General features: G+C 46.7%; 1 protein-coding gene across 1 annotated transcript; it reads left to right on the top strand.

Annotated features, from left to right (window-relative positions):
- The first annotated feature begins 3,674 nt into the window (after positions 1 to 3,674).
- ABCC11 (ATP binding cassette subfamily C member 11) lies at positions 3,675 to 57,747 on the top strand. Its single transcript, XM_036832322.1, is given in 27 exon segments — positions 3,675 to 3,773; positions 5,293 to 5,411; positions 8,090 to 8,248; positions 12,464 to 12,611; positions 14,673 to 14,906; positions 18,469 to 18,642; positions 19,668 to 19,815; positions 19,951 to 20,099; positions 22,890 to 22,997; positions 27,303 to 27,563; positions 30,516 to 30,587; positions 32,792 to 32,861; positions 32,864 to 32,915; positions 34,864 to 34,940; positions 36,587 to 36,789; positions 38,331 to 38,465; positions 38,550 to 38,646; positions 40,937 to 40,959; positions 42,769 to 42,995; positions 43,120 to 43,254; positions 44,517 to 44,703; positions 48,731 to 48,820; positions 50,051 to 50,240; positions 51,712 to 51,871; positions 55,198 to 55,275; positions 57,341 to 57,506; positions 57,634 to 57,747. Coding segments are annotated over 27 exon segments (3,675 nt in total).
- Positions 57,748 to 59,922: the final 2,175 nt, after the last annotated feature.

Raw genomic sequence — 59,922 nt, 5'->3', positions numbered from 1 at the left:
CCCCCAAAGAAATGACAATTTCAGAAAGTGATAAGTAAAGGAAATCTAATAGGAAAATCTGTAGAAGGTGCTAGAGACAGGAGGACAAGATGAGGGAGGGAGGTCTGGGAAGGTGACCCTGCAGAAGTGGTGTTTGAGCTGAAACCTACATGACAAGAAAGGCCAGGCTCTGCAGGGAGCTCGGAGGAAAGTGTTCTCAGCAGAGGTTAGGACTCAGACAAAGACCAAGACGGGAAGGAGCTTCCCAGTTTCTGGAACAGAGAAGACCAGGCTCTGGGCTGTAGGGATTCAGCAGTCAACAAGACGGCCACGGCCAGCGCGGGGCTCCAGGATCTCTGAGAACCAGCCCCTGGAAAGCTACCCAGCTACCCAGGGAAGGCAAGGGAGAGGTCTAATCATCTCAGCTTCCTCAGGCCTGGCTCTCCGGCCCTGTGGCCCTCACCATGGGCACCTCCCCTACCCTCTGGTGCCCCTTCTGGCCTTGGACACTAGATCCTGCTGGGAAAGTGGTAAGAACAATGAGGAAATAAATCAGCTCCTCCAAAAAAGTTACCTCTCTCCAAGGGCCCCCCTCCTGTACACAGGCTGTTTCCCCATATGCAAATGGCCCATGTCTAGTCATGACTTTGGCCCCCTGGGGATCTGGGAACACAGGGCTGGAAGCATCTGTTTCCTCTCTGGTTTATTCCCAGTCCTGTCCTGGCCCCCCGGCCTGACCACAGTGATGGGCTTGCCTCAAATTAGAATGAATAAACATCAGCTCTATCTTCTTGAGGGGAAGGTGGGAGGCCAGGGAACTTTTCTAGGATGCCAAAGAAAACTCTGGAGGGAATTCCCCTGGCCATTCAAGGAAGCAGAAGTGGGCCTCGTAGACATGGAAGGCAGCTCAAGCCAATACGTGGCTGAGCTCCAGTTAACGTTGAGATGAGCAATTGGTGTTCTGCAAGCATAGCCATTGCACACATTTGCATTCCCTTCATTTTCATTTGCTTTACTTTTCCCTGTTGCTAGTTTCCTGGATGACTTCTGTATTTCTATAAGGAGTCACGTCTTTAAAACCCTCATTGTATCTCTTTGCAGGTGTGTATAAATAAACCAGGTTGGCAAATCATACTATACCTGAAAGGTGAGAAAAAATCTAATTTCTGTATTTGTTCTCTAAGAATCTGGTCTTCCTCATGAGCCCCTACTCGCTGGTTAATTAGGAGAACATAAATGTTTAGGCTTACCATTTTAAGATGCTAGTTCACAAGAACAAACTGTCAAATTTTCAGGAATTTTGAGAACCCAGCTGTTAAACACAAACATTAAAATTAAATTATATAGATTTACAATTAATAATATCAAAGACAAAGGTAATACTCAAAAATCTGTCATTTCCTGATTATTTCACTACATTTTACTATTTATACTTTTGAGGTTATTTACATCTACTGTACTTGTATCCTGGAGATAACCATACAGTGATTTCTGAATGCGCCTCTCTTCCCAACATGTTGGTAACTTGAAATCATCCACGATGGGAATATTTACACCACAAAAATCGGCAAAGGCTACAAATCTGGGCTTGTTTTATTCTTTTATTGATTGTCTAAGCTTAAGAAATAAATGCAGGAAGTGTTAATAATGCAGATTAACAAGTGTGTGGTGCTTGTAGCCATTACATTGTGAAGAGCACAAAAAATGAGAAAATATTCTTTCAGTATTTGAAAACTCTTCAGCAAAGAGACTCATTAACATAAAGAAAAATGTCAAGTAACAATTATGTTGGAGCTACACCAAATGCAACCACAGGTTAGTTACAGATACACACGTTTACCAGCACACCACTGAGACCGCGGACACAGCCCCTTGCCAGGGTGCATGACTTGCAACCTAGAATTTGCTGACTCCCCCTCCCCCTCCCCATTCCCTCCACTGAGAACCTTTGTGTAGTGAATAAACTGTACACCAGTACACCATGGTCCTACCCCCAGGGCCTCCTTCCATTGAATCATGCCAATTTCACTTTAATGTGCCTGTGTCCTAGGCTGGTTCATAGCAGCCAGAAACTGGACTCTTCCCACAGTCTTAAACAAGAAATATGTGACAGCCTCTCTTACCTGACATCCCTCCTTTTCTTTTTAATTTTCCATCACCCCTGAAAGGTCCACGGCTACCATCACAGTTGTACAGTTGCCCCTCAGTTCAGAGGGGGCATTGGTTCCAGGCCCGCTGTGTATACGAAAATCCAAGGATGCTCAAGTCCCTTATATAAAATGGTGTAGTATCTGCATATAATCTAAGAACTTTCTCCCATATACTTTAAGTCATCTCTAGATTACTTATAATACCTAATAAAATGTAAATACTATGTAAATAGCTGTAAATACAATGTAATGCTATGTAAATAGTTTCCTGTGCCAGCTGAAGTTTTCCTTTTTGGAACATTCTGGTTTTTGGGGGGGGGGGTTTCCAAATATTATCTATCGTCAGTTGGTTGAATCCTGATAGCGGAACATGTGGGTACAGAGGGCCAACTGTATACCTTGTGGCCTGGTGCCATGGCTGGGGAGTCTATCTTGTAGGCTCTATAGGAGAATTCCAGAAACTGAGTTCACCAGATTTGGGTGCGATTTGCTAAAAGGAAGTGAGATGGGAAGGAATGGAATAAAGGAATTTAGAGAATCTTCTCCCAAGAGAATAGGCTAGTCTTCAGGTCTGTTTACTTGAAGCACAATCCAATACTTGAATGTCAAAAGCTGTATCTGAACACCAGGACTGACTACATAATCTGCAGGGCCCAGTACAAAATGAAAATGTGGGACTCCTTGTTCAAGTTATGAAGAATTTCATGATGGTGACGGGCAGAGCATTGAACCAAACCTGGGGCCCTTCTGAGTATGGGGCCCTGTGAGACACCCATCATACCCCACGATGCCAGCCCTGTTGTACATTTTCTTTCTCTTTCTATTCCTTCAGAAATATTACTAATTACCATCCCCCCTCCTGCCCCAGGCACATGGATGTTCTGGGAGTGAATCAGATATTCACATAGGCAAAATGAAAAGCAAATTAATATATTTTTTAATTATTTAAATTTCCTAAATTGTGCCCAGATCCACTCCCTTGAGTCTGTGAAAACCAAGTCAGAGAATAGCAAAATCACATTTCTTTCACTTATTTATTCATCCATTCACCATTTATTTATTGAGCACATGCTCTCCTCCTAGGAGATCCCTAGGCCCCAGAGATTTAATAGTGAGCAGAGCAGACATGTCTCTGCCCTCGTGAGGACCTCTGTTTAGTGCAGGAAATGAACTCTAAAAAATCAGTGATTCACCTAAATGGACAATTACAAACTGGGATAAAAGAAGAAGCATGGTTTTAGGAGCAGGCCTTGAATATGTTAAAGAAAATTGGCCTGGCCCAAGGATGTGGGTTGGGAATGGGTGGTTTGAGGTTTCCCTAGGTGATCTTGGGCTGAGACCCAAGTAGATGTTTAAAGAGAGGGACCCAAGCCCATTCTGAGCAGAGAGAAGAGCAGGTGCTGTGACAACGGCCCCCAGTACACTCGCTGCTGGGTGATGTGCCCCCTCTCCTGGCTGCTTAGGGCTCTATCTCATCTGCTCCTACCTGTTGCCTTTTCAGATTCTCTGATTCTGGGAAACAAAGAATTGGCAGGACACCTGAAAATGACCAGAAAGAAGATATACTGGGTCCCCAGGTCTTCCGGTGACCTTGTGAATCTCAGCTTGGATGTAGATGATGACACAGTTTCAGGACTTAGCTATGTAAGTAGATCTCCTTTGCATCAAAACACCAGGAAACTGAGTTGACAGGACATTCTCAATGGTCATAAACTAGGTCAAAGAATTTTGTTCCATATTTATTCAACTTTGATTTTTTTGTTTAATGGAACTCAGGCTTCCGCAATTAGATGAATCATAATCCTTGGTCATGATACACATTCATGGCTCATACATCTCTCTCCCACTATCCCTCTCTATCTCTCTGTCTCTGTCTGTCTCTCTATCACACACCTATTTATCTATGTATTTACCTATAATAATATAATAAGCACCAATAAACCCATCACCAACTCACCAGCTCCTACCCTAACAATCACATCCACCTACTGGTCTTCCACCCATCCCATTTCCCAACCCTCCCTACCTGAAGTAACCACTATTCTGAATCTCTTCCCATAGGTCCCTTGCTGTGCTTTCAAGAGAGTGTTATTTATTCTGTATGAAGTCCTAGAAATGATATATCTTTTTCATTTTAGTTGTTTCCCACTTAATCAAAAGGGTAACATGTAATGTCTTCAGATTTACTTTTTTACTTCTTGATTTCTTTTTAGTAGATTTACCCTCAGAGGGTGACTTGGTCTTGCATTCTGTGGATGTCTAAAATTAGCGCCCTTCGTCTGGAGCCTGTGCGCTGCAACAAGAGAGGCCGCGACAGTGAGAGGCCTGCGCACCGCGATGAAGAGTGGCCCCCGCTTGCCACAACTAGAGAAAAGCCCTCGCACAGAAACGAAGACCCAACACAGCCAAAAATAAATAAATAAATAAATATTAAAAAAAAATAGCGCCCTTTCTTCTTGTCTACAGTGTTGATCGACAGATAAAAGCCCAGGGAGGTGGAGTGACCCCCCCCCACCCACCCAGAGTCACCCAGCCGATGTGGAGCAGAGCCAGACCTGGGACCTGGTTGTTCTGACTCTCAGCCGTGCTCATCCCTGCCTGGCAACCTTTCTTTTATTTATTTATTTGTATTGAGATATAATTGGCATAAAACATCATATTCGTTTCAGAGGTACCACGTAATGATTTGCTGTTTGTATATATTATGAAAGGATCACCACAATATCCATCACCACACATAGTTCAAATATTTTTTTTCTTGGGAGGAATTTTAAGATCTACTCTCTTAGCAGCTTTCAAATGTGCAATGCAGTGTTATCAACTATAGTCACCACGCTGCACATCACATCCCCATGACTTATAACTGGATGTTTGTACTTTTGACCACCTTCACCCATTTTGCCTATCCCCCCTGCCCCACCCCCCAACTCTGGCACCCAGCAATCAGGCTTTTTGTTTGGTTGTTGGTTGGGTAGTTGTTTTTTTATTCTACATATAAGTGAGATCATACAGTATTTGTCTTTCTCTATCTGACTCTGGCAGCCGTTCTCTAGAAGGCTGGATGTGGAAAGATCCACCCTCCTTGGGTGGCTGGTCCCTCACTCCCTCAGGACAGTATTTGTGAAGTCTGAAACTGATGTGCTTTTGTTTTATCTTTCTCAAGAAAACTTTCACTCTTGAAGACAGCCCCTGGAGCCAGCAGGTGAGGGAGCCTGAGGCACCAGAGATGGGGAAGTACGACGCTGCCCGGAGAACCATGATTCCCTACCGTCCGAAGCCAAAGTGAGTCCTGAAGGGGAGCTGAGGGTTGGTACCCTCCAGGGCAGTGATCCTCAGACCCTCACACTTGGACCCCTCCCAAAGGCTACATAATCATGTCCCAACACAGCCAAACGCCTCCTGAGAAGCCTGAGGCACATCAGGGAAGCACAGCCAGCACCTTTATTCATTCATTCATTCATTCATTCAGTCAGTCAGTCAGTCAACAAGGATTCATTGAGCACCTACACGTGCCAGGCACTGTGCCAGACGGTGGGGGGGATAACAGTGAGCGAGACAGACAGGATCCTTGCCCGTCACCAACCTCACGTTGGGAAGAATGACAGTAAGCTCGTAGGCTCGAAGATAAACATGTGATTACAGCTGTTTGAGGAAGGCGCTGTGAAGAAATATGGGGCATGAGGGACAAGGGAACAGCGACAATGTGATGGGTTCCAAGTGATACTGAAGCTGAGACCTGGAGGATGAACAAGAATTTACTAGGCAAGAGTGAGGGAAGGATGACCTGGGCAGAGGGAACAGCACGTGCAAAGGCCCGGCCTTGCGGTGGAAAGAACACAGTGATGTATGTGTCCAGGAACTGAGAAGGAGGCCAGTGTCTCTGGAGAGTCCTGTGTGATAGTGGGTGTGGCACGAGATGAAGCTGCAGGCAGAGGGCAGACGCTGGGGGACCATGTGTGCCCCACAGGCCACACTAAGTACGTTCGTCTTCATTCTGAGAGAAATGGGCAGCCATTGAAAGGGCCGTTTAAGGGCAACATGCCCTATGATGTTACCCTTAAACTTGAGTTTAAGAAATTCATGGAACCTTCTCTAACAAACCATAGTTTAAAGTAACCATCACCAAATGACTTTCTGATTTATACACCCATGGTTTCAGGGCCCCCCACAGATTCACGCACACGTTCATTTATGCATCATATATTGACAGGACCATGACACTTCTAGTCTGATTCCTCAGCGTTTCATCACCAGGAGCCTGTTTCATATTTACAGATCCCTCTTCCCTGCCACATTTTAGCTGTCAAACAAACTGCATTGGTATTCCTATTTTTTAAATCTGAGCTTCTATCAATACTACCTAGGTTGTTACCCACCGAATGCATCTTATCTCCACCAGCACGAAGGACCTTGGTGCTTGAGTTTACCTGGGCAGCCTTATCTTAGAGTGACAGTGTTTCTGCTGGGCCTTTGGAATATCAGCCCCAGCTCATCAGTTCTGGCCCTATTCTTGTGATCACAGATGGCCCCGTACATCTGCTGCAATGTCTCATCTTCCCATCAGTCCTTCTCTCTCCAACATCTCTGGCAAAGGCATGGCCAGCACTGCCCAAGATGTACAACCATGGTTGCTGACGGGCTGGGAGGATGTAAAAGGCCAGAACATGGAGAAAAGAAGCCATAGCCAAAAACAAAGAACATCCCACGAGTTTCGCATTTTTGCCTTCATGTCTTTCTCCCCAAATGTTTTTTAAAAATTGAATTTTCTTCATATTGTATTATTTAGCATTAAAGGCAATTTTGAAAAAAGAAGTAGAAATTGGGACTTCGCTGGTGGTCCAGCGGTTAAGACTCTGCACTTCCAATGCAGGGGGTTTGGGTTGGATCCCTGGTCAGGGAACTAGATCCCACATGCCACGAGGTGCAGCCAAAAAAAAAAAAAAAAACAAGTAGAAATTGCGCACGATCTCAACACCCTAATCCAATCATTATTTCCGTATTTGTGAATCATTCCCAGAGATTATGACCTTATCATTCTTATTTACTTTTCTTCATTTTTATTGTTTTTGTGGAAGTTATATAAGTAAAACAGAAAAATTAAAACAATGAGAATCTCTTTTCCTGTTTCTTGGCCAATTCTAATCCCTACTTCAAACACTATTAATGATTTGATATAAATTGTCATATAATTTGACATATATTGTATGTAAAATAGATATATATATTGTTTTGTCTGCCTTCCCTTATTTCTTCCTTTTTTATATAAGTAAAAATATACTAAATAAATTTCTTCAGCTGCAAGTGGCTTTTTTTTCTTGCTTAATATTCTTAGAGCTCTTTCCATGTTCTACATGTAGATCATCTGTATTTTTAGGCCCTTCTGCATTGTTTTCTATGATACAGTACAAGATGTACCATACTGGTTTTCTGTCTTTTCAAATCATTCCCCTATCGATGGGTGTTTTGTTGTTTCTAGTTTTTTTTTTTTTAATTAATTTATTTATTTTTGGCTGTGTTGGGTCTTTGTTTCTGTGCGAGGGCTTTCTCTAGTTGTGGCAAGCGGGGGCCACTCTTCATCGCGGTGCGCGGGCCTCTCACTATCGTGGCCTCTCTTGTTGCGGAGCACAGGTTCCAGACACGCAGGCTCAGTAGTTGTGGCTCACGGGCCCAGCTGCTCCGTGGCATGTGGGATCTTCCCAGACCAGGGCTCGAACCCATGTCCCCTGCATTAGCAGGCAGATTCTCAACCACTGCGCCACCAGGGAAGGCCCCTGTTTCTAGTTTTTAACTATCACAAATAATAGTCATGAAAAAAAATGCTTTTTTGTATATCCAGATGACCACACTGTGGTTTTTACATAGTTATCACTCATCCCTTCCAAATCTTGCCCTTGACTTAATTGTCTACCTCTGGCGCCTACATCCTAGTGTGACCGCGTTGCCTGTGACTTCTCTGCTAGGTTTCCTGCGCCCCAGCCCCCGGATGATGCTGGCTTGTTCTCTTACCTAACGCTGTCATGGTTCAGCCCAGTCACGATCCAAGGTTTACGGAAACGCTTAGATGAGAACACCATCCCCCAGCTGTCAGTACATGATGCCTCAGCCAAAAATGCCAAAAGGTAAAGTCACGTTGGGCAAGCCAGTGGGGTTGGTTAAAGACCATGTCTTGGTGGATGGTGACCAGAGTCGCTTAAATGTGTGTGTTTAGGGGTGGTCCATCCTCAGCCAAAATATGTCAGTTCTTCCTTTGTAGCAGGAGACCGCACTCTAGTCTGGAGGTTCTTAATCTGGAGTTAAGAAATAATTTACATATTTTATATGTATGGGCTAGAGCTCTTTTTTTGGAACAAGAATTCACATCTTTTATCAGGTTTGCCTGGGGGCCCGGGACGCCGAGAGGTTAGAAATTACTGCTTCTTGTCCCTTTCGCCTTTTTTTTTGTGGATCAAGCATTTATCTGTGTCACTGATGATTAAATTTTGGTGAGTGGCCCAGGCTCTTAATCCTTGAGCCACCACTAACTAGTTGTGGGATTAAATTTCCTGTACCACCCACCTTACAAGGTGATAGGAAGATCATATGGGGGGAAAATGAGTGATTTGAAACGTCCTGTACTCATGTTACTACCTCTAGCTGCTTATGAGATACCCCAGGTGTAGATGGCATTTTCCAAACATGTTCCTGGAAATGGTGGTCCCCTCAGAGCCCCCCTGAAAAGAGCATTCAGTGGTCAAGGAGTTTGTGAACTGTTGCATGCTGTCTCCAGGTCTCAGAGATTTATAAAGAAAATCAGTGTAGTGAAGACACTGAGAATACAGAAACTGGTTAAACTTTGACCCATTGCTTCTCAGACTTACTCGGGAAAAAAAAAAAAAGAGTTTCCAGGGAGCACCTTTTGGATAATGCCAGATACTGGTTGGAATCTCACCTTTTACCAGCTATGATGTCAGATGAGTTACTTACCCTCTCAGGGTCCTGTGTTTTTATATATAAAATAGTAAATTATAAAAGATTTATCTCATGGTCCTTCATAGGATTGTTGTAAGAATCAAGAGGTAATAGATTCAGTGTAAAGCACGTAGGAAAATGCCAGATGCATAATAGGCAATCAGTTAAATGTTAGCTTGCTTGTTCTTCCCTAACCATTGCGAGGACAAGATCTCCTGATTTCCTTCCCTTCACTTCCTGTTCACTGACGCTGCCTTTTGAATTCTATAACTCACAAGGCCTGACTGCCAAAACTTTTGCAATCACTCCATTTTTTGGATGTTTCTTTGGAAAGGTGCATGCATGCATTCACACCTTTAGAGGGGTTTCTTTCTATATGTTCTCCGTTTAACAGGCAGTGTTCTGGGGCGTGTCTTCCCTAGTCCTTCAAAAGGGCTTTGGATTCTATAGGATGTGCTGACAAACTGTCACCATCATCATTGCCGCCACTCTCGGCAGCATTACCATTATCACCACCATCACCTTCATCCTTACGACCCTCATAATTCTTCACATTTTTATTGTTCTACAATTACAGAGCATTTCCCCATCCATTGTCTTCTTTGACCATCACAATAGGGTTATGAAATAAACAGGGCAGATATTATTTTCCCCAACTTACAAGTGAAGAACCAGGATGAAGAGAGATGAAATGATGTTCCCTGAATCATATAGCTAATGAATGGAGGAGGTGAAATTTGAAACCTAGTCTCTTGAATCTAAGTCTAATAATCATGGCCAGAAATTGATAGAGTTGCTAGGAGGGCTGTGGGCAGGCTACGGAAAACTTGGATTTGTCTAGTCAAAGTATCAATAGAAACAACTCTAGAGCTTGCTGTCTCTGTGGATTGTGTTATGTGTGGGGTTAGGGCTTGAATGAGGAGATGTGGTTTCATGGTTTGTCCTGAGTAATATCTCCCACAAGCAATAAAAGCCTCCAACACAGACAGGTGTCCAGGGGGACATTTTTGCTTTGTTGAGCTAGGGCCCAGGCTGTTCAAGTTATCTGGTCCACATAGGTGGACATGGGATGGTGTAGTTTTCATAACTCAGGAAGGAAGAAGAGGCCTGGAGTTTTGATTGCAGGTGAAGGAACGTAGGACAGAAAGATTCTCATGGTATTGGTTCCCTTCTGGTTTTAGGCTAGGCATGAGTATCCATGGCTGGAGGGTAAAGAGTAGAAAGGGCTAGAACTGCTTGCTGTGAGAGACTTGGTGAGATTCTGGGCAGAGAGGGAGACCCAGATGCTGACAGAGCTGTTTGAGAACATGCAGAAACAGTGCCGCTGTCGGGCCCTGGCAGCAAAGGGTGGCCAAACGAGGGAGGCTGTTCTGTCCACCTGCTCTCGCAGCCTGAGGAGTAGCACCTTCCGGGAGCATCTGGAGTCCCTTGGCATAGTCCTTGATGTTCTCATCATGGGCAGCGGTAACCGCTTTCCAGACAGTGGAACCGGACATAGGGGAGCAGGAGCCAGGAAGTCCAAGGGCAGACGCCAGCACGGTGCCTGCAGCTGACAGATTGGATTGCGGAGGCATGGGAGGCATCCAAGGGCCAGAGTACGATGCTGGAAGCCTTGAATATCACAATGACTGTTGTCTGGTCCCCTGTTCCTGCCTCAAAATAAAAAAGAAGTGTAAGAAAGTCAACATGATTTTAATTTTTTTCATGATAAGTTCTTTGATGCTTTTCTGAAAAAAAATGAATTTTTTTTTTTTTTTAAAGAGCTTCTGACTTATTTATTTATTTATTTATTTTGCACTGTTGCGTCTTCGTTTCTGTGCGAGGGCTTTCTCTAGTTGCGGCGAGCGGGGGCTACTCTTCATCGCGGTGCACGGGCTTCTCATTGTCGTGGCTTCTCTTGTTGAGGAGCACAGGCTCCAGACGTGCAGGCTCAGTAGTTGCGGCTCACGGGCCTAGTCGCTCCGCGGCATGTGGGATCTTCCCGGACCAGGGCTCGAACCCGTGTCCCCTGCATTGGCAGGCAGATTCGCAACCACTGCGCCACCAGGGGAGCCCAAATGTAATGTTTTGAAACCCAAATGAAATGTTTTTGGTGTTTCTGTTTTGCTGGTGTAGCACAAACCTCCCAGGCATCGTTAGCTTGGAATGTCAAAAGAAGGATACACTTTTGGTTGGATGATCCAACACTGGGGCACCCTTTTGGGAACTTTGAAATAAATGAGGGCACTTTTTGGAGGTCAGAGTTCTGGGTTTTATGAATCTTAATTTGTGTATAAAAAGGAAGAGTGGCATTATTCAAAGACTTAGGCTGTTTCCTCAACCTACTGTATTTCAGGGTAACAAAATAGTTGATGAGGGAAAGTTATTTTTTACAGAAAAAATTCGAGCTACTAAATAGAAAAGGAATGAAAGAATTAGACAAATCACCATTTTGCCAGTCCTGTTGGAAGTGCATGTAGGCAACGATCATCAGTGATGGGGAACTTGGCAATGAATGAATCAGGCTGACACACCTTAACTCACTGATCCAGCTTAACATAACTAAAAGTGGGGCAGCAGACATTGTACGTCTTCTGATGTGATGCAAAAGGACATACACTACATCACCTATTAAGTATTTTTGCCAGCTGACTTGAATTCTGAATTTTATTAAGCCTCTAGATCTAACCAGCAGTTTAATAGGAAATACAGGGAATAGAAATTTATGTTAGACAGACCCACAGGGATGCAATCAGTCAAATCCAGAATGTGGAAAACTCTACAGGATAAATAACTCAGTTTCTTTGGCAAGTAAATGGCAGAAAATGCAGAGGAAGGGCAACTGTTACAGATTAAAATGAGATGCAAGAGGCCTATCAGATTTGTCTTTTAACTGCAATGAGTGGACCCTATTTGGATCTTGATTTAGGCAAACTAACTGTAAGAACATATTTTTGAAATAATTAGAGAAAGTTGGATTAAATGCCATTAAGGAATTATTCTTACTATGTTATTAATATATAACTATTAATAAATAGTTACTAATAATGAATAGTTATTAATTTATAACTATTGTTATTATGGTTACTACGGGGTTTTTTAAGGCTTTATCTGGAAGAGATACACACTGAAGCATTTATAGATGAAATGATATCTCTGGGATTTGCTTGAAATATTCTAGTAAAAAAAGAAAAAAGTGGAGGGGAGGAGAGATGAAGCAAAAATGTCAAATGTTGATAATTCTTAAAGCTGGGGAATGCATATCTGGGGAGATGCCCTTTACTATTCTCTCTATTTGTGTTATGTTTGACGATTTCTGTGACCAAGCTCCTAGACTAGCAAGAACTAGGACAATTGGGTGACACATACAAAGAGATTTCATTTGCCTCAATTTTCCTCTTTTCAAGGCTTCGTCTCCTTTGGGAAGAAGAAGTCTCAAGGCATGGGATTGACAAAGCTTCAGTGCTTTGAGTGATGCTGAGATTCCAAAGAACACGGGTTATTTTCAATACGCTTTTGGGCAGCTGCTTCTCTGCCGCGAGTGTTCTGGGGCCAGTAAGTGGCAGGCTTGGGGAGGTTTCGGGACTCCAGGCCTTGGAGATTAGCATGTTGAAATCCATGCCAAGAATTGGGGATGTCTTTGTCTCTCAGCTGCTGCTCAGAAAATGAAGACTTTCTGGGGACAGTGGAGCTAGTAGTAGTTAGAAGTGTGAATTCTGCAGCCACTGCTTGGGTTCTAACCTTAGTTCTGCCACTTAATTTCTGGGTGACTTTGGGCAATTTGTTTACCTCCTCTGTGCCTTGGTTTCCTTGTGAACCCCATGACACTCTCAGCTGTAGTCCTCATAGAAACCCTCACATGTGAAATGGAGAGCCCGAAATTACCTGCCTCATAGGGTGACATTAAATGAGTTAAGCATATAAAACACTTAGAACTTGGCCCAGCTCAGTACACGCGAGCTACTTTGAGAAATGGCTGAGCAGCTGTGGGCGTGTAGGTCTCCTCCATGTACCATGGTTGGGATGAATGGGCTCACTATTTCCTATCAGTTCCTCAGCCCAAGATTCTCACTGCAGACAGTGAGTCTGGCTGTCCCAGCTGGGGTCACGTGCTCACCTGTTGGCCAGCAGTGGAGCATTTTGACTGACAGTCTAGCCTAGACTGCGTGCATTGGGGCAGGCGAGAGTCTCCCCAGAAGAAAACTGAAGCACTGTTACCAGCTCAGGGAAGGATGGAGGTAAGCCAGGAGGAAGCAACAGCTGATGATACCACGGAGATAAGTGACTTGGGTGACAGTTAGTGTGCTGCATATTCTCCATTTGTCCCTCCAGATCCACTCTCCACCTTTCTCTGCACTGCCCTGTGCCCCTAATGTGTGACCTTTATGGATCACGTCAATGGGGTCCCCCTGCTTCTGGCTTCTGGTTGGATTGGACCAGTGGGAGATTCCAACAGGAAGCTGGAGGGAAGGAGAAAGTGAGGGCAAGATATTTATTGCTCTGACTGCCTCCCTTCCTGTCACTGGAGGTTGGTGACCAGATCCGAAAATGAGGGGGCCTTTCTGTATGACTTTCTCCTTCTGGGTTTCAGTAACCTCACCCTGTCTCCTCCCCTTAGTTCCCTGCTGTTGCTAGCCCCAGGGTACTTCTCCACCCCTGTTGAATTTCCTCAGTTCTGCCCACACCTTTGTAAATAGTCTTGTTATTAACTCCTGAATTACCCCGTTTGTTTGTGTCCTCTGTTTCCTGTCGGGACTGAGGCTGAAACTGCCTCTGTGCACCAGTGCCGAATTGAATCTCGGAGACAGAATTTTGGGAGAAGTAGAAAAGAAGAGCTTTATTGCTTTGCCAGGCAAAGGGGGACACAGTGGGCTAATGCCGTCAAAACTGTGTGTCCCTTTTGCGGGGGATTTGGTGAGGAGTTTTATAGCAATGGTTCAAGGGCGAGGTTGCTGATAAGGATCAGGGTGTGTGCAGGGCCTGCACTCCTTTAATCTGGCCTCAGGTGGTCTCCTGATGAGCTCCTGTGGTTCTCAAGGTTATCAAGCTGTGACCTTCTCTCTGGAATGAAGAATGCTTCATCAAGTGGTTAACATCTTCCATTTATTGGGGCTTTTAGTTCTGCAGAAGAGCTCAAAGATATTGTTATGTGTATCCCTTGAGGTGGAACCAGAACCTGCCCCAAGGCTGCACTATTGTTTCTTGGCTGTTCCTCCCTTGTCTCCACATCCCCTCCCTTCCCTGATTAACAACTGTTTGAACTCGCCCTTTGGAGCTCAGGGAAGGTCATGGAGGCCGAAGCCTATTTCCTACAAACAAGAAACAGGGGACACAGAAAGGCTTCTGTGTCCAGGAGTCCCACAGGATCCTGCTTGGTTTTAGGACCAGCTACAAGGTGGTGGAGCTGGGATTCTGATCTGGGTCAGTTGAACTCCTAAGTCTCCTCCAACTAGCCTGTAACCTTCTGGAGTGCAGGATTATGCTTGACTCAGTTGTGATCGTTCAGTAAGCCCCCTCCCTTGACTTGAGGACCTCACACATGGTCCATATTGGGTTGGTGTTGCCTGAAAGCAGGATTGGGAAGTCTGAATGATCCAAACTCCTGTTTCCTTTTAGATGCTGGTTATACCAAAGATCCTGGAATATACTGAAGAACGGTTGGGGAACATTGCCTATGGAGTAGGGCTTTGCTTTGCCCTTTTTCTCACCGAGTGTCTGAAGTCTCTGAGCATGTGCTCATGCTGGGTCATCAACCAGCACACTGGCATCAGGTTTCATACAGCTGTCTTCTCCTTTGCCCTTGAGAAACTGATACAATTGAAGTCTTTAACACACATCACCATGGGAGAGGTAAGCGATGAGGCTGCAGGCGGGGGGGGGGGGGGGGGGGGGGGGGGGGGTGGGGGGTGGGGGGGGGGGGGGCTAGTTGGTAGTTTCCTCCTTCTCCTGGAGACATCACTTTCCTGGAGGCCAAGGGAGGGAGAAGAGGGAGTTAGGAGAGAAGGAAGAAAGACAAAGGAAATCATTCCCAGGGTGAATGTTGATAACCATCAACAATTGCCTCTGGGGTCGTAAGAGCAGTTCAACAACAACCCAGGGGGATGCCAGTTGTATTCAGAACCTTAGAGAGGATTTATCCATCCATTCAACAAATAGTTCCTGAGGCCTACTCTGGGCCAGGCCCTGTTCTAGGCCCTGGGGATACAGCAGTGAACCAAAAGGCACAAATCCTGAGTAGAAGCACAACAGAAAGCATATCCCCTCAAGACAACCTGGGGAAGAAGGTATGGGAGGACTTGGTAACTCAGGGAAATCTAGGGAAAAGCAAGCAGAGATAAACCCTCTGAGTATTAATTTTCTTATCTGCAGAGGATGAATACTTACAGGCCTGGTTATTGTTATTGTCTGGGGCTCCCTACAGCATAACACAGACAAACAATGGCAGAGATTGAAGAAAGATATGACCAACTATGGCCCAGACTCATGGGGCGGATATTGGAATTTTCTATATTGAATTTTACTTTCCCTATTTTTCTACTGCTTACCAATTTCCTTGAGAAGCATGGATTACTTTTATATTGAAACACACATTTTAATTTTTGGAAAACTCAATACCACTTTGGCTCTTTACCCTCAAGCCAAACTCCTTTGTGATCTGGCATCAGCAACTTTCCAGCCTCATCTCCGCCTGTGTCCCCTCCTCTAGTCCTAGGTTGGCTTCCACCCTCCCAGCCTGGTGGGGCTAAACCTGCAGTCCCCAGATAGACCAGACATGTCCACCCCCTGGCAGCTTTGCTCACATCACTGCCCCTGCCCTTTTAAAATTCCGTTCAGGGCTTCCCTGGTGGCGCAGTGGTTGAGAATCTGCCTGCTAATGCAGGGGACACGGGTTCGAGCCCTGGTCTGGGAAGATCCCACATGCCGCGGAGCAACTGAGCCCGTGAGCCACAGCTACTGAGCCTGCGCGTCTGGAGCCTGTGCCCCGCAACGGGAGGGGCCGCGATAGTGAAAGGCCCGCAGGCCCGCGCACCGCGATGAAGAGCGGTCCCCGCACCGCGATGAAGAGTGGCCCCCACTTGCCGCAACTAGAGAAAGCCCTCGCACGAACCGAAGACCCAACACAGCCAAAAAAATAAAATAAATAAATAAAATTCCGTTCATCCTTCAAGGCCCAGCTGAGACGTCCTCTCCTTCATGATAGTGTCTCTAGATCCCGCCCTCTGCCCCCACTCCCCACCAAGCACAAATCTGGCTGTTCCACTCAAATGAGCCCCCTTCAAAGACACGAACCATTTCAGATTCACTACTCTATCCCTCGAAAAGCCCAGCATCCGAATTACACAGGACAATGTCCAAAATAATGTCTGCTGTATTAACCATTGCCAACAAGTAGATGCTTTTTCTAATTCAAATGCTAACAAATGTAAGATATTTATTGTTATCATTATTATTGTTATTCTTCACCATTGTATTAGTTCTGTGACCTTAGGCAACTTGTTCAGCCTCTCTGGAGCTGTGGGATAATAATAGGGCCAGCCTTATAGAATCGTCTCATAGGATAAAATGAGTTAGTATTTACATGTAAAGTATGTGGAAGGGGGCCGGTGATTCATGTGTTAAATTGTATCATTAATTTCTGTTAGGCCTTAAGCAGGAGGCTGCCCTGTCCTCCTGCACGTGACTGGAGTTAAAGGACTCACGCAGCCCTTCTCCCTGTTCATCTCAGCAGTCATCACAGTAACTGCTAACTTCCTCTGAGCCATTGTCCCCGGGGCTTTACTTAGCTCAGTTGGTCCTCTGACGGCCCTCTTAGGTGGTAGTTTCTGTTATTGTTCCCATTGTCACAGAGGTGGAAACTGAGGCCAGGAAAGGGTATGAAACTTGTACAAGTCAAGTGATTGGTAAGCAGTGGGGCCTGGCTGCAAATTCCAGGCTCTGAACCAGTGCCCTCACTTGCCTCGCTGAGGAGACTTTCTGCACCGAGGCCAACCCTGGCTCCTTTTCTGTTTGCCTCTGTTCTAAGTCCCTACTGTATGTGAGGCCCGATTTCCCCAAACATCTTCACAGAAGCAGAGAACAACATGACCCATTTGGAACTGGAGATGGAAGTAGTTGCTCATGTGAGGATTTCTAGAGAGTTGCTCCCATAAATTCTATATTAAAATTAATTTTGAAAACACCTGAATACATTCTCCTTGGAAAAAAAAAATAGTATAGATGACCCCCTACACCTCGTCACCCCGCTTATGCCTGGAGGTGACTACCATCACCTTCCAAGCTTTTTAAAGTACATTTAGGTACACATGCAAGTTACCCATAGAAAACATATTGTATTTGTGTGCGTGTTTTTCCATAAATGATACTGCATTTTACATAGTGTTCTGCAACTTGGTTTTACCAATAGAAAATGTAGAATATAGATTTTTGGGTGAGATTTTTACATCAATATTATCCAATACTTCTTGGGTGGATGCTTTAACCTTTCCCCAACAATGGACATTTAGGGTATTTCTGGGTTTGCTGCGATAAGCAGTGCTGCAATGAACATCCCTGTATATGTGCTTCCTCCAGCACAGGAGAATGTTTCTCAACAGAGAAATGAAACTGGCAGGTCATGGGGTTTGTGCAATCATTAATTTTAAAAGATACTGTTAAATTGCCCTCCAGAGTGTCTGTACCAAGTTATGTCCCTCAACTAATAGTTTTTAAAGGCTCAGCCTGGGGTACATCCTGGGAACTGGGAGGACATCAGGTTAAGGTTAAAAGGAAATCACTTCTTAGGGATTCAGGTTGGTAATTCCAAAAGACATTAATGAATCGACTCCTCAAAACTTTTGTGACTTGGAATGTCAGCTTTTATGCACCGAACTAGGCAGTATATGTTGGGGAGGTAGGGAGTGGGCCAAAGAGTCTATAGCAAAAAAGAGAAAGGAGGAGGAGAAAAAGCCTCAGCTCCTGCCCAAAAATGCAGTTAGTAGTAGTAGTAGTAGTAGTAGAATGAATGGATAGAATAGACTAGACTAGAATAAAATAGAAGACTATAAGCTGCTCTCTGGAATATGGCTGTTAGTAGTAGTAGCAATAGTATAGAAAAATATAACTTTTATTGGGCACAGTCTATGTGTGCAGATATTTATTGACATTGTCACACCAACCATATAAAGTAGGTATAATCATTCCAGCCTTACGGGTGGAGGAGCTGAGGCTCAGAGTGGCAAAGTAACTTGTCCAGGGTCACACAGCTAGTAACAGGAGAGCTGTGAACCTGGTGTGTCTGTCTCCACTCTACCACCCTGCCTCAAGCCTTCCTGCCTGGAGAAGGCATGGCGAGCCCACCTGCCACATGCACGTGTAGCCTCTTCTGGTTGCCTGGAGAGGTGACACCTGTGTCCATGGGCTTATTGTCTTATAGGCCATCAGTTTCTTCACCAGCGACATAAACTGCCTGTTTGAAGTGGCGTGCTATGGGCCCCTGGCCTTGCTCACCTGCTTACTGCTGATAGCCTGCAGCATTACCTCCTGCCTCACTCTTGGACCCACAGCGCTCATTGCCGTGCTTTGCTATCTCCTGATTTTACCACTGGAGGTAATGTCTTCCTTTGCCACCCATTTGATGTTGGACATTCCGTAGAACTCCTAGGGCTCTGGAATCCGGGGTACTTCTCAGTGGGAATGTTGACTCTTGTTGACTGCTCATTCCACTGGGGGTGAGATTCAGCTTCAATTCCTACCTCAAATGGTTCTCTGGCCACAATGCTGGCCTCATAAATAGGAGGTGAATCTTATGGGTGAGGCCCACCTCGTAGGTTTCTGTGACGGATTATCTGCTTCACAGACTTTCCTCAGTAGCCATCCTCTGTGTAAGATTTTGGTTCCTCATTTTCTACCCAGAATGTGCTGATATAATAAAGCAGATAGCATTTCACATTGGCACAGTATAATGGGGGAAAGGAAGCAAATTTGCTGCCCAAGATTCAGCTGAAATAAAATTGGGCAAAACAGGAAGTGACTCTTGGATTTGTGTGCTCTGAATTATTGAGATGGAGTGTTTTCCTCCCTCAGCTCATGTATTCTGATCAAAAGGTGATTGTAGTCCTCCTGTACAGCACAGGGAACTATATATTCAATATCCTGTGACAAACCATAATGGAAAAGTATATGAAAAAGAATATACATATATAACTGAGTCACTTTGCTGTGCAGAGAAATTAACACAGCATTGTAAGTCAACTGTACTCCAAAAAAAATTTTTTTTAAAAAGGTGGTTGTAATTGGTAGAGAGTTTAGGGCTCCCAGAGGCAGAGGAGTCGTATTTCTGTTTAGTTAGTCATGGCCTAGCTTGGGACCCAGAAAAGAACGCCGCCCCCCCCCCCCCCCAGGATGTGTGAGGCAGGTGCCCAAGGTATGATGGCGTGGAGAGGCTTCCATTGGAACCCTTCAGTAGAGACCTGGAACTGAGAGTCACAATGGATTCAAACAGTGCAGGATTAGACCCAGGTATTCAGTCCACAACTGGAGTTTACCTTTGGAAATACTCTTAGTTGCCACACTAATGCCAGGCCACACTTTCCTGCCCTTATAAAAGATGCCCTTGCTGCATCCCGACTGCAGATATTCCTGGCCAGAAAGGTTGTGAAGATACAGAATCATGCATCTGAGGTCAGCGACCAGTACATCCGCATGACCAGTGAAGTTCTCACATGCATTAAATTGATTAAAATGTACACCTGGGAGAAACCATTTTCAAAAATCATTAAAGGTACAGAAACTCTGGCTTTCTGCTCAGAGCCTGGGAATGTCACGGCAGGCCAAGCGTCTCACCTTCTGGGGATTTCTTTCATGTTCCGGGGCTTGTTCTATGCTCCTGGGAGAATGTTCTTGCGATGAATTCCAGATCTCAGAAGAAAGGAAGTGGAGCTCTTGGAGAAGTGTGGGTTTATCCAGAGCCTGACCACTGCTACCTTGTTCACAGCCTCCTCCATGGCCTCAGTAGTGACGTTCCTCATCCACACAGGCTTACGGCTGAAACTCACAGCTTCAGTAGTGAGTGTTTGGGATACTTTGTTTCCTCCCCCATATTGATAGGGAGGTTTCTCATGTGTCCTTTTCTAGTCTAGGCCCCTGAAAGGTCTGAAGATTTTGCAAATGAATAATACAAATTGATCTTGATCTTCCAGACTTTTAGGGTCTCGAGGTTTCTTCCTTCTCAGTCCATCTGAGGAACTGATATCCCTTGCAAAGCAGCTGTGGGGCAGGGGAAACAGTCATCTGGGGGTGCAGGGGAGGTGAAATGTGCGGTTAACACCCGGACGACGCTGAGGTTGAAAATCCTAAAGTGGGGAGTTCCTCTGATCCCAAAATAGGGAAATGAAAATGCATTTCAAATACAAAAGCCTAGCTTCTTCTGTCTTTTCTTTTGTGGTCTGACCCTGGCCTTGGGAAGCAGCAGCTGCCTTTCAAGGTTAGGAATCCAATTCTTTGAGAATAGGACAGTTTGCTGCTCTTAGAGAGGTTGGAAGCCAGCCAGGGAGGCCAGGAGACGGCAACTGAAGTAAGAGGGGGAGCATTTGAGAGTCTGCAGCCAAGGGCTCCTCTGCGCTCCAGACAGCAGTCACCTCTGCTAGGGCTCGGCACACACCAGGGAAACACCCCGGCGAGCTGGTGGGTGGACGGCAGGCTGTGTAAGGGGAACGCTCAGTGGAACTTTAGGGTCACGCTGCACTCACACCTTGCCAGGCTAGACCAAGGCGTTCCTGCTCCGTTGGAATTGAGATTAAGCTGGACCCAGAAGGGGGTGGAGATGGGCCATGAACGTCATGAATTGGAAGGTCCCCAGGGTACCTACAGGAGGTCACATTCTGGGATCCTGAGAGCCGAAGGTGGTTTGCTGTAGTCAGGGGAGGTCTCCTGAGAGGGTGAGGCATGGATTAGGCTTGATGCTTAGGAAGATTTTTTTTCTTTTTCTTTTTAAATTTTTATTGGAATGTAGTTGATTTACAATGTTGTGTTAGTTTTGGGTGTACAGCAAAGTGACTCAGATATAGATATAGATGTCCATTTTTTTTCAGGTTCTTTTCCCATATAGGTCATTACAGAATATTGAGTAGAGTTCCCTGTGCTATACAGTTGGTCCTTGTTAGTTATCTGTTTTGTATATAACGGGGTGTATATGTTAATCCCAATCTCCTAATTTATCACTTCCCCCCTTGTTTCCCCTTTGGTGACCATAAGTTTGATTTCGAGATTGGTGAGTCTCTTTCTGATTTGTAAATAAGTTCATTTGTATAATTTTTTATTAAGATTCCACATATAAGTGATATCACATATTTGTCTTTCTGTCTGACTTACTTCACTTAGTATGATAATACCCATGCTCCTGCAAATGGCATTACTTCATTTTTTATGGCTGAGTAATATTCCATTGTATATATGTACCATATCTCTTTACCCATTCATCTGTCGATGGACATTTAGGTTGCTTTCATGAACATTGGGATGCATGTATCTTTTTGAATTATGATTTTCTTTGGATATATGCCCAGGAGTGGGATTGCTGGATCATATCATGTTCTATATTTAGTTTTCTAAGGAGCCTCCATACTGTTCTCCATAATGGTTGTACCAATTTACATTCCCACCAACAGTGTAGAAGGGTTACCTTTTCTCCACACCCTCTCCAGCATTTACTGTTTGTAGATTTTTTGATGACGGCCATTCTGACTGGTGATACCTCATTGTAGTTTTGATTTGCATTTCTCTAATAGTTAGTGATGTTGAGCATCTTTTCATGTGCTTTTTGACCATCTGTATGTCTTGTTTGGAGAAATGTCTATTTAGATCTTCTGCCCATTTTTTTGGGGGGTTATTTGGTTTTTTGATGTTGAGCTGCATAAGCTGTTTATATATTTTGGAGATTAATCCCTTGTCGGTTGCTTCGTTTGCAAATATTTTCTCCCATTCTGTGGGTTGTCTTTTCATTTTGTTTATGATTTCCTTTGATGTGCAAAAGCTGTTAAGTTTAATTAGGTCCCATTTGTTTATTACTGTTTTTATTTTCATTACTGTAGGAGGTGGATCAAAAAAGATATTGCTGCGATTTATGTCATAGAGTGTTCTGCCTATGTTTTCCTCTAAGAGTCTGGCCTTACATTTAGGTCTTTAATCCATTTTGAGATTATTTTTGTGTATGGTGTTAGAGAGTGTTCTAATTACATATAGCTGTCCAGTTTTCCCAGCACCACTTAATGAAGACTGTCTTTTCTCCATTGTATATTCTTGCCTCCTTTGTTATAGATTAGTTGACCGTAGGTGTGTGGGTTTATCTTTGGACTTTCTATCCTGTTCCATTGATCTACATTTCTGTTTTTTGCTTGGGGAAATTTTAAATATTAGAAAAGAAAAGGCAAATAAGAATAGATATGATTTTAACAACAATAATAGTACAAAGCTACGTCTCCAGTAGACAAAGCTCTCTCACATGTAATTTTTCAGTGCTTCCCAACTACTCCTGTATCACCTTTAGGATCTGGGGCATTATGCCAATGGGGACACTGAACTTGTGGTGAGGGTCACCTGTCCAAGTTACAGAATTACCCAGTAGCTAAGCTACAAGAGCGACCAGGCCTTCACTCAGCGACTTTAAGATGAGTGCTCTTTCCCTCACTTTTCCCAGTCTCCCCGAAATACCTGCTTGGCGTCCGTCATATGAAGGACCTGCTTGTTGGAAGCTGCAGGATCTGCCTCTGTGGCTTGAGGCTCAGGGATGGGGTCTCAGGGGGTGGGGGGAGCAGGACAGGGCTGCGACACTCACCGCTTCCTCTCCGCCTCTTCCAGGCCTTCACCACCGTGGCCACCCTGAATCCCATGCGGCTGTCAGTGGTCTTAGTCCCCTTCACAGTCAAAGGCCTCGCAATGTCCAGGTCTGCCTCGGACAGGTTCAAGGTGAGCTGTCAGAGGCCTGGACTCACAGCCCTTTGTTCCGCAGGCTCATCTGCCTTCATCGCTACGACAGTCCTCCTGAATGTGACCCCGGGTCAAGGCAGAATTCAGCCTGGCTGGAGAGGGACCCTCTAACTCAGTGACCTGCTGTGCCCAGGCTGGTGTGGGCCTGCGAAGACAGATGAGTCAGGCCGGCTCCCAGGCCCCAAGGACATCTTAGGACAGTGGATCCAAACCACATCTCAGACAGGTGACCTGCAGACCCTGTCTAGGTGTGTGTAGAGTTACGCTGATGGTTTTGCTTTTAAAAAATTGTATCTGTTGCTGGCATTTAAAAAACTAGAAATTGTCTGTTAAAAACTCAGATTTCTGGATTCTCTTGAATAATCAGGCAATCCGGCAACAGTGGACCCGTGTTCTCCTATGGCCACCACAGCAGCTGGAGATAGCTGACCTGCGTTCAGTCAGGGCACTCAATGATTTCTAAAAGCATTTTATAGTCATCTCACTTAAATGTGTGCAGTCCCTAATCTATATCATTCATTCACTCATTCATTTATTTAAAAAAAAAAAATTAGGGGAGAGTTCCCTGGTGGCCTAGTGGTTAGGATTCCAGGCTTTCACTGTAGTGGCCTGGGTTCAATCCCTGGTCGGGGAACTGAGATCCCGCAAGCTGCACAGAGTGGCCAAAAAAAAAAAAAAAAAAAATTTAGTGAACACCTACCACCTGCCAGGCACTGAGAACACCACAGTGAGAATAACCAGTAGGGTTCCTGCTCTCAGAGGGTTACAATCTGGTATTGGAAACAGGCAATGCACAAGTGAATTAACAGTCAAAGAAGATAACATCAGCTCACATGAAGGGCTGTGAAGCCAATAAAGCAGAGCGTGGGGGGAGGGCTGGGGCCACAGCGGATAGGCTGGTCAGGGAGGGCCTGTCTGCCAAGGCGACTTTTGAGCTGAGTGATGATGACAAGGCAGAGGGAACAGCAAGTGCAAAAGCCCTGAGGCTGGAATGAACTTGGCTTGTCTGAGTAACACCGGAGAGTCCTATACTCGCCAACAGCCTCAGGAGCTCCCCTAACCTCTCAGCTGCGGCCACTGGGGCCCCTGCTGCCTCCGCCTCCCTACTGGTGCCCTAGTTCCCCCACCCTCTCCTTCTGTGCCCGTGTCCACCTGCAGGGGTGGGCAGAGATGAGGAGGCTACAGCCTGGGCTCAGGAGGGTGGGTAGGGATGTTGGCTGCAGGAATGACAAGAGAGATAGCTGGAGAGTGGGAAAGGGTGAGATAGGTGTACTTACGGTGGAGAGGAAGGGGAGGGATCAGGGCAATGATCTCGGACCCTGAGCTGCACTTCCTTAAAGCCTCAGGGGGCCGGGGCTGTGTAGGACTGTCACTCTGGATGGGTACTGACCCTACAAGTCCCCTCACTTCAGGACATCTTTAACTCTTCCTGTTTTAGTCACCTAAGTTTTCTGTCTGACCCATAGGCATTTGTCTCTGAGACCCCCAGGCTGGAAGGGGGACGAGTGATCTCTAAGGCCAGATGCCTTTTTAAAAAATAATTAATTAATTAATTAATTAATTAATTAATTAATTTTTGGCTGCGTTGGGACTTTGTGCTGTGCACGGGCTTTCTCTAGTTGTGGCGAGCGGGAGCTACTCTTCATTGTGGTGCGCGGGCCTCTCATTGTGGTGGCTTCCCTTGTTGTGGAGCACGGGTTATAGGCACACAGACTTCGGTAGTTGTGGCACGTGGGCTCAGTAGTTGTGGCTCGTGGGCTCTAGAGCACAGGCTCAGTAGTTGTGGTGGACGGGCTTAGTTGCTCCGCGGCATGTGGGATCTTCCCGGACCAGGGCTCGAACCTGTGTCCCTCGCATTGGCAGGCGGATTCTTAACCACTGCTCCACCAGGGAAGCCCCAGATGCCTTTTTTCTCCTCTGTGCCCCCCTGGGCTATACCGAGGAGCCAGTTTGGAGGGCAGCGTGCAGGGAGAAGGAAGCTGTGAGCCCTCAGTGAGGCCGCCTCCTTGCAGGTGGCCGCAGGTACGAGGTGAGCTGGCTGCTGGGCGCTGCTGAGGCTGCACAGTGGGGCTCCAGACAAGGCCCCTGGGCTGGCACTCCAGATCACCTTTTCCTTTGCACTGGTTATTAAAAAAAAATAAGTGGGGCTTCCCTGGTGGCGCAGTGGTTGAGAATCTGCCTGCCAATGCAGGGGACACGGGTTCGAGCCCTGGTCTGGGAAGATCCCACATGCCGCGGAGCAACTAGGCCCGTGAGCCACAACTACTGAGCCTGCGCGTCTGGAGCCTGTGCCCCGCAACGGGAGGGGCCGCGATAGTGAAAGACCCGCGCACCGCGATGAAGAGCGGTCCCCGCACCGCGATGAAGAGTGGCCCCCGCTTGCCGCAACTGGAGAAAGCCCTCGCACGAACTGAAGACCCAACACAGCCAAAAATAAATAAATAAATAAATAAAGTAGCTATAAAAAAAAAAAAAAATTAAAAAAAAAAAAATAAGTGAAAAATCACTGAATGGCATCAATAAAGTTATAGATTGAGAATTTGCTTAGGCTATTTGGGGGTCAAGGACACCCTGTTTTTGTTCCCCATAACCCAGTTTATCAGTGTTGATTCATGTCCAGACGTTTGCTTGTCACACTGACACATTAAGTCAGCATGATTTTTGTGTTTTTTTAAAACAAGGGAATGAAAACCACAAATTCTGGGACAGTGGTTACACAAGGGGAGGGCTTGGGAAGCGAAGAGGGCTTTGTCCACGCCAAGTGGGCAGATAAGATGGGGAAGGACCCCATAGATCGGTAAGAGTCATGGCTCTTGGGTTCAGTGGTGGGCTCACAGATATTCATTATGTTAGTAAAAATAGCTAAAGAAGTAAGTGCCCAACTAGCTAAACGAAATAAAGTGGGACAGGCAATTCCCACTGATAACTATATGCCTTGACTCAAATGTTACTGTTAATTCAATTCAATATACCTGAGGTCCAATTAAAAAAATAAACAGACTACCTCTTTTTTTCTTTTTTTAAATTGTATTTTATGTTAGAGTGTAGTTGATTTACAATGTTGTGTTAGTTTCAGGTGTACAGCAAAGTGGTTCATATATATATATATATATATATATATATATATATATATATATATATATATATATATATATGCATTCTTTTTCAAATTATTTTCCTGTATAGGTTATTACAAAATATTGATTAGAATTCCCTGTGCTATACAGTAGGTCCTTAGTGATTATCTATTTTATATATAGTAGTATGTATTTGCCAATCTCAAACTCCTAATTTATCCTCCCCCGCCCACCTTTCCCCTTTGGTGACCATAAGTTTGTTTTTAAAGTCTGTGAGTCTGTTTCTGTTTTGTAGATAAGTTCATTTACCTCATTTTTAAAATTAGATTCCACATATGAGTGATATCATATAATATTTGTCTTTCTCTGTCTGACTTACTTCACTTAGTATCATAATCTCTAGGTCCATCCATGTTGCTGCAAATGGCATTATTTCATTCTTTTTTTATGGCTGAATATCTTTTTTCTTTTGAAAATACCTTTTTGTTGTGTTTTTGTAAGATGCTGTATATTTACTCATTGTAAAAATTCAGACAAGGCAAAAAGATACAGAGAATAAAAATTGCTCAGCATTTACTACCTAAAGATAAAACCAATTGTCCAAAATGTCTGTAAGTGTCTTTCTAGATCTCTTTCTGAGCATAATTTGATCAGTGAGATCATACTTCCCACCCACCTTTTTTGGTGCTAGAATTCATGCAGTTAAACTTTTGTGTTTTACAGACAGGGAGATGGAGATGCAGAGAGAAGTGATCTGCCAATGGCCACATTTTGAAATATAGGACCCCAAACAGCATCTCTCACAGAAAGGTGCATGGACAGACCTTTTTACTTTTAATACTTATAAAAGAAATTTAATGAGAAAAACTGCCCATCAATATTGCGATTCAACAGACGTTATCACTTAAGATGAGACTAATGTAATTTATGCCATTAGTTGATGTAAAATAAAATGGGAAATAACTCATAGTGCAGGAAGATTACAAACATGAAAGACTGGCCTGGTCGTCTGAGATCTGAAAAACCTTGATGTAGAATTTTCGCCAGCAAATCTAGCCTCTTCTAATTGATGGTGGTTCTTCAGACTTTTACGATTTATTAGAAGTTCATAAACCAGACCAATGGGCAGACCAGTAAAATGGGTACATATTCCTACTGGACTAAAGAACTGAATTCCTCCTCCCTTCCTTTCCTTTCTTCTGTACAGAAAATTTTCCTCCAGGAGAGCCCTGTCATATACGTCAAGGCATTGAAAGACCCCAGCAAAACAGTGGTTTGGGGGGAGGCCACCTTGTCGTGGAGAAAGACCTGCCCCGGGATCGTCAATGGAGCCTTGGAGCTGGAGAAGAATGGACACACTCCTGAGGGGATGACCAGGGCTCAGCCTCCTCTGGGTGCCCTCAGGCCAGAGGACAAAGGGGACACCCAGGCCCCAGAGTTGCACAAGATAAACCGGGTGGTGTCAAAGGTAGCCTCATCTGGGCCATGCAGGCGGGTTGGCTGCCAGACTTTTGGGGCCTGAGGCTGGGAGATTGACCTGGCGCCCTGCCATTTCCTTGGCTAAAGACTGCCCTCTCCAAGATCTCCCTTTAAAATAGAAAATTTCCATGGAGAGAAAAAAGGAAAATTTCCATGGAGGGCAAATAGGAAGTCTTTCAAACTTAAGGGTAAATCGGTTGATCATCTAAACTTGTTTTGTAATAGCATGACAAATGGTGATGTTCCCTTTTAAACTTTTACATTTTGGCATGATATTTAAGAATACTGTGGGACCATGAGACAAAATTAAGTTGGACCACATTCTTTATATCTTACTTTTAAAGAAATAATTTTAATTTACTTTTTCCTAGTTGAAGATAGTAATTAGGTTTCTAAGCCGAATACTGTGTTTATTGGTGGCAGTGACACCAAAGATAGAGGCAATGGATAGAAGTTTTTAAACTGGAAAGAAAACATGAATTACACTACGTTTTCAAAGTCTCTTGTAATTATTTAGGCTATAACAAAATTTGATTCATCTGTCTTATTCCACTGCTAGTCTTTTAAATATGTCTTTAACACAGTGTATCCTTTAATTCTTCATTAAAATGGATGTAAGTGGATGTTTCAAAGTCATCTAAAAAAACAAAACCAAAAACAAACAAACAAACAAAAAACAGAACAGCAAGCTGTGTGTGCGCTGGTCTTTGGAGGGACCAAGGATATGGGGAACGAGACTAAACTAACATTTATTAAGTTCCTAGTGTGTGCCAAGCACTGTGCTACGTGTTTCAATTTGGTTATTCTGTGAACTGACATCATTTGGCTTCTTCTCTGACTAATATTTGCAAGGGCTGGCTTCCTTGCTCTGTCCAAATCTCTTCTCTTCTCTAGTATCTATTAATATCTGGTAAAATATTATAGATATTAATGTGTAATAATAATATAGATATAGAATGTAGACATTGATCTATAGCTAAGATAGACATATCTAAAACAGGTATAAATATCTAATAGTAATCAATATAGACATCTAAGAGTAATAAATATTAATAGTAATATCAATTAATATGAATATCTAATGTCAATTAGATATCTATACTTTCCCCCTTGGTGATCACCTGCAGTCCCACGGCTCTAAGTTCCGTCTCTATGGTATTATCTCTAGCCTTGAAGTCTCCTCTGAGCTCCAGGCTCAACTGTCTATTTACTATCTCCCCTTCAATGCCTACCAAACATTTCAGACAAAACAAGACCGAAAAAGAACTCTTGGTTTTCACCCTCTCCGACCCATTCCCCATGTCTTCCCCATCTCAGGAGGTGGCATCACCATCTTTCCAGTGGTCGAGGTCCTGGAAGTCAAACTTGATTCCTGTCTTTTCCTCCCACCAATCCAGTCCGTCAGCAAGGCCTGGCAGCTCTGCTTCAGCATCTCTCCCGGACCAGCCTCCTCTCACCACAGCCCCCTCCACTGCCCTAGCCCCAGCCACCAGCATGCCATGCCCAGCTCCTCTAAGAGACCCCTTCCCAGCCTCTCTGCTTCCACTTTTGCCCTCTTACAGTCCATTACACACAGTGGACAGAGGGAGCTTTCTAAAACAAACCAATTCAAGTCACTCTCCTGCGGTGGTCCGAGCGCAGGTTGGAAAAGAATTTCCAGGCACAAGGCAGAATGTAGGGAAGATAGAGTTTATTAAAGAGAAGGGTCGCTGCAAGAACAGCGGGCTGACTTCCCGGTAGCCAGGGAAGGTCGACCATGAGCATGGGTTGCTTGTCTCTTTTTATAGCCAGGGAACCTGCAAGTCATCTGCTGACTGGGCAGAGTATGTATACTTTTCAGTGTGCTGAGCGGGAGCAAAACGGGGCAAATGTCTTTCCTTATATGGGATGGGAAAGGGACGGGGCATGCTGCTTGGGAGGGCTCTGGGACATTGCAATGGTCACGTTGTGACAGAGTGATAGGAGTCTGTTACTCTTTGTTCTGGCAATATTGGCCCTTTGAGTTTATCTTGTTCTTTGTCCTTGGAGCACATCACATCTCCTGCTTAAACCAATTCAAGTCACTCTCCTGCTTAAGCCCTTCAGTGACTTTCCACTGCACTTAGGATAGAGTCCAGGTCTCCCTGAGCACCTGCCCACATCTCCAAGCTCGTCTCCCATTCATTCCCTCCACACCAGCCCTCTCACTGCTCTTTGGCAGCCAACCTTGTTCCTGTCTCAGGACCTTTGCTCCTGCTGTTCCCACGGTGTGAAACCTCCAGATCTTCCTATATCTCTCTCCTTCTTGTCATTCAGGTCTCAGCTGCAATGACACGAGCTTTTAAGAAGCCTTCCCTGACCAGCTCATCTAACATTGCTCCAACTGTCTGTCATGGTAGCCAATTTCATTTTACTTATATCACTTACCACCATCTGAAATTATTTATTTGCTTTCTTATTTATTTCATGGGTTGTCTCTCCCCACTAGTTGTAAGCTTAATGAGAGTTCTTTTCTTCATTACTTGGTACACAGAAGAAATGCACATGACTATTTGATGGATGAATGAATGAATAAATGAATGAATGTATGCTCAAATTGGTGAGGTTGGTTTCGTTATCTCTATTTTACAGATGAAGAAACCGAGGCACAGAAAGTGTGAGTGACTTGCCCAGGAACATAGACTAGAACAGATGCAGATCTGGAATTTGGGTTTCTTGCCTGACAGGACCATCTAGCCATGATTCCTCTCCGCCACTCCCATGCTATTTCCTTCCTCTGAGGTTGCCCCATCCCACCTGTACAGACCAGCCTCTGAGCTCCTCTTGAGCTTTGTTTGTCTGAGGGGCCTTGGGGGTGCATGTGGGTATTTTGTTTTCTGTTTGTCATTTTGTGTTCAGACAATAGACCCGCCCTGGGTGAGTCACCTGTCCCAACGCCGGTCTGTCCTCCTTGGCTTTGCAGGGGACCATGTTAGGGGTCTGTGGCAACACAGGGAACGGCAAGAGCAGCCTGTTGTCAGACATCCTGGGGGAGGTAAGTGTCTTGTGGCCCATGCACGTCCACCCCCAGGAGGACCAGGGGCTCCCAGGCTCCAGTTCCCCCAGTAAGTCGCACCACCACTTTCTTCCATGAAGGAGTCTAAGCCAATAGAGTTTTTATAAATTGAAAACAGTTGAGCATGCACCGAGGGGGGAGGTGAGTTATGAACGTGCTTCCCTTTCACCCTCCAACTGGGGGTACTGTCTCTTAGGACACCTGGAGATCCATCCTCATCTGTTCTCCATGCTTTCCCCACCCTGTGTTGTAATCAACCAGCTACCAAGGTGACGATACAGGGCATCTCAACATTTAATATGATAACAAAAATCATCTCACGAAGCCAGACTCAGAGTGGGACACGTGTCCCTTGGGAGACAGCATCGGGAGTGAACTGTGGGGGGAGAGAGAAGGAGAAGGAGAAGGAGGGAGGGAGGGGCTGAGGAGAGGAGGCCTGCGGATGGGATGGGACGGTCTCAGTCCCCCTCCAGCAGCAGAATTCACATGCCTGCCGGGGGCCCTGCCATTGAGATCTGAACCACCTAACTGCATTGCCTCTGGACATTCTGGAGGTCGGCTTCGTCTGCAGCTGTGCAGGCATGTGGCTCAGCCCACCCCAGTTTCCAAAAAAACCAACCCATTTCCCCAAAACATTTGAGGTCATGTTGCACACCTCCTAGAGAACAACACCGTAAAGCGGCCACGACCCCTGGAATATGTGTATGGCTCCCTCCCCACTGGGGTCTCGCCAGCACTTCCATATTCAGCCTCAGTCTCACCCCATCCTGGGGCTTCTCTCCCTCCCCATCCCTATTTTTCCCATCGTCCCTCCTTCCCAGTGGTTGGAAAAACTAGCTGGTGTCCTTCCTTTACTGTGCTTCTCCCTCAGCTCCTCCTTCTGAATGTCCATAGCCAAACTCATCGCCTACTAGGAAAGTGGCCATGTTGTCAATAGCAGTTCTCTGCTAATACATCAGTCTGATGGTTCATTTGTTTGGCTCCACATGTGATGGCCTTTCCCCAACTTCTTTGCAGCTGGGGAGAAGAAAGATTCCACCTTTTTTTTTTGACTGTAAAAATAGTTTGAATAGTACTTGCATGCCAGGCCCTGTGGTCAGAGCTTCCCATTGTTTTCCTTCGACCTGAAAGCAACCCCATGAGGAAGGCACAGACATTAAGGTCAGTTTATATACGTGTAAATGAGGTTGAGAGAGGTGACTTGCCCAAGGTCACCAGCAGGTGAGAGGGGGAGCCGGGGCTGACACCGGGTCTAGCTGACGTCAGAGCTCTGCTTCTCATCATGGCTATGTTTCCTGGCGGCTTCCATTCAGGGCCGCCTTTCTACATGGCCAGGGGCATGTCAGTTTCCTCTTCAAATGAACCAGTCACTTTCCTTCCAATAAAGGAAAACAAAAAGATGTCATTTTAAAGTTTTGTTCTTATTAAATTAAAGCCTGTCTTCAAATCAGAAGTAGGGAGCACAGGATAAGAAAGAGAAAGAAGTACACGATGATGAGGTCCTCTGCTGGGGTCATGGGCATGAGGGTTATGGCCTTGATTTTTTTTAATGTGTGCTTTTAAATTTATTATACAGAAAAGCAGGAAGAACACTACAGTAAAGACCCGTATACCCACCACCGAGGTTCAAGAGTTGATATAAGGTTTGCATATTTGCCACATCTATGTAGAAACATACTTTGTAGAAGTATTTTAAATTACAGAGATTATGACACTTTTCCCACTAAATACTTCATCATGATGTCCAAAAAATAAGGGCATTTTCCCATCTAACCATGATGACATTATCACACCTAACAAACTAGTAATAATTCTGTGATATCCAGGGATAGACAGAGATGGCCTGGAACTTTCCATCTCACGGCGAACATCAGGGAGGCACTCCTTGCTAGGGATTGGGGCTGGGGAAATAAGAGAAAAAAGTATGGGGTGACTTCAATGCAAACCTTGGATTCAGTCACAGCAGGAATAGGTCTGGCTTCACTCCAAATACTGCCCCACGTCCTCAGACCTTCCCTCAGCCTCACCAGTGGGCCTGGCAGGACCGTGTTAAGATCCCGTTTACATGGGAGAGCCCCCAGGCTCCCGGAGCACAGTGGGGCCCTGGGCACTGTGTCTGCTGAGCCAGGCGGGGTCTGTGCCCTGGTTGCCCTGGTCCTGAGGCTAGACTCACTCCACCGCAGACGCACTTGCTGGAGGGCTCGGTGAGGGTGCACGGAGGCCTGGCCTATGTCCCCCCGCAGGCCTGGATCATGGGGGAAGCATTTGGGGAAACATTCTCACAGGAAGCCAGTACGACAAGGCCCGGTAAGCTTCCGGGAGGGGTAGGGCTGGACGTCGGGGTGTGTGGCTGGTTTGCGGAGGGACCCCTCGTTGCTAAGAGTGACTTGACAACTGCTAACTCTGGCTGTGTGCTCACTTATATGCACCCCTGTGTTTCCTTCTCACCGGGAAAGAAATATTCTTACCATACCCATTTTCTAGGCAAGTCAGGTGAGGCCCCAAGAGGTGAAATAATTTGTCCAAAATCATTCAGCTGCTAGGATATGACGGAGCCAGAATTTGAACCCAGTTGCTTTCAGAAACTTCAGGCTTAACTCTTATGCTATTTTGGCTCAAAATAACCCTCCCCTTCCAAAAATGTTACTTTAAAACTTTGCGTTAATTAATTCCTAACCCCTAAGTCAAAACGTAAAACACATGGGGTGATGAAGTTGTGCAACATAGAGGGAAGGAGATTGGATTCACAGCCCAGCGGGCCGCCCGCCTCCCACCCGCACCCCTCCTTGCGCTTTGCGGCCTCTCCCTCCCAGGATCCCGGGGTGGACCTGCTCGAGACACGCACTTGGAAATCGTGAGTGAAGTCTAGTCAGTGGAGGATCCAGGGAAAGTGCCCTGATTGCTGCAGCTGTGCTTCCGACTCTGCTGGACTCTGGCCTCCTTCGACTGTTGGCTTGATTTTGCAACATGCCCCTTGTAACAGTGCTGAGGGGCACAGATATGCGGGTGTATAAATCGGTCATCTCCAGCCAGTTGTCCTGCGGGCTCCTCAACATCAGGTCCAATGCCGACTCCTGAGGACCCTGCTAACCCCGCCCCCACCCCGCCTGCTCCTCTTCTCAAATTCCCAGTTAAGCTTAACGGCATCACTGAACTGTGCATCCCAAGGAGCCTGACGCCTCCGCCTCTGATACCTTCCACATCTAACTGGTCAGCAACCCTGGACGACTCCACCTCCTAAAAAGCTCTTGTATTTCCCTTCTCTTCTCCATCTCCACTGCCAGTTCTGGGCTGTGACCTCCTGCTTAAACTGTGCCCACCGCCCCTGCCCTTGGCTCCCTGTCTCTAGCCTTCGCCCTCTCTGTTCCTCTCTGTGCACCGCCGCCAGGGCAGTTGTCCTAAAAGACAGCTCTCATCTTGTCGCTGCTCAGCTTTCAGACTGATATGACTCATAGAGCAGTTTTGAAATATCTGTCAAAAATAAAAATGCACCAACTTTTGACTCAGAAAATCCACAGCTAGATGTTTAATGCATAGATTATGTCACCCATGAACACCAAGACCCATGTACAAGAATGTTCACATTGAATTATTCAGGGTAGCAAAAGATTAGAAACAACCCAAATGTCCAGCATTAGGGCACTGGTTAAACAATTTATGGCGCATCCATATAATGGAATACTGTAGTGTCATTAAAACAGTATAAACCTCTTGCATCTCCCTCCCTCCCACCCTCCCTATCCCAGATATGGGAACATATGTATATGTATAACTGATTCACTTTGTTATAAAGCAGAAACTAACACACCATTGTAAAGCAATTATACTCCAATAAAGATGTTAAAAAAAAAGTAAATTAATTAATTAAATAAATTTTAAAAAGAAAAAAAAACAGTATAAACCTATATCTGCTGCACGTATACATATATCACTAGATTATTTCTGAATATGTGCATAGGAAACTCTATTAGTGACTGATTCCGAGGAAAGCAACTAAGGGTCAAAGATGTGAGGGAGACTCGCTTTTCACCTTTTCTTCTTTTTGTTCTGTTCAAATATTTACCAAGCGCACGTGCTGGATTAAAAGAAATGAAGGGAGGAAGGAAATGAAAAAAGCCTCCTGTGGTTTACCATTAAATGGAGGATCAAGACCAAATTTCTCAGCATGGAATGCAAGCCTTTCCCTTCCAAACCTGGGAAGGCTGGAGGGCCTGCGGCCCGGCCACTTGTCTCTTTAGCTCCCTGTCCTTCTCAGGTACCTCCAGGGGCTCCACTGCTGCTCCCTGAACCACGACCTGGAAATTCTGCCCTTCAGAGGCACGACGGAGGTGAGCAGGAGGAGAGCGTCCCCCAGCCCTGTTGTGACAGAGCCTCTGTCATGGTGTTCTGGGGTCCCCAGCCTGCCTCCCTGGGTAGGTAGAGGAGGGACCCTGGCTCTTCCTTCCCAAAGCAGCCCAAGCTGGCTCTGCAGCCTCAGAGCCTCCCACACCGAGGGAGGGAAGTTGGGGCTCATCTGACCTTGGGAGCTGACAAAGAGGCTATCTTGCCCCACAAGGGTGGGAGCTGACCTCAGACTTTTCCTTCTGAAGCAAGAGTGGAGACCCTGTGAAGATAAGAAGCTTCCCATCGTCCCCCTTTGCCCCACCCACTGCCCTGCTCCTCTCTGGCAGCGCTTCCTTTGACAGTGGGAATGACAACCATGGCCCCACCACTGGCAGTGTCAGTTCTGACTGCTGCGTTGTCCTGATAACTCTCCATCTTGCACATCTGTAGCCACCTTTATTCCACATAAGACATCCGTAGGATAAAAGCGATATTGTTGTCTTGATTTTGTTATCTAATAATAGATAGATTATCTTACTGCATTCAAGGTACTATTCTAGCAACTCTAATGTATTGTCTTAGTTAAGCCTCAGATGACCCTAGGAGGTCAGTTCTTTTATTATCCTTCCTTTAAGGATGGGCGTGTTCACCCTGGAGGGCAGAGAGCTCAGCTGTCTTGTTCAGGGTCGTCTTTTCAGTAGGAAGAACCAGGTCTGGTCTGTAAAATGCATCAATAATAGTACTGAGCTCATCAGGATGATGTGAAGTTTAAGTGAGTTGATACATACATGCTTTGAACTGTGCCTCGCATAGTGTAGGTGTTACGCTCTCATTAGAGGAACACAGTAGGCATTTATTCAGTCTTTGCTGAGTGAGTAGGGAAACTGAGCCTTGCCCAGGTCAAGCAGCTTATCTATGGTCACATGGTGAACTGGAAGCGGAGCAGTGACAACTGGTCACCCTGCTGTTCTTTAAACTCTGCTTCTTCTCTACAGAGTCTCCAGAGTTCATGATAGAGCAGGGATAGGACTTAGACCTTGGCTGCCTCGTCCTCAGAGCCTGGCTGAGGGATGGGCCGGCCGGTAGCTGCCTGGGGTGCCACTCTGCTAGGGGACCCCAGACATTCTGCCCAGTGATTCTGGTTTGTGCCCTCGACTCCTGACATGACGGGTGTCATGGAAGGTGGCCCTTCCCAGGGCAGCTACAGCAGAGCCTGCCCACCACCACAGCTATGGTGCAAACAGTCTTGGGCAATACCCCAATCCCAGGCCAGTGGTCCTCCCAGTTGATGGTTGCAGTCAACGGAGATTTAAAACATGGATAAGATGTAAGAAGGTGCTGTTACTTGGGAATAAATGATTTACTTTACAAACTAAATTGTTAAAAGTTTAATACGCCTTCTGAGAAGCTGACTGATTTAGAAAAATTGTAACTAATTATGAATTACGAATTTTAGTTAACTGAAAATCAGTTTTTTCATCCCCTACTAAGCAGATTTTCAAAAATATTTTTTAAATACCAAGGGTGCCAAATCATTAGGTGTCCAGGAGTGTGCATCGATGGGGCTCAGTCTGTCCACCTGCCCACCTGGCTGGTGGGAGCACACCTGGCTGGGTCACGCTCTAGACACAGTGCCTTTGGCTGCCTGTCCGCAGATCGGGAGCAGGACCTCAACCTCTGGGGGGGGCAGAAGCAGAGGATCAGGCTGGCCCGAGCTGTCTACTCTGACCACGAGCTTTACCTGCTGGACGACCCCCTGTCGGCCGTGGACACCCACGTGGGGAAGCACACCTTTGAGGGGTGCATTAACAAGGTGCTCAGGGGGAAGACCAACATCCTGGTGACCCACCAGCTGCAGGTGACCACCCTCCCAGGGCTCTGGCCGTGATTGGCAGATAATGTAGCTCCTCAAGCCCCTGCCATCTCAGTGTGATCAATAACAGCCTCCCAGAAGCTACCCCTTAATCTCAGACAGACCCCGAAGTCAGGGAGGACTTGATTTCCTCTGCTTTCCACGTGGAGAAGATAGGCTGGTAGAAATTGAAACCAAATTTTAAGGTCTCCTTTATTTTCAAAATTGTATGGGTGGCCACTGCTTTTGAAGTTACAGAAAAAAAGAAAACAATCCCTGAGAGAAGAATTTCCCAAGTCTCACATTCTTCCATCAAGTGCAGTGGCTCTGCTGGGTGCTGCCTCTCACGGGTCCTTTTCCCTAGATATGTTCATACCTGGTTTTGGCCTTAAGACCCTATTATTATTTCTCCCTCTTCTTCTATTTTGGCTTTACTATTTTTTTTTAAATTAATTAATTTATTTTCGGCTGTGTTGGGTCTTCGTTTCTGTGCGAGGGCTTTCTCCAGTTGCGGCAAGTGGGGGCCACTCTTCATCGCAGTGCGCAGGCCTCTCACTGTCGTGGCCTCTCGTTGCGGAGCACAGGCTCCAGACGCGCAGGCTCAGTAGTTGTGGCTCACGGGCCTAGTTGCTCCGCGGCATGTGGGATCTTCCCAGACCAGGGCTCGAACCTGTGTCCCCTGCATCGGCAGGCAGACCCTCAACCACTGCGCCACCAGGGAAGCCCTGGCTTTACTATTTTTGGGTATAAAATATTTAAGACATAAGAACAGGTTAGAAAATAATCTAATGAAAGCCCATGTATCTACCACCCAGATGACACAGTCCAAAGTTGACAGCCCTCAATTACACTCCCTTCCCTCCTTCCTGCCCCACTCACTCAGCTGTTCATTGTTCCCGTGTATGTCTTCACACTTTTACAACATACATATGAATCTCCAGATGTGAGCAAGTGTCCTTTCGCATATTTAAAAACTTTATGTAATTGACATTTTCCTTTCTGTGTCCTTCGGTAATTTGCTTTTCTACTCAACTTTATATTTTTAAGAACTTCCATGTGAATACATGGAATTTTATTTCATTCTCACTTGCATTGTATTCCAAAATCTGAATATTCCAGAATTTATTTCTCCAGGATGGACATTTAGGTTGTTTCCCATTTTTCACGTTTACAAGAAATGCTTCAACATACATGCTTCTACACGTGTTTTTACGCACGTGTTTGAGAGGGCTTTTTTTAGGGTAGTGTTTTAGGAGTAGAATTATTGGTTCATAATTCTTCAAAAATCTTTAACTTTACTAGATATTGTCAAATTGTCTTTCAAAGTAGATGTACCAGTCTACAGCCCCTCCCCGCCCCGAACTTTATAAGAGTTCCGCTTACCCCAGCCATTACCAACACCTGGGGTTGTCCAGTGTTTAAGTTTTTGCCAAACTGGTGGCATAAAATATCTTGTCATGATTTAAATTTACATTTTCCTTTTGAATAGTGAAGTTGAATAGCTTTTTGTATGCTTACTGAAGACCTTATTTCTTCTGACTCTTCAGTATTTAGAGTTTTGCGACCAGATCATTTTGTTAGAAGACGGGAAAATCTGTGAAAAAGGAATTCACAGTGAGTTAATACAGAAGAAGGGGCGATATGCCCAGCTCATCCAGAAGATGCACGGGGAAGCCATACAGGTGATTTCCACCCCACCCCGCTCTCACTCCTGACCCAACGCGGAGGACCACCCCCTGCATCCACATCTTGTGTTTTCTCCCCAGGGCATGTTGCAGGGCATAGCAAAGGCAGCAGAAGAACTACAGGTGGAAGGTCAGGCCCAGACCACTTGTCCAGAAGAGCTTCTCAATGAAAATGCTGGTAAAAGTGCTGGGGAACAGAGTGAGAACCTCTGCCTGCCTGCATCTTCCAGAGGCCCTGGCATTTCCTCCTGGATGAGAGACCAGGCCATGTCACATTGAACGGGGTCCCAGACATTGCACATACAGGCTACAGATCCAAGTATTTGAGGGCTGTGGGGCATGAACTGTGCTGGTCAGGAGGCCTGAAGCGTCCAGGAAGTGAGTGTTGGTGGGGAAACAGCTGAGCGTGTGCAGAGGCAGAGGCAGGATGGGGGTAGCTTTGACCTCGAGTGGCTCAAATTTAAAACTTTGCAAGGCATCCGGACCATTAATTCATTACACATTTTTTTTGAGAGCAAAGGTATTGAAAGTTAGAAATGAATTGGGCCCAGTCCTAGGCATCCAGAAGCTGGATGTCATATAGTTGTAAGGGTACACTGGGTCACTAGCTGGGTGGGAGCAGGCCAGAGAATGAGATAGGTGCATTGAAACTCTCCTACCAGTGGAAGCATGATTGTAAAAGTTTAGTGTCCCTTGCTGGGGGGGGTCAAACCTCAGCTACCAATGCTGGCCTCCATTGGCTGAGCACTGTCACATAAAGGGTTGCTTATAATTTCCTTAAGTTCCCTTTGAAGTGAGTATTTTAGCCTCATCTTACATATGAGAAAACTGAAACCCCACAAGTGTTATGGTTAGAATGTGTGTTATGGTTAGAATACCAAATTGCCTATGGTATTTCACTACCTCTTGGAAATATCCCTTCTCTCTCTCACTTATCAAATATTACTATGTGCCAGGCTCTGGGGTGGGCATTGGGTTTACAATGGTAAATGAACAATGCAGGTACGGTTTGGGTCATCATGGCCTTATAGTCTAAGGGGGGAGAGGGACAAGAAAATAGGCTGTTGTAATATGGTGTGCAGAGTTACCCATGGGGTGGGTCACTCAGGGCCATAAGAACATGACGCACCTAACCTCAGCTTGGGGGTGGTGGAAGGAAGGTAGGAGTCCAAGAAGGCTTCTTGGAGGAAGTGACCTCTACGCTAAGACCTGAGGATGCATGGGATTTCGCCAGTTCAAGATTAAGAGGTGAGCAGAAGCAGAGCATTTCCAGGGAGCTGCATGGAGTTCAGGAAGGCTGGAGCTCAGAACTGTAGAGAGGGGGCTTCTCAGAGGGATCTCGGGAGGCAAGGAGGTCACCCATCATTCCTTGTAGATTGAATGCAAATTGTGTTTTAATTTTAGGAGGGTGAGGCCAGGGCATTTCCCCACATCTCAGATAAAGCAACTGGCTTGTTGGAGCCAGAAGGCAGGAGAGGGGAAATTCTACCCAAGGCCTGGCACCCTTCACCACCTGGCCTGTGGTGGTGGCACCAGCTAGCTGGTCTCTAAGTTTCTGACTCCGCATTCCCAGATTCTAGAAATATCTAGTGCCCAGGCCTCAAAGAGATATTCTGTATTTTAATTTTAAGAAATGTTCAAGTTTTTTTCATTAGAAAATACATTTCATATTTAAAACATTTTCCTTTTTCTCATCCTTTTATGGCTTTATTGATTTTAAATTTGCCTTTGTAGTTTTAAATAATCACAAGGACAAATCTCTGAAAAAATTGGCTCAACTGCAAAATCAACAAACTGCAAAAACAAAAACAGAACCAGATTATTTTGATACTTAAGGAGGCAACCAGAGCCCCTGTCCCTGTGTCCCCATCATTTTCTTCTAATCCCTCGTGAGAATGGGCTCTCACAAAGACTCCTTTCATGCCACAGCTGAGCTGAGTCCTGCTTCCGAGCCCTTCTCCCTGCACCCCGCTCCCCATGAGTGCTCAGCGTCCTAGAGAGGGTGATTGTTTTACTCTTTGATTTGTCACAGTGATTGTGACAATTCTTTTTGCTTTAGTTAGCTCATGTATTTAACAAAAAATTCTGCAGATAAAATTAAAGACAATTTAGAGGCAGGAAAAGAAAACAAGGAAGCTCACAGTCGGCCCCTCTGAAGTTTGCTGCTCCCCACCTTAGATGGCAAATGAGCTATACTTGGTCAGCAGGATCCAGGTGTTTGCCATGAGGGCTGCTGTAAGTAAGGGACACTTCATGACTCAAATAATTATAATTTATTAATAGTCAAAGTGTATTTTCTTCCTCTCTCCCTTCTCCTTTCATTGCTTCCTTTAGTTTTGGCTTTATTAGATACTATTAACTTCTATTCATTTCTTTGTTTTGTGTTATGGCTTGAGAAATACATGGGGAAATGAAAGTGGTCAGTAGTCAGAATGTCCGTGCCTTGACCCTTTAAGAAATGCCTCCAGTGAAGAACGTGGCTGTGCTGGGGGTGAGGGAAGCCTTGGGAGGCCTGGTCCTGTCATGGTTTTGTCGTTAACCTTACCTTGACCTTGAGCAAGTCACTAAGCTGCTCCCCCTTCTCTGGGCTTCAGTTTCCTCATCTGTAAAGTGAGGAGGATGAACTAGATGGTTTTGTTAGAACTTTTCTAATATGAAATGCTCTTTGATCTCCAAAGGACCTCACATCCACTGCTTTTAGAGGTCAAGTTGGGATGCCACCTTCAAGAAGGGGCAGTCATGGTTAAAATCTACCCAATATTCCATCTTATGCAATTGCAGTGGAATGACTGCTACTAATTTTTGGCGATACTGAGTGAAATGGTCCTGTGTTTTTTTTTTTTTTTTTTTTTAAATTAATTTATTTATTTGGTTGCACCGGGTCTTATTTATTTATTTATTTTTATATTCACCTCTGGCTGTGTTGGGTCCCTGCCTCCGCGCGAGGGCCCTCCCCAGCCGCGGCAAGTGGGGGCCACCCTTCATCGCGGTGCGCAGGCCTCCTCACCGTCGCGGCCTCTCTTGTTGCGGAGCACAGGCTCCAGACGCGCAGGCTCAGTAATTGTGGCTCACGGGCCTAGTTGCTCCGCGGCACGTGGGATCCTCCCAGACCAGGGCTCGAACCCGCGCACCCCGCACCAGCAGGCAGACTCTCAACCACTGCGCCACCAGGGAAGCCCGGTCCTGTCTTTTTTACTGAGAAAAGAGTAAGAGTTAGTATTAATACCAATACCAGGAGGCAGGTATTGTTCTGAGGACTTTTAATGTATTATCGTTTCCTTCCTTTTTATTTATTTTTTTGTTTTTATTTATTTATTTTTTTAAACATCTTTATTGGAGTATAATTGTTTTACAGTGATGTGTTAGTTTCTGCTTTATAACAAAGTGAATCAGCTATACATATACATATATCCCCATACCTCTTCCCTCTTGCGTCTCCCTCCCTCCCACCCTTTCCTTCCTTTTTAAAATAATAGTTTTATCAGGATATAATTCACATACCATGAAATTTACCCTTTTAACTTGTATATTTTTAATATACAATAATATAATATATAATATACAATAGTATACCCTTTTATTATTTTTAAAAATTTATTTTTAAAATTTATTTTATTCTTGGCTGAGCTGGGTCTTCATTGCTGCGCATGGGCTTTCTCTAGTCATGGCGAGTGGGGGCGACTCTTTGTTGCGGTGTGTGGGCTCTCGTTGCAGTGTCTTCTCTTGTTGCAGAGCATGGGCTCTAGGCACGTGGGCTTCAGTAGTTGTGGCACGCAGGCTCAGTAGTTGTGGCTCACGGGCTCTAGAGCACAGGCTCAGTAGTTGTGGTGCATGGGCTTAGTTGCTCCGTGACATGTGGGATCTTCCGGGACCAGGGCTCGAACCCACGTCCCCTGCATTGGCGGGCGGATTCTTAACCACTGCACCACCAGGGAAGCCCGATAATATACCCTTTAAAATTGTATATTTTAGTGTATTTGCAGAGTTGTGCAATCGTCATCACAACTCTGAAGCATTGTTGTCATCCCCATTTTACAAATGAGGACACTGAGACTCAGAGGGGTTAAGTAACTTGCCCACAGGCCCACAGTAGTAGGTGGAAGAGTGGGGCAGCCCTGGAGTCCAGGCAAATTGACTCTGGAGCCCCTGCTTTTAACCACTGCTCTATGTTGCCTTCCCTGAATACCCTTTAGGCTGCATCCTGTACCTCTTCACAGCCTGAGGGTACCTGGCGTCTTCATTAAGCCCCAAGCAAGGCCTGCAGCCAGCCTCATGACCTGGGCTGCTTTTGTCCTTGCAGGTGTCCCGCTGCCCCATGTGTTTCTTTGACACCACCCCAACTGGCCGACTCCTGAAATGCTTTGCAGGGGACTTGCATGAGCTGGACCAATTCTTGCGCACTGTGGCTGAACAGTCCCTGCTCCTGATTCTGGTGGTGACCACCATCCTGATGATTGTCAGTGCGGCGTCTCCCTCTGTCCTGCTGACGGGAGTCATAACACTCATTGTTTGCCTCGTTTATTTTAGGTGAGTGGGTTCTTTTCTCTTGTGAATGAGGTTTGTGACTTGGGGTATGAGTCTAGGACCAACCTAGAATTGGAGGGTCCCAGAGGCAGATGGCCCGGGTCACTCACTCCCATTCTCGATGCAGAATGTTCAAGAGGGCCATCAATGCATTCAAGAGCCTGGAGAACTACAGTTCCCCTTTACTTTCCCCCATCCTCACCACTCTGCACGGCCTGAGCTCCATCCATGTCTATGGAGAAACTGAAGATTCCATCAGCAAGTGAGTCCCTCTGCTGTCTGAGGGTGATGGGGACTCTGGGGGTGGTGGGGCACAGGAAGCCAGGAGACAGAGCATCTGGAAATAGGATCATCTTCAGAAGAATCAGAGACAACTCTGTTTTATCCCATTTGTTTCTCCGAGCCTCCGGAACCTCATCTGGAAGATGGTGCTCATAAGAATAAAAAATGTAAGTGATATGAAAAATGCTTGTCAGCCTTAAAGATCTGTGGCTATTATATACATATATCAATATAATTAATGGTAAGATGTGTTACTGTGTTAGCACTTACTGCATTGGTTTTCTTTTTTCTTTCGCTTCCAAACAGGTATCTAAATATAATAAAATAATAAAGAACAAGGGGTCTCTAAATAACACAATTTTCTTCACTATTCACACCCACAGATTTGCCTTCTAAATGTTTGTTGCAACAAACAAACAAATCCTACGATTGTTGCTGAAGTTTAATTGTGTAACATAAACTTATCTACTTGTAAAGATCAGTCAAACATCGTCTGCACTGAACTACAAGAAGCTTACTGTCTAATGGGAGACAGGAGACACAGACGTATGTTTTTGTAATAATACAGTGTTGAATATGATAAGACAGCATAGGAGAGGAGCAGGTAAAATGCCCTGGGGGTTCAGAGGAGAAAACGACGACCCACATCTGGGGATCAGGGAAGGCTTTGGGGAAGAGGCAGCATCTGAGGTGGCCTTGAATCTTGGGAAAATTGGGGCATGTGAGATGGTGTGTGCTCTGTTGGCTGAAATATTGGATAAGCCATGGTGCCAGCTCTCCCAGTGGCACTGGAGAGACCCAAGGACTGCGCAGACACTAGGACTAAGGGGATCCTGGAGTGACACATTCGTTCAGTCAACACTGAGAACCTACCAGGATACAGCAGTAAACAAGGTGGATACGTACAAGGAAGGGATCACTCCCCTTCACTCACTCACAAATCTGGGCGTGTATTCACTCTCATTGGCCCAGTTACGGTAACTTGCCCATCCTGGACCAATCATCAAGGCCAGGGGAAGAGAACTGCTGATAGGCCTAAATCGGTCAGAGACCACTCCTAGATCTGGGGTCAGGTGAACTCCATGGCTGAGAAAGGGGTAGGAAGGAATCCCCTCAATTTTCCTTGTTGGCTCTTTGATGAGAGTGGGGAGCTGGATGCTGGAGGAAGCAACCAGTGTCCACCTCGGGAAACCCTGGGTTAGACAAACACATGTGGCTTTCAGGTTGTCCTTTCCTTCTCAGGTTTAAAATGCTGACGGTTGCACAGAATAACTACCTGCTGAGGTTTCTGTCTTCCACGCGATGGGTGGCACTGAAGCTGGAGCTCATGACCAACATGGTGACCTTGATGGTGGCCTTGTTCACGTTTTTTGGAGTTTCCTCTGCCCCCTATTCCTACAAAGCCATGGCTATCAGCCTTGTCCTGCAGGTGAGGGAGGGACTCTCAGATGGCAGGTGGTGGCCTGTGGTCTGTGGGCAGACTCAGGGGTCCATGGGACTTTGATTACACCTTGGGTTTTGGCCGTTTGTGATCTTACGAACGATGTGCTTGGCTTTCTGAGTCTGCAGGATTGTTCTGGTTCCTTGTCACCTTTGAACTGGGAAGTCTGTATTTAAAGGTGTTTGACGGAATCATGGAATATTGGGATTGAAGGGGAGCCCACAGACAACAGAGTCCAACCCTCCTATTGTGTAGCTGGGGAAATTGAGGCTCAGAGAGGGGAAGGAGTTGTCTGAACGGACAGAGCGTTAGAAGCAGAGCCAGGGCAAGACCTCTGCCCTCTTGGTTTCCTGTCTGGTGTCTTTTCACTTTACTATTAATACCCTGATTCAGTTGTCAAACTTTTCTGAGGTTATCTGGGCGAGGGAGCTGTTGAAAATGTAGGTTTCCCAGTCCTCCCCTGGAGCAGGCCTCTCACACTTCAAAGTGTATAGGCTTGAAACCGAGCGCTCGGCCCAGCCTGCCAGGCTGATTCAGCCAGGCCTGTGGGGCTGACAGGAGGGCCAAGCTGCAGAGCATAGCTGGAGGGATTCGGAGTCAAGTGCTTGTCGGGCGGGGTCTTGGAATCTAATTTTAAGGATGGGTTCTCAGGGGGACCCTGGTGTAGCAGTTGGCAGGCCTCGTGGTCTGAGTTCCTCCATGCCAGGCAGTGGGGCCAAGGTTCATGTCCACAGAGTCCTGGGGAAGGGCTCTCCACTAAGGGCCATGAGGCCAGATGCTGGCTCAGGGAACCCTGGCCGTCCCCTCCCCCAGGGGTACTAGTTAACTATCCTCTCTGGATGCTTTCTCTCTAACTGGGCTTAGGTCTCATGTGCCCCACGCTGAGGCATCCTTTTGGGTGCAGAGGGGCTCCCTCGTGCTCCTTGTTGAGCCCTGTGGCAGACACATGTTTGCACACACATACGGTGCTGTGCCCACATGCCCATGCCTGTGTGCAGACCCACGCAGGAGGCTGCGCAGTGTTCATGCCCACAGACAGCCGCCCCGTGCCATAACCAGGGTATTGGGGAGCTTGCACTGACCCCGCGCCCTGCTGGGTACTTGCTGTGCTTTCTTCCATTGAACTCTCACCACCTTCCATGAGATGCGGCCAAGTGGTTAAGAATGTGTGGTTTAGAACGTTCAGGTTCACACCAGGCTCTGTCCATTATCAGCTGTGTGACTTTGGGGAAGTCTGTTACCCTCCTTATGCCTGGGATTCCTCCTCTATAAAAGGGAGATAATAAAAGTTCTGAAATCATGGACTTGTGAAGAATGTATGTAAACTTGAGGGTTCATGCTTGTTAACAACCTTGGCCCAGAATAAATGCTGGATAAATGTTTGCTGTTATTGTTCCCAGCTTGCAGATAGGAAACTAGAGTTTCTGGAGTTAATTTGCTCATATTCCCACAGCTGCTGAGAGACAGGTTTGTCCATGGTGGGGCACACTCTTCTCTCTCTCTTTCTCCCTCTCTCTGACACACACATACATAAGCACACACTCGGCCATGCACAAGCACATGCACATGTGCCCCAGTGCAGAGTTGGCCCTGAGCCTTCCAGAACTCTGGGGAGAGGCCCCACACTGGAGTCTTGGGGGACGCGGAGTCACTAAGGCCAGAGATGCCCCTGCCTGCTGCACCCTGTGCCCAGGTTGTCCAGTGCTGGTGCAGGAAGCGGGTGGAGGCTTAGCTCTCCCAGGAGCACCATGCATACAGGTGTCCACTCAAGGTCGACCAGTTGTCCCACCACAGGCCACCAAGGAGGAGCTCTGCCTGGGGGTGTGATGACTTCAGAATGACCCCGGGTTCATCCTTTCTTCTCAACATCTGCTGCCCTGTTTGAGTGTCTCATCTCTATCCTGGGTAACAACCTCCTAGCCTCCCTGCCTCGCCCACCCCCTAGCCCCTTCCCATCCACCTTCTACACTCTCTCCAGAGTGATCTTTAATTCTAGTTTTCCTCATGTTACTGCCTTGGTTAGAACCTCTAGAGACTTCCTGTCTCCTTATGCACCAAACCTAAACCTTGGACCTACGTTCCAGGCCCTCAAATCTGGCCTCAGACCCCGCATGCACTCTCTCTTCTGGTCAAACTGGTACTTTGACTTCTGCATGCACTCTTGAGGAAATTCAGGCTTTGGGAGGCAGGTATCACACACCATGTTGCTTTGTAGCCCTAAGAGTTTTCTTAGTAAATATTAGAGATGTTTCTGGTTGCAAGCCAAAGTAAGCCACAGAACCAGTTCAAAATGGCCTTGACAATCTGGCAACTTATTATCCTATGTGACTGGAAGGCTGGGGTAGGGCTGTTCTCTGTTGGCTAATTTACTGGCCTAGCATGAACCCATGATCATTTGATCTTTCTGCTCTGGCATCCACGCCTGATATTTGTCCTCAGGATTGTCTACTCAAGTTCACAAAATGGTTGCTGAAGCCCCAAGCAGCACATCCTCACCCAGAAACCGCCAAAGACTGGAGAACAGATAACTTTTTCCATGTGTCCCCTTGTAAGAACAAGGAGTAGCTTCCTGGAATACTCGCATCTGAGTCTTCCTTGTGCTTTGTTGGCCAGAGCTGTGTCATGGCTCACTCCTAAACCTCATTGGCAAGAGGAGAGGGATTAACATGGGTGGTTTGGAGTAACCAAGCCTTCCTGGAATTCCAAGCTGTAGACACCTGAACATAACAGAGGGTGTGTTAGCAAGGAAGGAAGAGGGGACCAGCTGTGGATAGGCAATCAACTGTGTCTGATATCCCTTCCCAGCTCAGTGTCATTTCAGGATGGTGACCCCTTCTCTGACTTATATAGGCTTTCCCTCTCTGGCCTCCCTGGCCCGTACGTACCCTTTGCTTTAGCCGCAGTCAAATGGCCTGCGGGGTCCTGAATGTATGCTGCCACTTTACTACTGTCAAGACTTTGTTCCTCTATTAAGAACACCTCTCTCCACCTGTGTTTAGCTGGCTAAATCCCACCTCTCCTTAAAAATGTAGCTCCAGTGCCAACTCCTCCAGGAAGCCTTCCCTGTGGTCCTTGTCTGGTGACTGTCCCCTGGCCACGACGGTGCTGTGGGCTGACTCTGTCATACTGCCTTCTCTGCTGACCTATCTCCCCATCCGACTGGGCACTCCTCGAGGGCAGGAACTGTGTCTGTTGCACTTTAAGCATGGAGCCTGGCCCAGCACCTCTATGAGAGTTTGTTGACTGACTGTATAATGGAGTTGTTGCCCAGCACCTTCTGCATGGCCTGGGGGGTGCAGAGCATAAAGATTGGGCCCCCATCCCATCTCTGCCTTCGGCTTCCAGGTGATTCTCTGTGTACCATTTCTTTTTGGACCTCCATTTCCTCATCTATGGTGCCTCCAATTCCCAAGAATCCCTGAGACACCTCTTAACCTGGGTTTCCCTGAAGGCAGAGCCTGAGACAAGGACTCAGATTCAGGTAGATTATTTGTGAGATGCTCCCTGGAAAGGGGACCAAGGGAACAGGAGCACGAGACAGGGAAGGAGGAACTGCACCATGAGACTGTGTCATTGAGGTCACTGCTCTAGGTCATCAGCACTCAACTCCCAGGATTGTCCCCCGAAGGCTGAGAGACAGGAGCCTTCATCTGCTGGGTCTTTTCCCCGTTAGTTGAGGGTTGCTCCCAAGGGCCGTAACTCCCGTGTTTCTGGGCTGCGCATGGGCTGAGTGGGCTCCTGTGGTGTGGATGAAGGTTTTGAATGGAAAGCAGAGGGTTCCTGAGGTGGAACGGGGTTGGTAGGGTTGCTCGCCTACAATTGCCCACCACAGCTTCAGTGAAACTTAGGAGTAGCCTCAGGGGGGCACCAGAGGTATCTGCTCCATCCCTATAAGGGAAGTTGTCTTGGTTTGAAGAGTTGCTCAGGATGAATGGCAACTCCCAGTCTTCAGGAGTGGAGAGAGCCTGAGCTCACCCCCACAGCCTGCTAGCCTGATGCTTCTCCTTCGTTCCAGCTGGCGTCCAACTTCCAGGCCTGTGTCCGGATTAGTTCAGAGACAGAGGCATACTTTACAGCTGTGGAGAGGATGTTGCAGTACATGAAGGTGGGACACAGGTCTGGGCTTTGTGAAGGGAGATCTAGAAGGCTCACATCCAGCCTGGGGCTCAGCTTCTGTGGCCTCTGCAAGCCCCAACACCTCAGGGGCCCTGAGATTTTCCCAGGAGGCAGCTGGACTCCTGGTCCTTCCTCCCCATCTCCCCTGGAACTGTGCATATCATCTCTCAGAAGCTCTTCCACACCCATTGGCTCATTTTGACCACATCCCTCATGGCATTCTTGGATGTAGAGGGAATGATCTGCCCTTTTTAGAAGTGAGAGGTTTGCCCAAATATAATAATAATAATGATGACAATCATAATTGTTATTAATATTGCTTCTATTTATGTCCTAGTATTTAAGAGCCCAGATTTTGGAGCCAGATCACCTGGGTTCAGGTCTAAGCTTTGCCGCGTGAGTCAGCTGTGTACCCTTGTGAATTATTCAGCCTTTCTGCTCTCCATCTCTGAAATGGGGCAGATCACAGTATCTACTTCATTGGGTTATTACAAAGATTAAATAACATCACATGTAAATCACTTAGCATAGTGCCTGGCCCATAGTAAAGGCTCACTATAATGATATGTAGATTATTTCATGGAATTACAAAACAACTTAATGGGGTTGACTGAATTATTACCCCCAACATCCAGAGGAGGAGACTTTCCTTCCAATACGCCCACCGTGCTCGATGCAGAGCTGTGGGCTTGGAGCCAGGCAGCCCTGGGTTTGAGTCCCCGGTGGTCCACTCACCAGCTGTGTGGTGTTAGCATGTTATCTGAGCTGTTTGAGCCTCTATTTCCTCATCTGTGAAATCATCCAAAATTGCCTACCCCCTAGGATAGGGATCGAGAGAGATTAAGTCTGCATGGGGGCTCTGAGCTATAAAACATGCCCCACAGGGGTGAGTTAGCTCTGCTGTCCTTATTATCATTATTCTGGATTCTGTTTCTTTAGAGCCTCATACAATAAATTAGAGAGAGTTTTCTGTGTTAATAACAAGGGGACTAGCTATATGGTTTCTCACTCTTTAGGAATAAAATCATGTGCATTTCAGGTGATTGGGGGTGGGATGTTCCTCTTGGGGTGTCCTCTGATCACATGGCGGTGGCTTGATCCTGGTTCAGGGCAGGCTGGGGTGCGTCACACACCCAACAGCTAGAGACCAGTGGGTTGGCAGGGGATGGGCAGAGATGGGGGATAACTACTAATCTCTTTTTCTTTCTTTATAAATGAGATGTGTGTCTCTGAAGCTGCTTTACACATAGAAGGCACGAACTGTCCCTACGGGTGGCCGCAGCATGGGGAAATCACATTCCAGGATTATCAGATGAAATACAGAGACAACACGCCTATTGTCCTCTACGGCCTCAACCTGACGATTCATGGCCAGGAAGTGGTGGGCATTGTGGGAAGGACAGGCTCTGGTGAGCTGAGTGTCCGGGGTACCCCCGTCTTCATTGTTGGCCTTTTGGGTGTCAGACCTGTTTTCGGACTTGTGCTTACTCAGTGACCCCAAAGATATTTATTGGGCCCTCACTTTGTGCAGGGAGAACAAAATCCAAGGTCTCTGCTGTCATGGGATTCCAGTGGAGGGGACAGACGTTAACGGTCATCAAATAAGGAAATGAGGGAGGTGACTGACTTGGTGGTGAAGGCCTTGGGGATGGAGAGGGGTGTGTTACAGAGTAACGGGGTTCGTGGGCCCTTGAGCTACAGTGGTCTGGGCTCTGAGGCCAACGCCTGCGGGGAGACAGGAAGGGTGAACAGGGTGCAGGAACGGGCGCTTCCAGCAGGGGGCGTGCAGGGCTCCGACTCCTCCATTCCTCCTCTCCTCCCCCTCTAGACCTCTCTAGTCAGCCTCCTCCTTCTCCACCTGTCTCTCCCCACTTCCTTTCTCCTGGTTGACTTCTTTCCTCTCTTCCTCTCCTATCACTTTTGGGAGATCTGACCCTAGGGTCATCCCCTCCCACTTCTTGCATTGTTCAAAGACAGCGCTCAGACCCCAGCCTTGCGCTCCCCGGGCTGCCTCTCCAGGTAGCCCCCCAGGATGACTGGAGCCTTGTGGGTCTCTGCCTCCTGAGGCCCCTGCAGGCCTTGCACTACTGCAAGGTGACGAATTCCCAGCTATATTCTTTCGTGCGTTCTTCCCTTTCTATTTCTCGCCCACAGTTGGGCTGAGAGGACTGGGTCTGACATAGAGAAGCTCTCAGTAGAGATGGTCCAATTGACTGTATTCAACCAGTAGGTATTTACTGAGCACCTACTATATGCCAGGCGTGGAAACACAAAGGTGAACAAGACACATGGCTGCCGCTCACACTGACCTTATCTTTGAGAGCAGAGGTTGAAAACTCAAATGCTTTTAGGGCCCAGCAAGGAACATAGATGCATGAAATGGGCCTGGGGTGTGAGGAAAGGAGGGCGGGGAGGGCAGCGCACTGAACTTGAAGGCTGTTCTCTCTCAAGGAAGCAGCTACACTTGGCTCCAGCTGCTTATTTCCCAGGGAGATATGGGACCAGTGTTGCCGGTTCTACTGACTTTCAAGAGAAGCATGCAGTTTGAATTTTTGTACATTGGGTCTTTGGATTTTTTTTAAATGCTGGCAAAGAATTTGAAAAACAACAATAACGTTGTGTGTGTGAAACAAAACACATGTGTGGGCTGGATTTATCCAGGGGCTCCATTTGCGCCTCCTGGTTGAGGCAGTAACAAGCTGCTCGTGGTTTTGGGCACCCCTTGGAGCGGAGACTCCGGGCCTCTTCTGCCCTCTCAGCGCTCATGACGACAAGGAACAGGCCACGGAGGGGGTGGGTCAAGGCTGGATGGCAGGTCAGACCTGTGCTACCCCTCCTGCAGACTCAGGAGACGGAGCCCCACTTGTTCTTGCCCCACAGGGAAGTCCTCCCTGGGAGTGGCTCTCTTCCGCCTGGTGGAACCAGCCGCGGGCCGCATCCTTATCGATGGCGTGGACATCTGCAGCCTCGACCTGGAGCACCTGCGGTCCAAGTTCTCGGTTATCCCTCAAGATCCTGTCCTGCTGTCAGGGACCATCAGGTGAGTGCTGGGCCGAGGCCAGCCTGTGCGGAGGACAGGCTCCCAGCAGGAGTTGCAGGACGGATCTCCAGGGCTGGGCTGCCTCTGGTCAGCTGTGGCCAGAGCCTCAATTTCTGGGCCTCCGCTCTCTCCTTGGCACACAGGGCCTCTCCTGCCCATCTGGCCCCCCCTCTCCGAGATGTTCCAGAGGATTGACTGAATGAGGCCTGGATATACACAAGAGCACTTTGTAAACCATGATGTCCTAAACAAAAGCCAGGCATTTTTTATTTTTAAAAAATCTGATGGGATTGGTCAGATTTCAGGTCACTATTAGCATTTGCCCTGTGGCTCACCACATCCTTCCACGTCTGGATGTGGTTTATTCTCTTCTCTCGCCCACTGGGTAAGGCCGACCAGGGCGTTCAGGCTGGATGTTAGGATGCACTTTGCAATCCAGGCAGTTCCGTCAGTGAAGCAGGCAGAACTGTGTCTCTTAGCCCCTTCTCCATACTTTCTATTTCCTTGGAAGTCAACTCGGGGACTAAGCTTCATCCAGATTAGTGCTGCTGCTTGGTGCTTGCTAGCTTGCTCCAACCCAAGGCATGGAGACTTAGGAAGAGTGAGACATTAAAAATGAAGCTGGACCCCGCACGTTCCAGGGATATTTAAGTGGCATTCTTAGAGGCAAGAGGATAACTTACCCCAGAGCTCTGATCATCCATTTATTTATTTTCTCATTGTTCATTGATTCCTTCATCCTTTCACCCACTTAATTTGCCTTTTCTGAGCCTCTGCCAGGTCCAGACATTGTGCTAGGGACTGGGGACACTTTGATGAACGATTACTGCCCGTGCTCCCCCCAAAAGTTCACAGTATAGTTGGGGGTGGGGACATTGTAGAGATGTAAGACCCGTCAAATTATAATACAAGGAGGTAATTGCTAGATCAGAGATATGAACTAAGTGCTAAGGGAGCCCACAAGTAGGACAAATAACTCTGCCTGGGGGAATCCAGAAAGTCTTCTTAGAGGAGGGGGGTGGGCATTTGAGTAGGGTCTTGAAGGATAAGTAAGAGCTTGCCTGGCAGAAAAAGGGGAGATAGTCTTTCCAGGGAGAGTGCATAATATGTGCACAGACAAAATTTTGTAATGATTGTGTTGTTTTAGAGGCGTGAGATAACATTTAATGATAGATTTCTGTGTTAAGGTAGAACTAGGCCAAATCTATGGTGCCAAGGTATAGGAGAAGTAAAAGTATGAATTAACATTTATTGAGCATCTATATGTGCCAGCCCCATGCTTTAATATTCTGTGTCATTTAACTGTCACAGCAATCCTATGAGGTAGGCACTGTTATTAACCCCCGTTTATAAGGCAAGAAACTGAACTTAGAGAGGAAAAGTGAAGGAGACACACACATAAATGGTAAAGATGAGATATAACCCCAGGTAGTCCAACCCCTTAACCAGCGATGGTCCCCCCCTTGCATCAGGAAGAGTGGACTGGCGTACAGGAGACCTGGGTTCTCTGCCCTTTAAGGTTCCATTTATCTCTGAGTATCTTTTATTCCAGCCTGTCTCTCAGACTGACTTGTGGTGTGACCTTGAACAAGCCACTTAGCACTGATAAGCCATAATTTTCTCATCAATACAAGGGGTATACCCATCTCATGGGGAAGAGGATGTCAATGAGCCCATCTGTGAAAATGCTTTGGAAACTATCAAATATCATGCAAATAGGGCATTTTACCTTCTGCTTCTTTAATGCAATCTAGCTCTACACGCAAAATGTATGTGGCTGCCAGAACTGGGGAAAGATAAAGCAGAGGTTAAGAACGGGTTTCAATCGGGACTCAGTGGTTGTGTAACAGGGAAGGGTTTATAATGTTTCCTATGCCAAATGCCAGTGCAAACCTTAATAGGTATAAAGTCCAGTTAGATCCCAATCTGATGTCAGTCGCCTGGATGATCAGTTAGGATTCTTTCACTGCAAGAGACAGAAGAAAATGACCTTATACTTACTAGAATGGCTATAATAAGAAAAGAAAAAAGAGAAAGGAACATAACAAGTGTTGGTGTGAATGTTGAGAAATTGGAACCCTCATGAACTATTGGTGGGAATGTAAAATGGCACGGGCACTGTGGAAAACAATTTGGCAGTTCCTCAAAAAGTTAAATATAGAATTATCATACGATCCACCAATTCTGGTTCTAGGTATATACCTAACAGGGTTGAACGCAGGGCTTGAACAGATATTCATATACCAGTGTTTATGGCATTATTCACAATAGCCAAAAGGTAGAAACAACCCAAATGTCCATCAGCAGATGAATGGATAAACAAAATGTGATATATACACACAATGGAATATCATTCAGCCATAAACAGGAATGAAAATTTCATATATGCTACAACATGGATAGACCTTGAAAACATTATGCTAAGTGAAATAAGCCGGACATAGAAGGACAAATATTGTATATTTCCATTTAAATGAGGTACCAGGAATAGGCAAATTCATAGACACAGAAAGTAGAAAAGAGGGGACCAGAGGCTGAGGGAGCGGGGAAGAAAGAGATTGTTTAATGGGCAGAGTTTTTATTGGTGATGATGAGTTTTAGTGGATTGTTACACAACACTGTGAATGTACTGAACACCACTGAATTGTACACTTACAAATGGTTAAAATGATAAGTATTATGTTACGTATATGCTAACACACACACACACACACACACACACACACACACACCAGGTGGCTTAAGCTAAAAGGGCCTCTTTTGGCTCACAATACTGGGAAGGCCAAGGCTGATTCAGGGGCCCAGTGTCCCTCTCACTCTGCCTTGGCTTCATTCTTGGGCTCCGATGAGGGCCCTGGGGGGCACCATGTGTCCCACTCCCAAGACGAGATGGTTGCAGCCTCTCTTGTTCAGTTAGTGAGAAAGAACAAGCCCCCTTCCTGGTGGTTGTTGTCAAAATCCTGAGATACACTCTGATGGGTTCCCTTCCCACCCCTAGCCAATCACTGTGGCCAGGGAGTACCACGTGCTTGTTTGCTTTTACCTGAGTCCTTGCTCCATCCTGGTGCTGGTGGTGGAGCTCCACCTGGACCACATGGGCTTGATGGCTGGGGAAGAGGTGGCCCCCAAACAAGACTTGGGGGCTGCTGCCTGAAGAAGGAAGGGGTCCTGGGAAGGCACAAGAAAGACCATTCATGGGAGTTCAATGGGCTTCTCTGGATCCGGTAATCCAGCTCTAACCATCCTTGGTCACTTGCTGTGTGGGGGGCAGACTGCTCAATGGTCAAGGATGCTTCTTGAACACTTCTCTTCCTCTCCTGAGGCAGGTTCAACCTGGACCCCTTTGACCACCGCACAGATGAGCAGATCTGGGATGCCTTGGAGAGGACATCCTTGAGCGAGATGGTGAGTAGCTGCGAGGCTGAATTCTTGGTCTTAGCCTGATGGTCCTCTGGGCTCCGCTCATTCTGCATGGATTAAATCATCTCACGGGATGAGATGGTTTGGGATCCCTAGATAAAGCATAAAGGCTGATGACACCAGCAGTAAGCCAGGTATGTTCCAGCTCAGGGGGCATAGCAAGGGCAAGGTGGGTACGGCTTCGCCCTCCCGGTGCTTACATTCAGGAGAGACGCTTTCAGACAGAGGCAAGTGCTGTGTAGGTAGTGTTGAGACCTGCAGACTGCAGTGAGTGGCCAGGCAGGGCCTCTGTAAAGATGCACATTTAACTGAGACCAAATACTGAGGGGGCAGCTGGGCATCAATCTTTGAGGGAACATTCCAGGCACAGGAACTAGCAGATGCAAAGACCCTGAGAGGGGAGGGAGACAGGCACAGTTGAGGAAGAGAAAGGCCAGTGGCTGGAGTGTAGAGACAGACAGACGGGGGTTTGGGGGAGTGTCAGAATGTGACAGGAGAGGTACGAAGGGATTGGTTAGGGCTTACCCCACAGTGGTGCATGGGCATCTTCCCCAATATCACAGATCTCAAAGTTGCCGCAAGGCCTGCAAGCAGAAGTTGTGGAAAATGGCAGCTGCTCTGCATCACCTGGGCTCTCCTCCGCAGCTCCAAGGTGAGAGCTGGCAAGGCGTGAGGGGTCCAGGGGATGCCTGGTGTGGGAAACACACTGGCTCTTTCTCCCTCGGGCACGTGGGACTCTGGGTGCCATGCTGGGTTCTGTCCACAAATCCGAGAAGGGTTTGCTGTGTCACTTTCTGCCATTCCATGCGCACCTGCCTGGGGAGGGAGTGGGGCTTCTCCACCTGGGCCTCTGGATCCTGGCATCCCGACTGCCACAGCCAAGCCCCAATGCACTTCTCCTACACGAAGCCACAAGGCTAGAAACGTATTCACTCAAAACTGCCCACTGTACTTTCCTTTTAAAACTTGGATGCAGGATACTCCCTTGTCTTTATTAGAATTGAGAATCAGATGACAGCTGTTCTGGGGCAAAATGATATATATATTTAAAGTTTCATCTGACAGTGTTTCTTGAGGTTTCCCAAATATGTCACCTGTAATTTCAGGTACTACAGGGGCTAGTTAGGAGCCAACTTTCCCTGACAAGTGGGGTGATACACACGCACATACATACACACACCTTCACACGCACACGTATGTACATACTTGCACATGTACACACGTGCACATGCAACACACAACATGGTCAATTAATGAGCAATGCAAAAAATGTTGTTGCGGACTCAGAGCTGTGGGGAAGAGCAGGCAGAGCTCAGTGGGGCCAAAAGCAGGGAGAAAGTTTCAGAGGAGGGAGGACTTGCCCCCTCTTGCTAAGAGAGAGCGGTGACAGGACTTGCGGTATGTATGTAGCACTTTCTTAACTTCTCGGTTCCGTATTTCACAGTTACTTAGCCACTTGGCTTGAAAGCTGTTTTCTCTATATAGTTTCCCAAATTTGAGTCATCACTTAATGACTTTTGTCATATCTGCGTACCACCTACCCTATGATTTACTCGTGATGACTTCTTTTAAAAAACGGTCTCAGCTTATACAGGAGTATTCGTAAAATCACACTTTCTGTGCCAGTTAGATTTTTCTAATGCATATCATTAACGAAGGAAACACAAAAATGTTAAAGTAAAAAGTACGTTTATCCGTATACTGGCTACACCATTTCTTGTGCCACCCAAGGTGTGTGCCTGGCCGCCCCCCACTTTGGGGAACATTGCTCTACGTTAATTCAGACGAATAGGAAGGTGGTTCATAAAACAAGAGGTTGCCACTGGCACTTTTTCATTTTTAAGAACTTAATTTTCTGGTCACTAAAAAATAGTTAGCTCTTGGTTGAGACAAGATTCTCTTCATAATGAGATGGATAACTTAGAACTCAAAGAGGGTTCTGAACCTAGTCCAAAGACCTCATTTTCCAGCTAAGGTACTTGGTGAACTAGTGGTAGACCCAGGTCTCGGCCAGAGGAGGCTGCCTTCACCCCCGTTTCGTATCCATCACATCATCCTTATTGATGAGGCCACGGCCTCCATTGACTTGGAGACGGACACCCTGATCTAGTGCACAATCTGTGAAGGCATCCGGGGCTGCACAGCACTGATTATCGCACACCGTGTCACCACCATCCTCAACTGTGACCGCATCCTGGTCACGAGCAACGGGAAGGTGAGGGGACACCCCGGGGGCCACTGGGAGGATGGCGCCCAGGCCAGCACTACAGGAGGTCTTCAGGTCCCTCAGGACCGAGCTCAGCTGTGCCCCCACCCCCTCCCCTCCTCTCTCCGCCTCCCAGGTGGTGGAGTTTGACAGGCCTGAGGTCCTGCAGAGGAAGCCCGGGTCCATGTTCGCAGCCCTGCTGGCGACAGCCAGCTCTTCGCTGAGCTCAGGAGAAGGGAGACCGCAGTGAAGGCGGGTAGCCGAACCCATCGCGGTGCATGGGAGCTGGCTGGGAGGCTGCAGCCTGCGACCTCCTTGGCAGAGACAGCTGCTTCTCTGGAAAGCAGGGCTGGAACGTGCTTGGGGTGCTGGTGATGGGAGGGAAAAGGACACTGAGGGAGCAGAGCCTAGAATAGGGCACCTTGTGGCTCCCCAAACCTGAGAACCCCTGCACCACTGAAGACCGTGGGGTCAAATGATCATGTGTCTCTTTTTAACTGATACATTGAGGAATCTCGTAATAATGGTAAAGCTTATTAATAATAGTTTTCTGATCGGTGTTAAAAGTTTTGCAAATGATAAACTGGCGTTGTAAAAAGATAAAAGAAAAAGTCACATTCTCAGTTCTGCTTTCTCTGTTAGCTGGTACTCATTCAGCTACAGGGAACAGAAATGCTCTTCAGCTTTCTGGTAAAAGGGACTTTATTAGCTCATGTAATGGAAAGTTCCAGAAAAAGTTCTGGGTTGAGTGCCAGTATCAAAATGATGTCTGCCTTGCAGACTCTGCCTTTCTTCTCTCAGTTCTACTTTTCTTTGCTTGGCTTCACTCTCTGGGCTTCTCTCCTCATGGTGGCAGTATGGCTGCCAGCAGGTCTAGGCTCACGTCCCACCAGCTCAGTACTCCCGATCTTCTCTCTCCAGGGATTCCAGCAAAAGCTCCAGGGCTAAATCTCACTGGGCCAACTTGGGTCATGTACTAATCCCTGAACCAGTCACGTGCTAGGCTGCTGGAATACAGCGATGGGCCAGGCCCGAGTCACACTCTCACACCTGGGCCTGGGGATGGAGTCAGCTGCCCTGAATGAATCACATAGAGAATGGAGAAGGTTGTTTCCCCAAAATAAAATTGGGGTGTTCTCACTACGTTAAGGAAGAATGGAAATGGATGCTGGGCAGGCCCAAAACAGTAGCTGTCTACCATATGTTTGTTTACTAACTGGTGCATAGATGGGTGAAATAAAGAGTTAATTTATAACATATGCCAACTGGAAATAAGATTATCTGTTGCCCCCCTACCCCAAGTTGTTATATATATATAAATAGGAAAGGTTAAGTATTTTCAGTTTACTTCTAGGGAGGCCTCATTGTTCAGGCAGAGTATGTTTCAAAGCACTTTCCTTTTGTTTTCAGATTAGTGTCTGATTTTGCCATAAGAAAAATCAATTCCGTAAACAAGTATTTCTGTTGCACTGTGGTGGGTGCTGGGGATGTAATGCCATGAGGTTCCTGCCGTCATGGAATTTGCCCTCCAGAGAGTAAGTAGTAAACAAGTAAACAGGAGGTTCCAGAACCAAGTGACAGGAGGCAAGGACAGGGCGCAGGAGATGGTGGCAGTCAGAGCAGGCTTCCTGGTGGAAGTGAGGTTGTGGTTTACTGAGACCTGAAAAATCAACAAAGGTTTGTTCAGATGAAGGGGATTAGGGCAAGGAAGACTGTGCCGGGCAGAGAGAACAGCAAACAAACCCCTGTGGGAATGAACTACGACAGGGCTGATGCAATCACTGGACCTGGAGCTAGTGACACGTGTGCATCACCTCTGTGCCCTTCCTGGTTCTTAGGCAGCACCCGCTTCTCTTCCTAGGGTGTTTCCCGGCTAAATGTCTCCTCTCTCTTAAGAATCCTTTTGTTTGGTTGATCCCCTCCCCCTTTGTCCTTGCATTTCCCTTCTTGGGCCATGAAGAGGGGCCCCTCCTGCTCCCAGCCTGGCTCAACTCTGCGGGGTTGCAGAGCCGTTCATCTGCAAGTTGAAGGTCACTCTACACGCCCTTGCCCTGCCCCCTCCCAGAGCTGCCTTGGGGCAGATGCCTGTGTCCCGTGTGAGAAAGTGCTCTGCACACTCAGTGCCGGATACTTGACCCCAGTGTCTTTCCTGAGGCCTAAGTTAGCTGCCTGTTTTCCTTCAGTGGGCCAGCAGATGGCAGGCTCTTCCCAAAAATGTGGGGATGCCCTGCCGGTTCCAGATCTATTGGGTTGGCCAGAAAGTTCGTCCGGGGTTTTCAGTAAGGTGTGATGGAACAACCGAACGAACTTTTTGGCCAACCCAGTAGATCCACTGAGAATCCCTTAGAGCAGGGGGTCCCCGGTACCGGTCCATGATCTGTTAGGAACCGGGCCGCAGGGCAGGAGGTGAGCAGGGGGACCAGCG

Source organism: Balaenoptera musculus, chromosome 19 (genome assembly GCF_009873245.2).
Source record: "Balaenoptera musculus isolate JJ_BM4_2016_0621 chromosome 19, mBalMus1.pri.v3, whole genome shotgun sequence".
NCBI classification, from domain to species: Eukaryota; Metazoa; Chordata; class Mammalia; order Artiodactyla; family Balaenopteridae; genus Balaenoptera; species Balaenoptera musculus.
The sequence above is the reverse complement of the archived record's forward strand: the minus strand, read 5'-3'. Positions and strand labels throughout refer to the sequence as shown.